General features: G+C 41.3%; 1 protein-coding gene and 1 non-coding gene across 2 annotated transcripts; one reads left to right on the plus strand and one right to left on the minus strand.

Moving 5' to 3' along the window:
* Positions 1-11000: 11000 nt before the first annotated feature.
* On the minus strand, positions 11001-11075 carry Trnas-aga. The gene has a single exon. It is a non-coding gene; the product is annotated as a tRNA-Ser (tRNA).
* Positions 11076-28132: 17057 nt separating this feature from the next.
* Positions 28133-58968, plus strand: LOC124596026. The gene is made up of 2 exons (XM_047134987.1): positions 28133-28243; positions 56537-58968. The coding sequence occupies exon 2, from the start codon at positions 56587-56589 to the stop codon at positions 58666-58668; it is 2082 nt and encodes a 693-aa protein (XP_046990943.1). The 5' UTR covers positions 28133-28243; positions 56537-56586; the 3' UTR covers positions 58669-58968.
* Positions 58969-72089: the final 13121 nt, after the last annotated feature.

A 72089-nucleotide genomic window follows, 5' to 3' on the forward strand; every position in this document is an offset into this window, starting at 1 on the left:
CTCACTGACAACCCTTCGTGCCCGCACTGTGCAGTCGTTGATTCGGATCGTTGATTCGGACGAGCACCGCTTGACATGTGCTATGACGGGCAGCTGCTGGGATCTTGTACAACGTATGCTGGCGCTCCTGTTGCGACGACAGCCAGAGTCTATCATGCAGGACGAAGTCCTACATCCAGATACCGTTTACTTTCCCACAACCAGAACAAACGCTGTCAACTGGCTGAAGGGCATGGTGCTGTATTACATTTTGCAAGCCGCGCCCAAAAGCGCTCTGGACTTGTGGGTCCGCCTGACAACGACTCATGACGCGTTCCGCCACCATGCATTGTACCGAACACGACTATCGAATTATTTAGGCGCATTATTCGAGGATCCTCCTGCCCATTGGGGCGTTCTGAGTGCTAGAAGGCACACTTGAAAAGGATTCACATCACACGACTGACCCTCTGAGAAAACGGTTTAGAAGGAGTCCCCCTTACATTCATTACGCGAAGACGACTCGGAAGCTTATGGTGACGGCTGTAGGATCCAGTTAAAAATAACAAAAAAATCAACAATATAAAAATAAATAAATGCATGAAAAAAAGAATATACCTTCCTTGGCTGTGGGAGGGCGGGAGTGGGACATTGAGGTCAGGCCTCGGAAAACGACCCCTGCCCTCTTTACCCCAGACCCTTCTCTCAGGTCAGTCAGTAAAAAAGAAGGGTAGAGTCTTAAAAAGAAAAGTGGCAAAGTGCGCGCTTCGTGATCCAGAGAGCGTGGGATCAAATCCCGTTTAGACCAAAACTTTTTCACTATGATTTTTAACCTAGCGGTCACTTCTCACAGATGTTCAAATGGTTCAAATGGCTCTGAGCACTATGGGACTCAACTGCTGGGGTCATAAGTCCCCTAGAACTTAGAACTACTTAAACCTAACTAACCTAAGGACAGCACACAACACCCAGCCATCACGAGGCGGAGAAAATCCCTGACCCCGCCGGGAATCGAACCCGGGAACCCGGGCGTGGGAAGCGAGAACGCTACCGCACGACCACGAGATGCGGACTCACAGATGTTGGAATAGCCACGAGAGACATGTGGTTCGGGATCCGTTAAACTGTAGGTCTCCATTTTCTGATTAGGTAACTGGGGAAGGTTACGGACCCGTAAGTAGTTGCAGCGGCGTCGAGTTGAAAAGATCTGCTAGAGGCCTGCTGGGTACACCAGACAGAACTGTCTTTTGCTCGAGCTTGTTAGATTGTTTGCTCCGGTGAAAAGCTCGCTTAAACTATACAAGCATTTGTTTGAATAACTTCATATCGATAGTTCAATTCTTTCACATGTAATTCCGATAAAAAAGGCTAGCAGGAAAAATCTAATCGCATAGTCTGATGTCACAGACGACTTCCAACAATGAGGTTATATGTTCAAATGAAATGTGCCTTGCAGTACTAAATTGTATAATAATTCCTGTAGGCCATTCCTTATAATAATATTTAAATGTTGTACATTTGACTATCAGTGAAACAGTTCATTGTTTATTCCCTGTGGTCGTCACAAAAATGCGAAGTGTCTGTTCAGTGATAAAACGAACATTTTTCTAGTACCAGGCACATCGGACAAAGTAAAAATTGATGCAATCCGGCACTTCGCAATAACAAATAGCTTTACATCCACATGGACACTCTGCAAATCACATTTAAGTGCCTGGTAGAGGGTTCATCGAACCACCTTCACAATTCTTTATTATTCCAATCTCGTATAGCGCGCGGAAAGAATGAACGCCTATATCTTTCCGTACGAGCTCTGATATCCCTTGTTTTATCGTTGTGATCGCTCCGCCCTATGTAGATCGGTGTCAACAAAATATTTTCGCATTCGGAGGAGAAAGTTGGTGATTGGAATTTCTTGAGGAGATTCCGTCGCAGTGAAAAACGCCTTTCTTTTAATTATTTCCAGACCAAATCCTGTATCATTTCTGTGACACTCTCTCCCATATTTCGCGATAATACAAAAAGTGCTGCCTTTCTTTGAACTTTTTCGATGCACTCCGTCAGTCTTACCTGGTAAGCAATATTCTAAAAGAGGATGGACAAGCGTAGTGTAGGCAGTCTCCTTAGTAGGTCTGTTACATTTTCTAAGTGTCCTGCCAATAAAACGCAGCCTTTGGTTAGCCTTCCCCACAACATCTTCTATGTGTTCTTTCCAATTTAAGTTGTTCGTAATTGTAATACCTAGGTATTTAGCTGAATTTACAGCTTTTAGATTTGATTTATCGTGTAATCGAAGTTTAACGAGTTCCTTTTAGTACTCATGTGGATGACCTCACACATTTCGTTATTCAGGGTCAACTGCCACTTTTAGCACCATTCAGATATTTTTTCTAAATCGTTTTGCAGTTTGCTTTGATCTTCTGATGACTTTATTAGTCGATAAACGACAGCGTCATCTGCAAAGAACCGAAGACGGCTGCTCAGATTGTCTCCAAAATCGTTTATATAGATAAGGAACAGTAAAGGGCCTATAACACTACCTTGGGGAACGCCTGAAATCACTTCTGCTTTACTCGATGACTTTCCGTCAGTTACTACGAACTGTGACCTTTCTGACAGGAAATCGCAAATCCAGTCACATAACTGAGACGATATTCCATAACCACGCAATTTTACTACGAGCCACTTGTGTGGTACAGTGTCAAAAGCCTTACGGAAATCCAGAAATACGGAATCGATCCCTTGTCAATAGCAATCAGCACTTCATGTGAATAAAGAGCTAGTTGTGTTTCACAGGAACGATGTTTTCTAAACCCATGTTGACAGTGTGTCAATAGACCGTTTCCTTCGAGGTAATTCATAATGTTCGAACACAATATATGTTCTAAATTCCTGCTACATATCGACGTTAACGAAATAGACCTGTAATTTAGTGGATTACTCCTACTACCTTTCTTGAATATTGGTGTGACTTGTGCAACTTTCCAGTCTTTAGTACGGATCTTTCTTCGAGCGAACCGTTGTATATGATTGTTAGGTATGGAGCTAATGCATCAGCATACTCCGAAAGGAACCTAATTGGTATACAGTCTGCACCAGAAGACTTGCTTTTATTAAGTGATTTGAGTTGCTTCACTACTACGAGGATATTTACTTCTACGTTACTCATGTTGGCAGCTGTTCTCGATTCGAATTCTGGAATATTTACTTCATCTTCTTTTGTGAAGGCATTTCGGAAGGAATGAAGTTTTATTTAGACTGAACTGGGATAGAGTCAGAAATGGTGCCGGCCATTGTTCTGCATATTACGCTGAATACTAGGCATACTTAATCAAGCTCGTAAAGCGTGGCAAAGAAAACTGGTAATGCACAAACGACTGGAGCTTGAGAATACTGTTCCGCCGATAAACCTGAAATGAGAGAGAGCTATCGGAAATTATGTTGTCTGATAATTTCATGAAAAAGGCTTTCCACTGTCGAAAAAATTCTTTATCGAGAGGTTGAATCACACAAGTAGTTCCAGGCGGAACCGGTATTACATCTGCGACTTTTTCGTCGTCCTCCACAAAAACAAAGGCGTCGTTATGTTCAGACAACGAATTCAACAAAAGCAATGAACTAGTTTCTGCAGCTGGTAGGAAAACGTTTCGAACGAACTGTTGAAAATCATTCTTTCCCATTTTTCCAGATTTTGATACGTCGATTACAAGATTATTTGCAACTAAACAGTCCATTTTTAATTTTTGGTCCTGATTTGCCTTGCGGGTCTTGAAGACAGATGTACAGCTGCGGAAACAGTAAATCACTCTTACTTATCACTGGTATTATCGTATGTGAATGTGTCCTTGTATCCATTGATTGGGCAACCGACTCCGTCTTTTTTTTCACCCCCAAATGAATAGGGCCGTTTGCACACAGTTCTTTCAGAAACCTGACTGATCAGCGTTATAAACAACAGTTGCAGGGATAACAGCAATCTTCGTCTTCACATCAGCTGTGAATTTCCCTGTAACACTATTAGTGGCAGCTGCTCTACACCTTTACGTGACGTAGGCGGTAATTTTGCGACTTCCTAGTCTGTACGATTTCTTGAACCCGCGTAGCCAGGTGTACCAAGCCTGGAAATTAGCAATGTTCGTGTCAGATGCAATTCGGAGGGCTCAGTCTCGTAGATATCCATGGGTAACGGTGCATAACCTCTCACGAGCAGTTCTGGGCCGGCCGATGTGGCCGAGCGGTTCTAGGCGCTTCAGTCTGGAACGGCGCGACCGCTACGGTCGCAGGTTCGAATCCTGCCTCGGGCATGGATGTGTGTGATGTCCTTAGTTACGTTTAGGTAGTTCTAAGTTCTAGGGGACTGATGACCTCAGATGTTAAGACCCATAGATCTTAGAGCCATTTGAATCATTTGAGCAGTTCTGAATCTTTCGAACAGTTTTTCATTCAGATGGTTTTGGGTTTCTGTTTGGCTCATATTTCCTACTTAATGTAATTCATTCTACCATTTGTACAGTTCACGCTCAGATTCTACGAAACGAAAACGCCTTTGCGTAACTTTAAGCCATTTTTCCCTCCTTCGTGTAGCCAATATTTCACTGCCTTTACTTTGTCGCTGAAAGCTGTTGCAGTACGTGCTTCTTTAGGCTTGGAAGGTATTGTTCGTCAGAACTGTTACTGGCACAACTGTCTTCCGAACTACAATTCGTGGAATCGTCACAGTTATTTCCTATTTCTTCTAACATATCCAAAATTTCAGATGAAATGTCGACATCATTCGAATGAATGTAAAGGAAATCAACTAACAAATGACACGTATTTACGTCCTCAGGAGAAGCAGGTGATTTCGGCTGGAAATCACGTTCTTCATGTTCCATCATTGCTAAATCGAGAACATTAATTGGATTCCACATTACTGTTAAACTGGATGAAAAGAAAAGATACTATTAGCAGAAATGCCTTACGAAAGCACAATAAATATTAATTCAGCTTTATCTGTATTGTCAGTACTTGGTTATACTGCGAAAAGCAAGTGATAATTTGCGATAGATGTTACTTGAGTGGCTAATTCGAGAGAATAGTATCTGTGTACTGTAGTGTCAGAGCAACTATCAACGAACGGTAACCTGAGATGTCGTTTATTTTATTTATTTATTTATTTATTTATTTATTGTTCCGTGGGACCACATTTAGGAGAAGTCTCCATGGTCATGGAACGAGTCAATACATGAAATTATAACACGATTGTAGAAACAGATAAAATGAAATATAAGAAACATATTCAGGCGACAAGTCGTTAGTTTAAATAAAGAAAATCAAGAATGTAACACTGGAATTTGCTTAATTTTTTAGCTCTTCCAGGAGCTCCTCGACAGAATAGAAGGAGTGAGCCATGAGGAAACTCTTCAGTTTAGACTTAAAAGTGTTTGGGCTACTGCTAAGATCTTTGAGTTCTTGTGGTAGCTTATTGAAAATGGATGCAGCAGAATACTGCACTCCTTTCTGCACAAGAGTCAAGGAAGTGCATTCCACATGCAGATTTGATTTCTGCCTAGTATTAACTGAGTGAAAGCTGCTAACTCTTGGGAATAAGCTAATATTGCTAACAACAAACGACATTAAAGATATACATACTGTGAGGGCAATGTCAAAATTCCCAGGCTATTGAATAGGGGTCGACAAGAAGTTTTCGAACTTACACCATACATAGCTCGAACAGCCCGTTTTTGAGCCAAAAATACCCTTTTTGAATCAGAAGAATTACCCCAAAAAATAATACCATATGACATAAGCGTATGAAAATATGCGAAGTATACTACTTTTCGTGTTGAAATGTCACTTATTTCAGATACTGTTCTAATGGTAAATAAAGTGGCATTTAGTTTCTGAACAAGATCCTGAACATGGGCTTTCCACAACAGCTTACTATCTATCCGTACGCCTAGGAACTTGAACTGTTCCGTCTCGCTTATAACATGTCCATTCTGTCTGATTAAAATGTCAGTTCTTGTTGAATTGTGGGTTAGAAACTGTAAAAACTGAGTCTTACTGTGATTTAGCATCAAATTATTTCCCACAAGCCACGAACTTATATCATGAACTACATTATTTGATAATGTTTCAATATTACACACAAGATCCTTCACTACCAAGGTGGTGTCATCAGCAAACAGAAATATTTTTGAATCACCTGTAATACTAGAAGGCATATCATTTACATAAATAAGAAACAGCAGTGGCCCCAGCACCGACCCTTGGGGAACGCCCCATTTAACAGTGCCCCATTGGGACTGAACATCATTACCACTCTCAATATTGCGGAGGATTACCTTTTGCTTTCTGTTCTTAAAGTAGGAGGCGAACCAATTGTAAGCTACTCCCCTTACTCCATAATGTTCCAACTTCTGCAGTAATATTTTGTGGTCAACACAGTCAAAAGCCTTCGTTAAATCAAAGAAAACACCTAACGTTCGAAACCTTTTATTTAATCCATCCAAAACCTCACAGAGAAAAGAGACTATAGCATTTTCAGTTGTTAAGCCATTTCTAAAACCAAACTGTACATTTGACAACAAATTATGTGAATTTAAATGCTGCAGTAACCTTGTATATACAACCCTCTCGATAACTTTAGCAAACACCGATGGCATAGAAATAGGTCTATAAATGTGTGTGTGTGTGTGTGCCTAGTTGCTCATGCGCATCAGCTACAGCTCCATTTGGGGTGTACATTTCTACCGCCGCCTGGCGCGCTACGAATTTGGCAATTTTCAGCTATTTTTTTTAAATACTTGCACTAGTTCTTAGCAGCTAAAATTTTGACAGTGCATTTCATTCGTTGAGTACTTCCGGTGTAAAGAATTTCGGGGTACGTTTCGACATGTCTTATTGGACCATTCAGTTGCAAGAACAGATATTCATCTAAATTTAAAGTTGTGTGTATTTTATGCCAACGTATAAGCAAAGTAAACGTATTTAAGACAAACATCAAAAGATAAAAAAGTAAAATAAAAAGATTAAATCTACAAATAAAATAGTATTTACAAGTAACTTGTTTTATTTGACACTATGCGTGCAGCACACACAAAACAGAAGGAATTACATTTGTACTGGTGAGAAATATAAACGAGAAATTAAGTCGGCAGCTCAACAAAAATGCTGGAAAACCATTGTCTATTACTTGTGACTTGTTGGTATGACGATCAGCATAAATTTCAAGATCTTATAAAATATGCAGATCTCTACCTTTGGGTTCCAAATTTAGGATGTTAAAACAACTCTCAGTAGGATGAAACTAGTGGCCATTGTCCCTCAAATGACAGCTCAGATCACTGCCATTACCTGCACAATTGTTCTCCCTGAATCTTGTTTTAAGATCCCTTCCCGTTTGGTCTATGTAAATACTGACACAGGACCTTGCATCTAATCCTATATATTTATCTAATTTCTCATCCAAACTACGGCGCAGAAAGAAAGTAATGGTCTACTATACTCAGTGATCTCTATACTATCTGGATGACGAACTTGGGCTGCCACAGCGTGCCGTCGTCTGTTAGCGCCGCCATATTGCAGTTAGGCAAGAAACTGAATGTGATATTTCAGTTAGAAAGGTGGCACTCGTTTTCGTTCGAAAGTATCTACGTTCTTGGCGATAATAACACTAACTACATTAACATTAAAGTAACGAACTACCAATTTCGTTTTACGCTGATGAACACTAAAGTCTGTCGTAAATATAAAGTACCTAAAAGCGAGAAAATATTTTTCCAGGCGTAAGGAACAGTTTTATTCACATATGTAATGCACTTACCAGTGGCGACGTCATCTGTCTAGTTGGAAAAATACGTAATGGGGTGAATTTGGATATCCACAACAATATCCTAATTACTGTCAGGCACCGAATGAAACACCCAAAATTACGTGTGACATTGACACGAAAATTGTTCTCTTCTTTTACTGAACTAATTCACATGTACTAACGTGGAAACTGCGATGAAATCAGTTAGTTTAAAGTGCATATTAAACTGAGCACTAACATATATAAACAATTCAGTCAATCTGGGTAGCTTTGCACCACTTTTTCCCGTCTTTTTGAAAGTACTGCACACACAATCTACATCACAACAGACACTAAAATTTCACACGTATTGCTGAGGTGAGCTTGGCAATGAAGAAATACGCACTAGAGACGCTATCTTGGAGTAAAATTTCAATTTTAATATTGGTACAAAGTTACTTAGTCATTTTGGGTAACTTTAGTATTAAAAACACTAGTATTTTACCCATATCTAATGTTCTGAATGAATTTACATCCCAAAAAAAGGAAATCAGGTGTTTATAAGAAGTAAAAACAGTGTTGATTCAGTTTCCAGATTTACTTTGAAATATCAAGATATTTGTATCAACCTGGCAGTGTTCAACTTAAATCACTGTCAGAAGCTTACTTCACAGTCAAAGGAATTAAAGAAAAATCACAAGCCTGAGAGCTTTTAGGGAGGTGGAAAGAAATTTGAATGAATCACAGAGGTAATAAAATGTTACACTTGGTGTAAAATAATACAAGCAGGTGGAACACCAGCCATTTGAAACAAAAATAGCAATTGCTACAAAGATACCATGATTAGTTAAAAGCTACCCTGATTACAATGTCCCAAGGAACGACTTTATACATCTATGTACTTTTTTATCATTTGTAAAATGATAATTACTGTAAAAATTAAGCATGAGCAAGGATATTGAAATGAGAACACAAAACCACATTGAAATAAAATATGAAATTAATTTTTGTCATTTCCATTCATTTTTAACCGCTGCTGTAATGTTACAGGCACAACATTACACATTACTGAATAAAATAATCTTCCTGAGATTTTGTCTTACATTCGTTATATAGTGACCTATTTTGTCAGCTGAAAACCTTTTCCCATATGTTTTCAGCCACACCTGTATGTACCTGGATGCAATCTTACGTACAAGCTGTGTCTCACGCAAATCTTCAACTCCGCATTTATTAAGGAAGTCGTGGTCAAGTTGAGGGAATGAACAGTTCACAAATTTTTTAAGGACACACTTGACAATCTTACTAATTAAGTGCTTTTGCCTCATGTCACCATTGACAATAAACATTTGAAACAATTTTTCTGAGTGCTCCACCACAGAGTATACAGCATTACTTGTTTCAATAAGCTTGCCTTGGCTTACAAATTTTGTGAATGAGTTCTTTTCTGAAGTACTGAGAAGTGCATATGTTGCGTCATTACAAACAACAGGTGGCCTAAGAATGTAGAGGCAGTCTTTACATGTAACTTGTTTTGAAATTGTGAGGGCAAAAAAACCCTGCAACGTAGTACAAAATGTTCTGCTTGTATGTGGAAAACAGAGTACCCTCTTCAATAAGTGAGCACCATTTTCCTACATCATCTACAACCATACAAGAATCATCATCATCATCTACAAGAGGACGCAGCCTAAAAGCAACTTGTGCATAGCACACATCAACTGATACGAATTTGGGTTGTTATTCTAACCCCCCTCTGGATCTCACACATGAGAAGAAGAGTTCAATATGATCTTGGGAAAACTTATATGTCAACAAATATTGCACAGGAGAATTTTCCCTAGTCATTACTTCCAGTGCAATGGCTTTAATCGAATGCCTGTTCAAAATTATGCCAAAGGCAAAGGTATTTCTTGGGTGCTGCAGGAGACAAACACCATTTACTTTTAAACTTCTTATGTAAGATTCTGTCTGATGAAAAATATCAAGCCAAACTGCATGATTACTGAGTTTCAGGCTGGCTTTATATCCTGGAGCCAGAGGATTTCTGGAGTTAAAGTCATCAAAAATTCTGTCTCTGAATCTCAAAAACTCTACTGTTGCCTCACTACCATGGAATCTGGGATTGGCAGCTCTTCTAAAAAAATCTATAGTATCTGCAATATTAGAACTGAGTGTTTGAACTGCTAAGCTGACATTTATCTTTTTACTAACGTAATTAATATGTTGTCCTGACAACTTATTAGCAAATGTCATGCCTGGAACTGAGTGTTTGAACTGCTAAGCTGACATTCATCTTTTTACTAACGTAATTAATATGTTGTCCTGACAACTTATTAGCAAATGTCATGCCTGGAACTGAGTGTTTGAACTGCTAAGCTGACATTCATCTTTTTACTAACGTAATTAATATGTTGTCCTGACAACTTATTAGCAAATGTCATGCCTTCATCAATTTGCAACTCATTTAGTTCTTTCAAGTACTGCCGCTTAATATGGCCATTTGTAGACTCTATAACACCTACTTCTGCTAATGCATTTCGAGCAAGATTCACTAAATGACATATATCCAAAATGCAGTGAACATTGTGGTTTGAACCTGGGTGAAGGACCTGAGAAGAAAAAGAAAGATTTTGTTAAAATTAATACTGCATCCCAATGAACAAAGAGTGCTTATATTTGTCCTTGTGCCATCATAAGTGACTGCCCAAATTCTGATGCCTGAATTGCTTAGCCTCTCCACAGCAGAGTTTATTAACTTTGCCTGCACACTACCGTCAAAGCCATTCACTAAAAAATACGCTACAGGAGACAAGCATAAAAACTAATGCCTCTGAAGCTTCTGTCACTCCTTTTGATTGTTCAACTTCTCCAAAATCTACAAAACCTGTATACCTCTTAGTTTCCTGGTCCCACACTACCTATTTTCTAATTGCCATAGAATATTTAAATTCAGTCCTCAATTCATGATTAAACTCAAATTACCTGAACACATCACTTAAAAAGCCAGGATCACAATTCACAGTCTCTGCCCAACGAGAAATCAGTGATTTGTCAGGCAGAGGCATTAATGTCTGTAAATATTCATACACCTTAGGAGAGTAAAAATACACCATCATTGCTGACATTTTAATGTCTGTTTTGTACCTGTTTCCCTTGGATGACACACTATTATTCAACATGATGAGATTTTCACTCTGCAGCGGGGTGTGCGCTGATGTGAAACTTCCTGGCAGTTTAAAACTGTATGCCAGACCGAGACTCGAACTCGGGACCTTTGCCTTTCTCGGGCAAGTGCTCTACCAACTGAGCTACCCAAGCACGACTCACGTCCCATCCTCACAGCTTTACTCCTAACAGTACCTCGTCTCCTACCTTCCAAACTTCACAGAAGCTCTCCTGCGAACCTTGCAGAACTAGCACTCCTGAAAGAAACAAATTGCACACTAGTTCCATCCGAGTCCCTGTTTGTTGATTCAGGAATTCATGCAGCTTCTCTGTTAGATGACCCTTCTCTTTCAGAGAACTTATGATGTCTTTCATTGAATAGTTTTTCTTCTCTCTTCTCCTATTTTTTCCTCCAGGCTCTTGATTATTCTTCTCAGTGCCTCCACAACATCTGGTAAAAAATTGCATGTGTCAGTGGCCTTGTCATTCATTTCTATTGGTGTCTGAGATCCACAATCCTTAGATGTCTCGCAACTCTGAGAAAACTGAAACAAGAATAGAATACAAGTAGTACAGGCATCAAACATTGTTTGGTAATGTACTTATGAGAAAACATGTTTGTTTGAAAACAAAAACAATATTTGTGTGAAGTGACTAATCTGTTCAATATAATCGTGAGTTTCTACAGTAGAGTGTTCAGTTGTTATTCTAATCTGTCGCCTTGGTTGCTTTTCCTTTGGCATTAAATGCTTCGGAAACGCAAACTGTGATGGCACTGAAGCAGGCTTCAGATGCCTTCTGAAGTACCAGGCCTTACTAAATAATCTTCTTCCAAGGAGTGATCTCCACTCAAGAAACTAGCCCTCATAGGAGTGAAACCATTGCGTTTAGTGGCAATGACCCACTGTTTCAGCAAATCATCTTTTTGCAGAGGACACCTGTCCAAAACAGAAGACACATTGTATCATGCAAGGCAACGACCAAGATATTTACGAGAGTGTTGTCATTTCTTGACATTCAATTATTACCTGTGGAAAGTTAAATCACTTTCCTTGCTCCACCGGTTCGTACAGTTGTATGCAGAGCAAGAAATAACCATTTTACCCTCACAACATACACTTCGTTAACAGCAAGAGAAACTTCTGCCTAACTAAAAGTTGATGGACAGTTGCAGCTCTTCGATCTGTGGCCGCAGGATCTATTTGAGCATATCCAAGTAAACATTTCCCATCATGGTTCTCTCTGCGAAAAAAAATAAAAAAATAAGATTGGTCTACGACCCAATCGTGCATTAGGCCGCGCCACAGATTAAGCTGTACGTTATCACGGATGTGTTTACGTGTTGTGTGTGGGTCTTCGCAGCTCCGAATCCTAATATTGTGGCGATTAAAATGTCCAGAAATATGGAACGTTGCTCAGTCTGTAAACAGGCACTTCGTCAGGCGGTCATTGACAGCCACTGTGGAGGCTAGCACGGCAGATGCGAGTACATAGCTCAGAAGACGGTGGTTTAGCTGGAAAGCTTGGACCATTTACACTTTGCGCGCAAAAAGGCCTAACCACTTGTGTAACGCTTCAGGGACACCTGACCTTGCATCCTGCATTTAGCGTGATGTTCGATGAACTGACGTCTGGAGTCTGCTTTGAAATACAGCTTGCTCTCTGTCGACAGGTGTTTGAGAGACAAGGGTTATCTACTCTGACGAAGGCCTTTGGCTTTGCCTGTCTCTTTAAAGTTTTTGAACCGCCTTATGGTGCTTGTTTTCGACGGTGACGCTCTCCTATACTGGCCTCGGTAATACCGCAGTACAGTCACAGATTTGGATTCTGCTTGCCAAATGGCACATGGTCAATCGCCATTTTAATGCACTCCAAGTCAAATCTGCAATTAAGGACAAAGGAAAAAAAAATGAGAACTTGCCAAATGTTAACAGTCCATGATTTTTATGTCCCACATGTTGCTGAGGTTATTTTGAGTACGCTGCAGAAGTCTGGCTGGGAAGCCCTTACACAGTCACAATCCCGATCTCTCCCCATGAGATTTCCGTTTTTTTGGAGCCCTTAAGAAAGACATTCGTGGGCGTCGATATGCTTCGGACGAAAAGGCAGCTGCTAATATTTCACCACTAAGGCACTGAACGTCTTCTTTCATACCACTCGCGCTTTTGTTGCAATGAATACACACATGAACACACGACAGCTTGAACAGGAGATTGGGATTCCTAAAACCAGTACACATCGCACTGAAATATGTCACCAGTCCCTTCCTTATGATGTACGTTTTCACCAAAAATGGTATAAGAACGATTTTCTGAATCGTGTACAGTTCTGTGAGTGCACAGTGCAATAAATCCTCGCCGGTCAGAACTTCTTCTCCGATATTCCTTGTACCGATGAATGTTCCTTCTTAAGTAAAGGACAGGTTTTGCTAGCGATTAGGAGCTCGCTTGAGTTTTTATCTCTCAGTTGCCACTTTAGTTTAAATTTTCATCACAAAGAGGAAGAAGAAGAAGATATGCAAAGGCGATAGGAAATACTGAATCATTTCATATCAGCACACATTCCGCTGCAGAGTGCATGGGGGCTTAATTAAATATGAGATTGAAAATGATTTTTTAGTAACTGTATATCCGATTACGCAGTGTCTCGTAATCGGTTGGCCCTTACTAGTATTATTACGCTATCTGACTGCAAAGAACAATGTAAGAAAATTTTCGAAAACACAGTTAATTAATTAAGTCCCCAGCAACTATAAAACCTACAAAATCCAAGCACAAATGTAACTGTTCTGTATGTGGGAGTGTGACTCAACGTCCACATCTGGCACGGTTCTTCTCCAACAAGACAACAATTTTTAAATACCAACTATGCTGACGTGACAAAAGAAATTTAGAAAAACTATAATTACGCAAGAAAACCAAAATTCACTCTAATACAAGAACACAAGCCAGATGCTTTGTTGACTGAACCTGTAGTGACGCATTATTTCAGTCACACAATTAATAAAAGAACATTGTAATTTTTACCTTCATATATATTGACGAAATGCACTCATTACAATAACATCTGCTATCTCTCCCATCAAATAACTGCATAAAACATGGAACAACACTCTTTACTACAACATCTCACTCCGATTTCACGTCAAGCAGTGCCCACTAGCACATCTCGGTACGAACTCTTAACACATACTGTCCTCTACGAGTTCTCTACTAGCACTGACCTCAACGAGTTCTCTCCAAGCACTGACTGCCACGAACTCTTGACAAGCACTGTCTGTTACGAACTCTCAACACGCACTGTGGAGGCGGCTTAATAGTACTCTTTGGCGCACTCTCTGGCGCAGTGGCACAGTGTAGCCACCTTTCAAGAGTGAAAATTTCATTCTGGAAAAACTGAATTACTTTGCGGTAAGCGGACAGACCAGACTGCAAGGAAGTGCGACACATTGTTAGTAGTTAAAACAATCTGTATAAATTTTTGAGACGACTGTGAAGAAGCAAAGAATTACTGAGGTAGGTAGTTACTTAGTTTCATGTTTCATGGATCAGTTGCACGATAAATAGTAATAATGTGGGTCGTGTCTTTTTATATTCACATCAAAAATTAGTTTTTAAATATGGCTACATGCTTCATGGAACTTTATCAAAGATAAGTCGGATGTATTTGCTAAAAACCTGGACAAACATCTTTATTGGTTTCCATTAAAAGCAAAAAACTGTGAGAGACTTGTTGGAGGTTTTGGTAAGTGCAATAAAGAAGGCAATTCCGAACGGCTACCGGAAGCAATATATTTCAACTTGGAATGAAATTAAAGAGAAGTTATATGATGAATTTCTAAAAAGCGGTGTCCTGTAAATAGCAGATAACCTACTTCATAACCTCGATACAGCCAGACGTACTACATTGCTGTCTAAAATTAAAGCAAGAAACGGAAATTTTGCAAGGTTGTGTTTATTTTGCAACAAAACAGTATACATAGGTGATACTAAAGTGAAAACAATATAAAGAATACAGAACGTAAACAACTGCAACACGCATGACGGTAGACAAAAATGTTCTTCGTTTTTTTCCCAGATTATCGGATTTGCAGACACATTCTGACAACTGGTTAATGTGCTCAGTATGGGGAGTGATCACCTCTGGAACCAACCGAAACAGGCTGACGACGACGGGAGAAGCTGCGAATGATGTCATCAATCTCATGTTGAGGCAACAGAGCCCATTCTTCCTTCAGAGCTGCTCACAAGTCTTGGAGAGTGGTTGGTGGATGCTGACGTGATGCAACCCTTCTCTCTAGTGCATCCTAGACATTCTCTATGGGATTCAAATTGGGAGAGGGAGCAGGCCACACCGCGTGTGCAATATCTATGAGGTCCACCAATAAGAACTCTGGGGCCACTTCACCTCGCAACAACCGCGCATGAGATCCCAACATCACCTCACGGTAACTGACAGCAGTTTGATCTTGCTGATTCACTTGTACATTTTCTTGAAGAGGTTTTCTAGTGGTCAACATAATCCCTGCCCAAATTATTAGGGATCCTTCTCGATCTCGGTCTCTTTCCACAATGTTTGGGTCCCTCTAGAAGCGAATCCGACGAGAATCATTCTCCAGACCAAATCCGGACTCATTTGTGGAAAGAACATTGGCCTACCATTCGACTGTCCAGGTTGTATGTTGACAGCTCCCCTCCAGACGTGCCTTTCTGTGAAGACACGTCAGAGGTAAACAGACAGCTGGTCTCCCACAATGAAGGCCACTCTGCTGAAGCCTTCTGTACACCGTTTGTCTCGATACAACATGTCCAGGGGATGCTGCGTGGCCAGGTGCCAGTTGCAATGCAGCAGTAAGGCGGTACCGTCGTCCCCTTACAGCCAAGGAACGGTCCCCTCTTTCTGGTGTCACACGTGGTCGGCCCTGTCGTGGTCTCCGGGATACAGTTTCGGTCTCTATCAACTGTCGTCTCATCCGAGAAACAACGTAACGATTCACATTAAGCCATCGGGCTACATCAGCTTGCGACTCGCATGCTTCCTCTCTTCCTATGGCCCTCCACAAAAGTGTCTGTAGGCATCTTCTCTGTGCCATACTGCACCGTCTGTGACTGTGTACACAGCAATGTGGGACTACCATGCAAACACTACCCCGCTTGACAGGTGCCCTGACGTCATTGCTGGCGTGGTTGTCCGTTTATCGGAATGCTATCTTCCAAGCAGAACACGATCGTAACGACATCTGTTGATACTTTGAATGATTATGTCTTGAATTAGACACACAGCAGTTTGTTGCTTTAATTTTGGACACCAGTGTATATGGACAGAGACTCTCAAGTATATAACACTAGGCGCTCAGCGGGCAGTGCAGCACTATGCTCTGTTAATTTTTTCAAATTGTTGCATCCTTGAGCCCCCGGTTCGCGATGTACGCTCCCCGGTTGCTAAAGCCAAGAATCAGACTTTATTAATAATTATAGTACAAAGTGATATCTCCAGCTACAGTTACATTTTCAGCAAGTACACCAAGTCCTTTCATCCATACATGAGTTTTTTCATCATTACTAACTTTTCTACAAGAGCGTGTATACAATGTAAATGGCAAAACTTGTAGGAACAGCCTAAGCTATTATATTAAATGGACCTACATTCTTCCGTGGCTGCAGGGGTAATTTTACTTTTGACGTCGCTACTGGAAATTCTGGTAGTGGTTGGTTTACCCTAGCCATTGTTCGTTGTGAAAACGCCTCCCCTTCTGGACTTGAATCTTTCGCCGATCGAGATGTCATCGTCTACAAGACGTGGCATTGTGGTATTGATCCCAAAACCCAAAGTACACGTAGCTATGTTTATAGTAACATGCCATTTACATTGTATACACGCTCCTGTAGAAAAGTTAGTAGTGATGAAAAAATTCATGTATGGATGAAAGGACTTTGTGTTCTTGCTGAAAATGTTATAGTAACAGGAGATATCACTTTGTACCATAATTATTAATAAAGTGTGATCCTTGACTTTAGCAACCGGGGAGCGTACATAGCGAACCGGGAGTTGAAGGATGCAACAGTTTGAAAAAATTCGAAAACATAGTGCAGCACTGCCCGCTGAGCGCCTAGTGAGTCGGTGATGCAACCGGGGATCCATCCTTGCTGCTGTCTTGTTTAATTTACATATACCTGATACGCCTCCAATACAGCCCAGAAAGTTTGACTATGCATATGACTGGGCAACTGCTACCCGACATTAAATCTTTGAAACAACTGAATAAATTCTAACTTCTGCTCTGAGTATCCTAAGCCAGTATTCCCGTAAACGGAGGGTACGGCCAAACGTAAACGAAACAGAAATTGCATGTTTTTATCTGTCTAATAGGTTGCCACACAAAGCCTTTGATGCATGTTTTGAGGGACACAAACTTCATCATAATATGCATCCAAAATACCTTGGAATCACGTTATTTAGAACATTTTTTTTAAAGAGCACTTGACACATACATCTATTAAGCTCAATAGCAGAAACAACATTTCACATAAGATCTGTGGCACTAGTTTGGAATCGTCAGCAGACAGTGTTTGAATATCGGCCGTTAGTGGGTTAATACGATCTGCTCCCACATATTGGTTACCATTTTGAGTCACATTCCACCTCCTGATATCAGACGGAAGAGTGCGCTACTAAGGGGAATACCAGGAGATTATTAATAACCCCTACCTTCCAATATTGAACGATGGATTCCCTGTCGAGCGAGAAAGATTAAGATTAGTACAACCCACTCTTATCACAGACAGGACTCTCTCGGAAATTGAATTCAATGTTACTGATGAATGGACACGCTGCTAGCAACAAAACCGTTCCCCACAGTGCCTGAAATTGCCCTTGCATCCAGAAGAAACCCCTGGATTTGAGTAGCCTCAGTCAGTGTGGACTAACCTCAACCGCATCCGGACGGGCCATGAAAGATGTACAGACACTATCCGCAAGAGGTGCAAATATTCATCACCATCTTGTGACTGTGGTGCGGAACGACAAACGAATTGCTCATGTTGTATCAACATGTCTCGCACGTGCCTATAAGGGTCCTTCCGAAGATTTCTAGGCAGCGACGAGTGGTGTGAAAAATTAATAAAAGATTTTGATATCTGTATATAGCTATTGTCATTCGTGTAGTTTATGTTAGAGATATGTCTTCAGTTGTTGACATGTTGTAGTTTCGTAATTTTTGTACATGTATTGCCATACAATAAATAAATAAATGGCAACATACCTTTCAAAAGGTTTTTTATTTCTAATTTTTTCAAAAAACTATGCAGATGTGAGTTAGCAGCTACTACGCACCACCTTTCGCGGCCGGCCGTAGTGGCCGAGCGGTTAAAGGCGCTACAGTCTGGAACCGCACGACCGCTACGGTCGCAGGTTCGAATCCTGCCTCGGGCATGGATGTGTGTGATCTCCTTAGGTTAGTTAGGTTTAAGTAGTTCTAAGTTCTAGGGGACTTATGACTACAGCAGTTGAGTCCCATAGTGCTCAGAGCCATTTGAACCATTTTTTGAACCACCTTTCGCACATAACAATAGCAGACATTCTGTAACGGAATAGAAGTAGTTATCAAGGAGTTCTTTTTCAAATTTTGCTTTATTGTCTATCAGATGTGTTATATCACTGGGTAAGTGAACAAAAATTTTGGTTGCAACTGTGTGCACCCTGTGCTGAGGAAAACCTTAACGTTGGGTAATGAACATCACTTTATCTTCTGATATTGTAAATACGTACATCAATGTTCCTTCTGAACTGCAGTGGATTACTTACAACAAACTTCCTGTGGGAATAAATATCCTGTGACGCACTACTCAAAATGGGTGAGTACCACATACTATTCTTACAGTTAGTTTCTGAGCAAAGAAGACTTTCTTTCTTAAAGACGGCTTACCTGGGAAAATTATTCCTTATGAAATAATGAATGAAAATATGCAAAGTATGTCAACTTACTGATTTGTCTCTCCCCTAAGATCTGAAATGGTTCTAAAAGCAAACGTGGCTGAACTAAGTTGTTTCAGGAGTTCCAAAATGTGCTTTTTCTAATTTAAATTCTCATCAATATGGACGCCTAAAAATTTCGAAGTTTCTATCCTATTTATTACCTCCTCAGCATGTGTCACACTTATATGTAGTATAGTACCTATACACGTGCAGAATTAAAAATGTTGTCTTTTTAAATTTGACAGTAAACCTATTTCCAGGAAACCAGTCAATGACGATAAAATCGTCTCGGATTGACAGCCGAGTCAATGCGGCTGGAGAACAACGCATTGAGTCGGCTATCAACCCGAGAAGATTTTATCATCGACATTCGCCGAGAAAGCCTGCATTCTCATATACCAGTCAATGATACTTTTATGAACGCTGTTTACCATTTCTTCTGTTGCCGTATGTATTCTTGGACCGATTACAATAATAATAATACCACAGACTCGCCTCCGCTATTTCATGTCAGTAATTAATACTTCACTCCAGTTTTACTGCATCGAGATAAGCAGGTTTAATACGTCTACCTAATGAAAGTAAAGATGCCACACAAAAAGAAAAAATAATAATTTGTAGTGTAGCGCCCCACGGTCTGTCGGCGCTAAGATAAGTTTCAATTTCACGTACAAAGAAAGTTGCTGGTCTGCAGTTGCGCAGTAATCGGTAACCGAAGTTTTAAAACTATTTGTGGTATCAAAAGTAATTCAGTCGAAGATTGTTGGATGGATAGTAGAAGACAGTGAAATCTGAGTTTGCAGGACTGACAAAATAGAGGGGTGTCAAACCATCTCCCTGCCGAATTACGGAACAGCTACACTGCTGGCCTCCGTAAATGCAACACCCTGAAGGAAGCATCCGAATCAAGTGAAATTTACACCATGAGTTTGCAGCGATGAGATATGCAACTGATTAGAATTTCAGCGCAGACGCACATCACGCGCGCCTGTGGCGCCACCTCATAGCGCCATTTAAGGCTTGGCGATTTCGACGAGTGTACGTTCGGCACGTGTGTTTACCTTGTGGTTGTTTCACAAGACGACCAGTTATGCCTCGTAGACAACAGCGAACATCTTTTGATCAAGTATCCGAGTTCGACAGAGGAAGGATAGTGGCTTACCGAGATTGTGGATTATCATACAGAGAAATCGCTAGTCGTGTTGGACGAAACCAAACAACTGTAATGCGGATATGTGACCGTTGGATGCAGGAGGGTACGACGGACCGACGTGGTCGATCGCATTCACCTCGGTGCACCACTGCACGTGCTGATAGGCAAATTGTGCGCATGGCAGTGACGGATCGCTCAGTGACATCCCGAACCATAGCACAGCACATTGCGTCTGTAACGCATCATCCAGTGTCTGCGCGTACCATTCGACGCCGTTTACAGCAGAGTGGTCTGTCCGCAAGACGTCCATTGCTTCGTCTACCATTGACGCAGAACCACAGACGTCTCCGTCGCCAATGGTGTGAGACAGACGGATGTGGACGGCAGAATGGAATGACGTTGTCTTTACTGACGAGGCACGCTTCTGTCTGCAGCACCACGATGGTCGGATTCGAGTGTGGAGACACCGTGAAGAGAGGATGCTGGACAGCTGCATTATGCACCGCCACACTGGTCTTGCACCGGGTATTATGGTATGGGGCTGTATTGGATATTACTCTCGCACGCCTCTAGTACGCATTGCCGGTACTTTAAATAGCCGGCGCTACATATCCGAGGTGCTGGAGCCAGTTGTCCTTCCTTACCTTCAGGGCTCGGCCACAGCCATATTTCAACAGGATAATGCGCGACCACAAGTGGCACGCATTGTCCAAAGGTTCTTCGTCAATAACCAGATTGAATTGCTTCCCTGGCCGGCTCGCTCTCCGGATCTTTCGCCGATAGAAAACATATGGTCCATGGTTGCTCAACGAGTGACCCAGATTACATCCCCAGCTGCCACACCAAATGATCTTTGGCAACGTGTGGAAGCTGCTTGGGCTGCTGTACCCCAGGAACACATCCAACGTCTCTTTGACTCAATGCCGAGACGTGTGGCAGCTGTGATCTCCAACAATGGCGGCTACTCTGGCTACTGATTCTGGCAGGAACCACATGTCACATACGTCTGTAAACGTAATCATTTGATACTTGGTCAACATGTTATCTACAGAATAAATTTTGTTGTGCTACCTCTTGTCTTTCTTAGTGTTGCATTTACGGTGGCCAGCAGTGTATATTCCTCATGTAAACTAAGTGCGGATATCCATTATCGTATTGCAGCTGTGAGTAAAGCTGTAATGTTGGTAATGTTGGTGAAGTTTCTGGAACTGAGAGTGCAATGCACTGGTACAGAAACTGGTATAGGCATGCGTATTCAAATACAGATATATGTTAACAGGCAGAATACGGCGCTGCGGTCGGCAACAAAAACTGTTGTCAGATAGTTTACTGCCGCTACAATGGCAGGTTATCGAGATTTAAGTCAGTTTAAGCGAGTTGTAGTCGGCGAACGAGCGATGGGACACAGCATCTCCGAGATAGCGATGAAGTGGAGATTTTCCCGTACGACCAATCACTATAGTGTACCGTGAATATCAGCAATCTGATAAAACGTAAAATCTCCGACATCGCTGCGACCGGAAGAAGAACATTCAAGAACGGTATCTACGACAACTGAAGAGAATCGTTCAATGTGACAGAAGTGTACCCCTTCCACATATTGCTTCAGATTTTGGTGCTGGGCCACCAGCAAGTGTCAGCATGCGAATCATTCAACGAAACGTCATCGATATGGGTCTTCGGAGCCGAAGACCCATTCGTGTGCCCTTGATGACTGGACAACACAAAGCTTTACGCCTCGCCTGGGCCCGTCGACACCGACACTGGACACGCGTGTCAGCTGGGGACTATTCAAGCTAGTGGAGGCTCTGTAATGGTGCGGGGTGTGTGCGGTTGGAGTGATATGGGGCCCCTGATACGTCTAGATACGACTCTGAGAGGTGACACGTACGAAGCATCCTGTCTGATCACCTGCATCCATTCATGTTCATTGTGCATTCCGACGGACTCGAGCAATTCCAACAGGACAATGAGACATCTCACACGTCCAAAATTGCTACAGAGTAGCTCCAGGAACACTCTTCCGGGTTTAAACACTTCCACTGCTCACTAAACTCCCCAGACATGAAAATTATTGAGCGTATCAGGGACGTCTAGCAGCGTGCTATTCAGAAGAGATCTCCACCCTCTCGTAACCTTACGGATTTGTGGGTAGCCCTGCAGGATTCATCGTGTCAGTTCCCTACAGAACTATTTCAGACATTAGTCGAGTCCATGCCATTCGTGTTGCGGCACTTCTGCGAGCTCGCAGGGGCCTACGCGACATTAGGCAGGTGTACCAGTTTCTTTTGGCTCTTCAGTGTACGTCGGAGTAGACAGCAGTCCGTAAGACATCAGAAATAGTCACCCGATTGGTCGTGTAAGATCGTCTTCTGTGGCTAGGGAAGAACCATAATGTGGTGCTTGCTCTTTCGTTAGGGCTCAGCTAATCATTTTTCTTCCTCATGTTGATATGTGGACACCCCATCCATTAAGAGTAAAAACGTTGAATAGGGAAGGTCGATATCTGTCAATGCCTGTAAATCGAACAATCGTAAGTACGTAGTCACAAAATGAGTTGCGCAGTTCCCACTGAAAGCGTTTGGTAACCATGATGGCTTTTGTAACTGTTACATGAAAAAAAAATGGTACACGACCGGTCAGCTACTACTGTTTGGGGTACCGGAAGTGGGTAATTATGGATGAAAGATTTCTGAAGGTCGTCACCGAAGGCACATGGAACCACTTTATTTGAATGGTTACATCAGTGACATTACCTCCGTAAACGGCACATATATTTCATGACGTTTATCAGCAAAACGACGCAAAGTGTCACACAGTTGGCAGTGGAGGTGCATGGTTCGAAAGACACCAGGATGAGTTCACGCTGCTCCTGTGTTCCTGAAACGAAACAGATTTACACGTACTAGAATAAATTTTTTCCAGCAATTTGCAACTGAATTTCTTCACATCGCTTATCAAACAGGGAGTACGAAATCAGCTCACAACTATCGTTTGTTGGTGCAAACCAGCAAATTGTCGGTACACTCGTTCAGGCATATGGACATTGCATAAGTGAAAATCGATCAAGCCTCGAATAACATGAACGGTTGGAAACCTTGCTCGAATTTATCCAAACATCCTTTGTAAGAAGTACTCGATTACGCACGCTTAACAAACTTATAGCTACCCGTTTGCTCACCTTTATGCAATATTATGTTGTAGCTAACTGATTAATTTAACCAATATTTACTATTCGTAGTTTATGAATCAACCATCATTTTATCCTTTACAGCGACCTGTAAAGTATACAAAGCCAATATTTTTCTGGTTTCGCTGTGATATCGTCAAATGGTTCAAATGGCTCTGAGCACTATGGGACTCAACTGCTGAGGTCATTAGTCCCCTAGAACTTAGAACTAGTTAAACCTAACTAACCTAAGGACATCACAAACATCCATGCCCGAGGCAGGATTCGAACCTGCGACCGTAGCGGTCTTGCGGTTCCAGACTGCAGCGCCTTTAACCGCACGGCCACTTCGGCCGGCTGTGATATCGTCGATCAGCAGTCACATTACTAATGGATAACCCGGTTCATACACAGTGTACAGGTTTTTTGTTAAAATCAACGGCGAGAAATAAAATGCTGTGCTGTGGAAAATGTTAGTTTTCTTTCTCGTAGTCAGTCTTAACTACATTAGCAGGGCATTTAAACCATCAGAGACATTGTTTCTCCCACACATATTCGTTCATCTTATATGTACTTTTATAGAAAAATTGTAGACACAACAGTGCGTTGAAGAAAATATGTAATCTATTTTAATGGCATATCGGCTTATGGTTAGAATACGGAACATGAATTGTCTGAAACTTGGTAATCGTAGCCGTTCGCAGATTATGACTGCGCCAATTACTGTTATTGAAGCTACTATCTTCACACGTCCAGCAGCTGGAAACGTCTCTCTCATACCCCGTATACCATTAATCCAAACCGATTTGTCCATTCATTTTAAGCTACTCCAGTTTCCATTCAAGTTTGGTTTCCAATAATAGTAAACAAGCCTTAAGGCGGGAGAGCGAAGGGAAGAGGAAATAGACGGGGAGATGGGAGAGGGAGGAGATGGAAAGAGAGAGAGAGGGAAGGAGGTGATGAAGAGAGAGAAGGAGAGGGGACGAAGACCGAGAAAGAGAAGGGAGAAGAAGATGGACAAAGAGTGGGGCAGCAGGAGATTAGGATGTGTATCCAACTCCAGTATATAGGGGATTCTTATTAAGGTTTAAAAAAATCCGAAGCGACGTAGATGACATTGAGACAAGTAATTTAAAATAAAACAAATGAGACCGCAAATGTCGAGAAATAGCCCAGGAGTGGACGACAAATATTGAACATGTTCGTCACCCAATGACATGCCTCACCGCTGGAGCAATGGTTAGATTTTTCACTTCTGCCCTCGCCGGTAGGGGACACCGCTACACATCGCACACAGCGATGCAATATTTACAATCACACAGCCTGTGCAAATTTCGAACTCTTTTTGTAAATTTTTTTTTTGAAACATAGAACTTACAAATTTACCGTCATCGCTGTAACCAACCAAAAAATGTTATTACTTCCTATTCTTTTCCTTTTTTCCCTTCTGTTTAGTTACAGATTTTATCTAGTGCAGACCCCGTATGTCAATTACCAGTAATGACGTTATTCGGAAGCTTATACTAATTTCCTTGTCACGTACTACGGCAGGTTTTTGCTGTACTGTACTCTGCGATAAACCAGCGGAGGCCACAAGACCGATAAATAAAATAACAAATCTTACGTCAACGTAAACATATAGCTGTCTAACTAAAAGCAAAAAAATACTTCCTGCCCAACTCAAGACTCGAACCTTAAGTCCCAAGTACTAAAAGTCGCTCACATAGTCCCGGAGCCACACCGACTTAGAGATAACCAGATGCTTCAGAACGATAGGCTCACCCGCTGCACGTGCATCGAGGCTCATCATCTGGTGACGTCACATGTTCAGCATTGTCATTCCCTTTTAGTATCTTTCCCTACATTTGCGGCCTCATATCCTTCTATATTAAATTACTTGTCTCAGCGTCATGTACGTCGCTTCAGGATTTTTTAAATGTTGACAAGGATCACCCTCTATATTTAGCAATTGTGAAGCATTGCCGTGTTCGTTAGTATTTCGTATAATTATTGGCCAATGAGGAGTACTTGGTCACATTGAAGATAACAGCAATCCAGAGTTTGACACATGTACAGACCAAAACAGTTTATTATCGCAAATATTTGTTTTATACAATGACAGGTTTCAGTCGTTATGTTCGTCTTTAGATTGGTCCCTGTATCACCATTTATGAAATTCATTAATGGAGACATTGGTGTACAGATGAATCTGAAGATGATCGTAGCGACTGAGACTGGTCACTGAATAATACAAATATTTGCTGTCGTTGATCGCTTTGATTTTTACATATTATTGACTGACTTTAAAGATTTAAAGTTCCATCATAATCTACTCATTAACAGTAATAAAGTTATGTTAAAGGTTTAACACAGTAAGACGAGAATTAAAAACTGTTTATGTGTCTAGGAGCAATGTAGCTCACTACACGAATTATCCAGACCACGTTCGTTCACTTAGCAAATTCCAACAGATTTTAAATATAATTTCAAAGTTTTTCTCGCTCACGACTGCCACAAAATAATGAGAGGAAAAAAGTTATAGCTTATTATATTTTCGCTCTCCTTGCAGTAAAACTTCAGCATCAGGCAGGAAGCGTTAATTTAATACTTTTTTTACTGCGAACTACATTCGCAACTTATTTTGCAGGCGGTATCCACATATACCACGGAATGTACCCGCAAAATTACATCATTGTACGACACATAGTCCAGGGGACACGATGCCAGAAGCATTGAGTTGCGTGAAAAAACTAGCTTTATTAAAATGGGCTTCACTGTCAGCATGACGTTTTAATTTATTACTTCTTTACTGCTAACTCTATTCGAAACACGCTTTGCAGACAAAATCCATACAATTATACTACTGAATGAACCTGCAAAATGATATCATTCTACGACACATTCTCAGCCCGGGGTCTACAGGCAAGAGACAAATAAGACAGTACACATTTCTTCAGTCCTTAGGTCCCAACATTTTTTCCTCTTTAATCTTGCTATAGCTTTACTTAGCGAAGGACTCTATTGCCTCATCAAAGTTCGTAAAACGTTTTGCTACACGAAAAATCAAAATGTCCTTGTCTAATACTGAAAAAGCTGTTATTACGAATAGTAACCAAGACTGGTGTGGTTTCTCGATTTGATTACGTCTATTTTGTCACTGTCTGCTAGATAAAACGAAATAGGTCTTTCTAATATTGCAGCAGTTGTAACACACGCGAAAAAAGCAAGAATGTTTGGCACAAATGGTCATTTTTATGTACCTCATTTACATAAATAACACGACAGAATATAATTCATGAAGTACCAATATCAAATGCCTACTAGGCCTACTACAAGCAAAGAGCTTTATGTTAGTAAGTAGCTTAGTATTTCATTCATACACTCCAGTTTCTCTAGCAGGAGGTGGAAAAGCAAAAGTACGAAATTTTTATATACATTTGGAATCATCAGAGTCTTCCATATAATTTGTGTCATGTCCCCATTTCTTCACCTAACAAACAACCTTGTCATCATCAATTCTGTAACTGTTCCTGCCATGTCAAAGCTCTAGTTCAATTCACTAACCCTACCAAAATCACTGGTTCAGTTATCCCGCGTTTATTCTCCTGCTAAGGGCTGTTACGTGTTCGTACAACTCGTTTTCTGCGCCATTCCGAGAATAAAATTAAGCGGCTCCTAATCCGGGACTGTACAACAGGTCCTTAGTAGTGTTGCCTTATGGCAAAAATTTTCTGTCAAAATTTCATTTTCTTAGACACACCGAGAAGATTTTCCTTAGCTGTTATTCTTGTTAGTCGTTTATTTCCACTCTGGTAGTCTGAATCTATGGATTTCGCTAATAATTATAACAATGTTTATCATTCGCACACCCCATCAATCACATAAACAAACACCGATTGGTATTTATTCGACTCAGCTCGTGTAGCCCCTTTCCCGTTTGTCTGCGGCAAAGAATTTTATTTCCAGATGCGACGGGGATTCCCATGGCAGAGACATCACGTACATTATGCACGCATTCAAAAATCAACCTATGGTTTGTTCAGAAATCAACTTAGATTATGTTAAAAATGTTCAAAAACAAACTTGGATGCGTTTCAAAATCATAAGAATAACCGATAGACCAACACGCGCTGCATGCTAGGCGCTTTCTAAAACAAAGTTTTGTTTTTGAAGAACATAAATTTGGCGCCCCCTAAATTGCCTTGCCGCCCGGAGCAGATACCCCGGTTTACGCTCGCCCCCCACCCTCTAGATTCAGGCCTGCACATACTTCAGTACATATAACGTCGTAACGTGGAGATACCTGAAAAACTAGGTTTTGATTAACATGGAGCGCAAATTGCGTAGACATTATTCATCCTGTGTTTCACTTTTTTTTTTTTTAATTTCATTTTGTTCGCGTTTGATCGTCGTATCTGCTCGGAGCGGACGTCGTAAGACAACCTTGTAAGTTCGTTGTTTATCGATTACCTCAGTTTTTTTTATTGCAGAGGGCATCTAACCCTCTGACCGAACAAGCTGAGCTACCGTGCCAGCATAATGAGAGCACTTATGGCTTACAACGAACTTTAAAACATAATTTTAAAACTTTTCAGAAATTTTTCTTACTTAGAAGCTGAACGTCAAATATTTAGCACATTAACTCATCTGCAAATAATGAGATATTCGAAGCTGTTTGATACGCTGGTGTTTGATTCTTTAAAGAATCAGGGGTTTATTGTTAACAACCTGTTATTGAGGGACGCTGGCGGAAAGAATGCATACAACCCGCCACACAAATTCCACTACCGCTTTCAAAGAAGTTCCTTTTCTGAGCTGCAGATGGCAGCACTCCGACAGCAGCGCCTCTTGTGACGCTGTGGGGTATCACGACGAAGTGAGGCCGCGTGAGCGGCAGGAAAGCGTTACTTGGTGACAGGCAGCTGGGCAGAGTAGCACGTGTCTTTGGCACCCATCCAAACACCCTAACTGGAAGCTCGAGAAGAACTCTGATCAGAGCGGCGTGCTTCTGCAGCTGTACTGTGAGGTAGGCCGCAGCACAGCAAATACGCACGCACTTGTTTTGAGAGATATGTATTTCATCGCTTTTTTTGCAGAAAGCATTCAGACACAATATTTTGCTAACGAGTTCATAAATTTGTTACTCAATTCGAGAAATAACTTCCGGACATGTTAATAGTACAGTTTAAAATTAATTGATATTATCTACTACCAAAGAAAACTGTTAAGTACAAATAACTTAGAAACTAAGGGACAAAGTTAATGTTGTCAAAGACAGGACGTGGTGAAAAATTGGATTCATTATGATGGAAGTATGGTTCTGAGAGGCACTTCCACTGGATCCATTTTGGCTCTGCGTTCTAATACTGGCATTTAACTCACTATAACAGCAGTAAATTTCAGTAGGTAACTTCCACCGCTGGCAATTTATATGTTATCAACAACATACTGATACTGAAAAATTGTAACGATATAAAGGATAATTTCTGTCTTATGTACGTAATTATGTTTTCAGATGCTGCAACAAACTGTTTATTTGTATGTAGTTGAATACTAATCATCTTATTTGTTTGATCTTACCACTATGCACTTGTATTTCTCACACGTTTTTGTAATGTTTGGCATGTGTAGTTCGCAGAACCAGTCTTCTATCTGGAAAAACACGCGTCCAGGTACTTTCGGGTGACATGCACTTCAGGCAAATCTTTAGGGGCGATGGGTATTGTGAACCTCACTTTGCGGTAAATGGTTCAAATGGCTCTAAGACTATGGGACTTAATATCTGAGGACATCAGTCCCCTAGACTTAGAACTACTTAAACCTAACTAACCTGGGGACATCACACACATCCATGCCCGAGGCAGGATACGAATCTGCGACCGTAGCAGCAGCGCGGTTCCGGACTGAAGCGCCTAGAACCGCTCATCCACAGGGGCCGGCTTTGCGGTAAATCTGCTGAGAACTAGGGGTAGGCTAATACCAAGTTTTAAATCAGATGATGTTACAAAAATGACAATTTTTGTAATGAGGTGAAACCTGTACATTTCTTATTCTTATTCGCTGTAACATGGTAGAGACACAGCAGCTGTTCAAGTTATTTGCACATTGTTTTACAGGTACAAAATTTTTCCAAAAATCATGATTTGGCACATTAGCTGTGAGTCATTATATTAAAACTACGTTTCTGTAAACGACAGACAATCGTCAGGTATGGAAAAAAAAAGAAAAAAATTATGTTAATGATAATGACTGGATGCATTTCTCCTAATATGGCCAGTTTGTAAACTCGACGATGATCTATTTGACCGAAAGTTGTAGTTTTAATAACATGACATTCAGCTGTTGCACAAAATCATGATGTTTCTAAAAAATTATACATTAAAATTTTTTATTTAGCAAGTTGTTTGGCCTGTTGCGCTGACTAAGAAAATGTAACCGCTTATGAACAGAAACAAAAATTCTGTAGGGTAATAGATGTGCTTAAAAATGGCTTTTACATTTGTAAGGAGAAAATAAAAATCTTTTCTCACAATTTCAAAATACAAGTAATTTTTTTGTAAATGTAACAGTAAAAAGCATTAGATTATAAATAATATTTTATTTAAAATTTAATTAAAAAGCAAATTTTGTATCCGTTTTCGCCACTTTTCTTTGTGGTTAGCTTAATTTAAAATTTCTTATTGCCAGCTAGGAGACGGGTGCCGGAATTGACGCCGCTTGAGCCTTTTGGGGTTGCGTGATTATCAGCACTGTCTTAGATACTGCAGTAAAGTGGGGAATCATATTCATCAATCTTTCAGTCACTTCTTGAGCATATATTACAGCAAACCAAAAGCAGACTCATAACAAACTAAGAATGTCAATTACTCTGAAAAATGTCTGTCCTTTTCTTCCGAGTTTCTAAAATCATTAACGCCAGGCATAGTTCGTGATGGTATTAGCAAGTGGGCGCAACATAAAAAGTATTTGAGAGGTTTGTTCAACAACATTTAGGAGAATTTCCATTTTGGTATATTAAAACTGACTTCGTTTTCTACAGTTTCAGAAGTTCTTGGCTATCAGGTTCACCATTCAATTAATGCTTACAGCTAATTTTCCCTGAAAAAACTAGGACGGATCTTCTTCCCGAAAACTGTTTGTGTAGCAGGCCTATGATTCTAGGCATGTTACGAGCTGAACACAATACACTAAGAATATGATCATTGGAAGATGTGTCAATTCACACCAGTAACAGGAGATAAAGCTAATTCATTCAACGAGAATTCGCGAGTACCGGAGTTAAATATTGGCGCTGTCATCCTGATTTACGTTCTCGAGGTCTGTAAGTCCTTTTGGGACTATGGCTGCGTCTTAACCGTTTTGCTCGTCTCACTAATTACCGTGAAATCAAAAGGAATACAAAATCCCCATTGTCATTAATGGTTACACAAACATTTCTGTGGCACTTTGTGTCAAGCAATAACTTGTCGTCTGTGATACGTTTTCATAGTTTATGCGTAACGTAGTTAGCTGTCCACTACAAAGTATCCTGTTTTACCCGTCGTATCTTTTCTAAACATACGATGAGCCGATAGACTGCAGATGAAACGCGTTGTCTTCCAAAGTAATTGACGTGAAAATATATCCAACGCCGCATTCTAAATTCTCAACCTGGAAATATATACATCCTATCTGGACTCGTCTTTCGAACTGTTTCTGAAATTCATTTATACCTGTTTGTTTCGACTGTGGTCTGGTCCAAAGACTAATTTGTTGTAAATCAACAAGCCACTCTATTCATCTATACGTAACTCTTGCTAGCTACGACGGGCAGTCAAATGAAAACGACGTAGATGGAAGTAAGTCGGTAAGCTATTCGCGGTTGCCTACGGAACCGAGATTGTACTCAGATGTGCACCTCTTCGTCCGAAGCCAATCGACGGCCTCTTTCTTCAGGACTTCTGACCACAACAGCAACAAACAGATATAAATTAATTTCCGGTACAGATGGATTGGATATACGAGTATTTCAGGTTAAGAATTTAAAATGCGGCGTGTCGTTTCAGGACAGTTTCTTTCGAAGACAATACGTTTTATGTGCAGGTTATTGACTCACTGTGTGTTTAGGAAAGATACGACGGATAAAACAGGATACTATGCAGCGGACGGTGTAAACTATGGAAACATGTTACAGATGATAAGTTATTGCTTGGTACATAGTGTCATAGAAATATTTGCATAACCATGTATGAAAACAGGAATTTAGTATTCTTTTAGAGTTCATGGTAATAGAGACAGTGAGACGAGTAAAACGGTTAGGACATAGCCATAGCGCTAAAGGGCTTACAGACCCAGGGAACATAAATCTGGATGACAGAACTAGGATTTAACACCGATGCACACAAATTCTCGTCGGATGAGCTAGCTCTGTCTCTTGCCGCTGATCCAAATTAAATCGACATAACTGCCAATGGTCATATTTCCATACGATCTGTATATTACGCAGCCCTGAAGAGAGACGTTGGTGCCTACTGACTTACTTCGGAAGAAGAGGTGCATGCCTGTGTACAATCATGGTTCAGTAAGCAGCTGCAAACATTTTTCCGTGAATGTATTGACTGTCTTATCTCACGGTGGTATGAATGTAATAATAGTTATGACGATTACTTTTGAAATAATAAATAGTTTACTTCGTTTCTTCCATCTGTACCGTTTTCATTTGACTACACCTTATACATTCATTCGAATCTGCTTACCGCAGGCGTCATGATATTCTGCTACAACTTTCACTCCCCACATCTGCGTCCATTACCAAATTGACGGTTCCTTAGCGCCTCATGATGTGCCCCCTCAACCGATCACTCCTTTTAGGCGTTCCACAAATTTCTTTTTTCTCCAATTTGTTCTCCACTCTACCTACCGATCTATTTTTTTGTGTATTGGCTTTCGGAATGTGCCCATAGAGCCATACAGGCACTGGAAATGTTATACGACAGTTCATTTAGACAATTGAGAGCATATATTAGTTTAAGTCATACCCTGGCACGAAGTTACGGGGGCTTAACAGAGGACAGGACATAAAACAAGTTTTGAATTCACAGTATACTGGAACAAGCAAATCCATCAAACCTTGAGCCTTCTTTTGTAGCATCAAATTTACAGAACTTCTGTTTACTTCTTGTCTCAGCTCCTTATCGCTCACGTTTCACTTCCGCACAAGGCTACACTCCACGCAAACACCTTAGTTTTAACAAAACAAACTGGATAATGCCTGTGGTAGCAAATGTCCGGTACTTTGGTGTTAAATCTGAAAGAAGACACGTTTTATGTGCATTTTAATACGGATAAAACAGGGCGCTTTGTGCAGCACAGCTAGCTACGTTACGTGTAAGCTGTGAAACGTGCCACAGACGACAAGTTATTGCTTGGTAAAAAGTGCCATAGAATTCTACCAAAAATGGTTATAGCGGTTAAAACGTGTTATTCGCTGTTCCGTTAATTAAATGATGATTTCATCACGATGCCGTATTATAGTTTGAGCGTGACACGTCACGAATGTGCACAATTATTATTGTCTCTCGCCCAGCGCAAAGTCCCAAGCCATTAGAAAAAAAGAGCAGGTGACTCCCTTGTATAAGAAGGGGTAAAAGAAGGGTCCTACATAATTACAGATCAGTATCCCACACATCAGTTTACCGGCCGGTGTGGCCGAGCGGTACTAGGCGCTTCAGTCTGGAACCGCGCGACCGCTACGGTCGCAGGTTCGAATCCTGCCTCGGGCATGGATGTGTGTGATGTCCTTAGGTTAGTTAGGTTTAAGTAGTTCTAAGTTCTAGGGGACTGTTGACCTCAGATGTTAAGTCCTGTAGTGCTCAGAGCCATTTAAAACATTTGCACATCAGTTTGCCGCAGAACTCTTAAACATTGTCCGAGCTCGGAAGTACTAAATTTCTCCTGAGATAGAAAAGCATCTTTCCACAATTCACCACGAATTTCGAAAGTATCGCTCTGCGAATCTCAGCTTGGCCTTTTTTCCGCACTGTATCCAGCGAAACATGGATGTAGGACAAGGGGCATATTCCATATTCCTAGATTTTCGGATAGCATTTGACGCGATGTCCCACTGCAGACTGTTAATGAAGATCGTAGCGTATGGGTTAGGTTCCGAGATACCTGAGCGGCCTGGAGACTTGTTAACCACGTTGTCCCCAAGGGCGAGTTTTCGTCAGAGATAAGAGAATAGTGAGGAGTGCCCCAGGGAAGCGTGCTAGCAACAGCCTTGTTCTCTGTATACATAAATGCTCTGACGGGCAGCGTGGCCAGCAGTCTACGGATCACTGCTGGTGACGCTGTGGTGTACGGAATCCCGCCGTCGTAGAGTGACTGTAGGAGGATACAAGGTGACTTAGATAAAATTTTTAGTTGTCGTGTTGAGTGGCAGCTTGCTATTAATACAGAAAAATGTATGTTAATGCAGATGAGTAGCAAAAACAATCCTGTTATGTTAGAATACAGCAGTAGTGGTACGATGCTTGATACCGTCACGTTAACTAAAAACATAGGCATAACGTTGGAAAGGGACATGAAATGGAACAAGTATGTAAGGATTGTAGGCAAATTGTCGATTTACATTTTTTGGGAGAATTTTAGGAAAGTGTAACTCACCTGTAAAGGAGACCGCATTTAAGGGTGGTTCATTGATAGTGACTGGGCCAAATGTCTCACGAAATAAGCATCAAACGAAACAATTACAATGTTGTTATGAATGGAGAGACGTCTACAGACGTTAAAGTAACCTCTGGCGTGCCACAGGGGAGTGTTATGGGACCATTGCTTTTCACAATATATATAAATGACCTAGTAGATAGTGTCGGAAGTCCCATGCGGCTTTTCGCGGATGATGCTGTAGTATACAGAGAAGTTGCAGCATTAGAAAATTGTAGCGAAATGCAGGAAGATCTGCAGCGGATAGGCCCTTGGTGCAGGGAGTGGCAACTGACCCTTAACATAGACAAATGTAATGTATTGCGAATACATAGAAAGAAGGATCCTTTATTGTATGATTATATGATAGCGGAACAAACACTGGTAGCAGTTACTCCTGTAAAATATCTGGCAGTATGCGTGCGGAACGATTTGAAGTGGAATGATCATATAAAATTAATTGTTGGTACGGCGGGTACCAGGTTGAGATTCATTGGGAGAGTCCTTAGAAAATGTAGTCCATCAACAAAGGAGGTGGCTTACAAAACACTCGTTCGACCTATACTTGAGTATTGCTCATCAGTGTGGGATCCGTACCAGATCGGGTTGACGGAGGAGATAGAGAAGATCCAAAGAAGAGCGGCGCGTTTCGTCACAGAGTTATTTGGTAACCGTGATAGCGTTACGGAGATGTTTAACAAACTCAAGTGGCAGACTCTGCAAGAGAGGCGCTCTGCATCGCGGTGTAGCTTGCTGTCCAGGTTTCGAGAGGGTGCGTTTCTGGATGAGGTATCGAATATATTACTTCCCCCTACGTATACCTCCCGAGGAGATCACGAATGTAAAATTAGAGAGATTAGAGCGCGCACGGAGGCTTTCAGACAGCCGTTCTTCCCGCGAACCATACGCGACTGGAACAGGAAAGGGAGGTAATGACAGTGGCACGTAAAGTGCCCTCCGCCACACACCGTTGGGTGACTTGCGGAGTATAAATGTAGATGTAGATAGAACGAAACACGTCTAGCTTGAAGGGGGAAACCAGATGGCGCTATGGTTGGCCCGCTAGATGGCGCTGCCGTAGGTCAAACGGATATCAACAGTGTTTTTAAAAATAGGAAACCCCATTTTTTTTATTACATATTCGTGTAGTAAGTAATGAAATATGAATGTTTTAGTTGGATCACTTTTTTCGCTTTGTGATAGATGGCGCTGTAATAGTCACGTAACATTCCGTCAGTGCGGACGGTATTTGCTTATACATTATCCGTGTTAAAATGGACCGTTTACCAATTGCGGAAAAGGTCGATATCGTGTTGATGTATGGCTATTGTGATCAAATTGCCCAACGGGCATGTGCTATGTATGCTGCTCGGTATCTTGGACGACATCATCCAAGTGACCGGACCGTTCGTCGGATAGTTACGTTATTCAAGGAAAGAGGAAGTGTTCAGCCACATGTGAAACGTCAACCACGACCTGCAACCACGATGATGCCCAAGTAGGTGTTTTAGATGCTGTCGCGGCTAATCCGCACATCAGTAGCAGACAAATTTCGCGAGAATCGGGAATCTCAAAAACGTCGGTGTTGAGAATGCTACATCAACATCAATTGCACCCGTACCATATTTCTATGCACGAGGAATTGCATGGCGACGACTTTGAACGTCGTGTACAGTTCTGCCATTGAGCACAAGAGAAATTATGGGACGATGACAGATTTTTTGCACGCGTTCTATTTAGCGACGAAGCGTCATTCACCAACAGCGGTAACGTAAACCGGCATAATATGCACTATTGGGCAACGGAAAATCCACACTGACTGCGACATGTGGAACATCAGCGACCTTGGCGGGTTAATGTATGGTGCGGCATTATGGGAGGAAGGATAATTGGCCCCCATTTTATCGATGGCAATGTAAATGGTGCAATGTATGTTGATTTAATGTTCTACCGATGTTACTACAAGATGTTTCACTGCATGACAGAATGGCGATGTACTCCCAACATGATGGATGTCGGACACATAGCTCGCGTGCACTTGAAGCGGTATTGAATAATATATTTCATGACAGGTGGATTGGTCGTCGAAGCACCATAGCATGGCCCGCGCGTTCACCGGGTCTGACGTCCCCGGATTTCTTTCTCTGTGGAAAGTTGAGGGATATTTGCTATCGTGATCAAACGACAACGTCTGACAACATGTGTCAACGCATTGTCAATGCATGTGCGAACATTACGGAAGGCGAACCACTCGCTGTTGAGAGGAATGTCGTTACACGAATTGCCAAATGCATTGAGGTTGTCGGACATTATTTTGAGCATTTATTGCATTAATGTGGTATTTACAGGTAATCGCGCTGTAACAGCATGTGTTCTCAGAAATGATAAGTTCACAAAGGTATATGTATCACATTGGGACAACCAAAATAAAATGTTCAGACGTACCTACGTACTGTATTTTAATTTAAAACCCTACCTGTTACCAACTGTTCGTCTAAAATTGTGAACCATATGTTTGTGACTATTACAGCGCCATCTATCACAAAGCGAAAAAAGTGGTCCAACTAAAACTTTCATATTTCTTTAGGTACTACACGAATATGTAATTAAAAATGGGGGTTTCTATTTTAAAAAAAACCGCAATTGATATCCGTTCGACCTGTGGCAGCGCCATCTAGCGGGCGAACCATAGCGCCATCTGCTTTCCCCCTTCAAGCTAGAAAAGTTCCGTTATTTATAGTTCTTTCGTTTGACGCTTATTTCGTGAGATTTTTGGCCCGGTCACGATCAATGGATCACCCTGTAGAACAATAGTGCTACCCTCTCTTGACTACTGTTCGAGTCTGTGGGACCCCATCGGGTCGGATTAAAGGAAGACACAGAAGCAGTTCAGAGGCGTGTTGCTAGATTTGTTACCAGGACGTTCGATCAGCACGCAAGTATTACATAGAGGCCTCGTGAACTCAAAGGAGAATTCCTGGAGGAAAGGCGACGTTCTCCTGCCGCCAATGCACGTTTCGCGTTAGGTTCAAAAATGGTTCAAATGGCTCTGAGCTCTATGGGACTTGACTTCTGAGGTCATCAGTCCCCTAGAACTTAGAACTACTTAAACCTAACTAACCTAAGGACATCACACACATCTATGCCCGAGGCAGGATTCGAACCTGCGACCGTAGCGGTCGAGCGGCTCCAGACTATAGCGCCTAGAACCGCTCGGCCACTCCGGCCAGCTTCGCGTTAGGACCACGAAGATAAGATGAACAGCAAAGGAAGTGGCTGGTATCATCCGCCACGCACAGTACCCTGGCTTGCGGATTGTGTATGTGTATGTAGATGTAGATTATTATTATTATTACTTTCTCCAGACACATCATTTGGTGTAGCGAGTATTTGGTGGAAGATTAGGGGAAAGAAACAGACGAGTTTCGAACGGAGCCCGAGTAGACGTCTATCCCACCCTAAAATCACTGCTGGAGGGCTAGTGGTTTACAACAGGCACATGAAACACTGAACCACGATTGCTCGAAAACGCGTGAGAAGCGCATCGTACTTGAGCATCATTTGTTACATCTAAGAATCCTTCGAAGAATGAGTGAAATAACCAGCACCTTCGGTGTATGCTTCCACTATAAGACGGTGAACTCGCTTTCGGGATGACTGCGGTTCGAATACCCTTCGTGCCATCATGAGGTCGGCTTTACACAGTGTCCATAAATCACATCTGGGGAAATAACGGGACAATTTCCTTAGAAAGTTCGCAACTAATTTGTTGTTTCTTCTTGGTCAATTCGAGTTTCTTTTGTAAAGATTTTCTCGTTGGTAGATCGTTAAAATAAAATGATACGTACGTATTAATATAGGAAACGAATTTCCGGTATGAGTCAGCGATCATCATGAGGATTTAATGATCAAAACCGTATAGATAGCTAGAAAATTGTCATTATCAGATATAAAGAAACTTTGTACTTACAGAACGAGATAAGGTATAGATTTTAATATTTGCGCTGAATCTTGTTTCGCGGCTTGAAAGTTTTTGACACCTGATCACCGAAAACGCCTACGAGTCGTAATGTGAGCGGTGTCCAAAATGTTCCTGTTTCAGTGCGTTCCTATAGCATATACGCAACCCAGCGCGACTCCAATGTGGGCATGTGATTACCGACATGGAGGCAAGGGGTTAGTGTGGTCGTCTAACGGAATCTCTTGTATCGCCCCTTATAAATGAAAACATTTTATTTACAGAGCTAGAAGGTTCTCCCCGTAAATTCATACATACCTAGTGATGCGCTAACGTTGCCTGCTGTTATTCGAAAACCTAGCGAATCTGTATGAACAGCAGTGCGAGAAATATCACAGGAAGTGGATGTTTACACTGTTTATAAATATCCTATAATCTGACTGCAAAAGTGCATGATATAGCGATAAACTATGTGGCAAAACTTAGGAAGAAGCTGTCTGACTTATGAATGCAGTCTCTCTGATTTAGACATTGTCTCTAAGCTTTTATGTCACTAAAAGCGAAAGAAGATTTGGCGTTATAAAGTCCAGTCAACGTCGAAGTCACTAGTCACAGAGCACAACCTCGCACTGTACAGGGATAAATAGTGAAATCTGCTTGGTCAAGATTTAGCGCCCAGTCCCGTCGGCGTCAGAATCATTACAGACGAAGCACAGGCAGTTCCCTTCCTCACCCTTCCCAAAACCCAGCTTGCGCACCGTCACTGACAATTCCGTCATCGACGGGACATTAAACCGCAATATTCCTTCATTTCACATTGGGGAAGGAAATCGCCAGTGTACTTTTTAAAGGAACCCTCCCAGTATTACATTAGAGAAATCGAGGAAAACCCAAATTAGATGGGGATCTGAATCGCCGCCCTCCAGAGTCGGGCGACGAATTCAAACGCGCCAAACTCCTCTTGAGGATTATCCACGTGAATGACGTCCAACATGCCGATCATCCCATAAGTGAAATAATGCTGCCATGTCATATCAGAAGAAATAACACGTTTCGTTTACCATGAGGATATAACTATTACAAATCTTTGTGCAACATATCTCAAGCATTTTTTTAAAATATTGAGCAAAAGCAAAGAGTGTTGTCTACAGTGAAATACTCCTACCGAACAGGCCTCGGAAGGCCCAACGGTACCGACCGACCGCCGTGTCATCCTCAGACAGTAGGCGACACTGGATATGGAGGGGCATGTGTTCAGTACTCTGCTCGTGACGAGAGCCGCTACTTCTCAATCAAGTAGCTCTTCAATTCGCCTCACAAGGGCTGAGTGCACCTCCTAGCCAACAGCACTCAGCAGACCTACACTGAGGCAAGGCCGTTGGCACATCAATAGCGAAATACTATCTGTAAAATGCTGTACAAATGTACAGTCACATCTTGCAAATATTTCAAAAATGGTGCAGAGATGGACAAGTTGCTTTCGGCGTTTGGGAATGTATAACTGAGCACTTCACAAAACGAAAAAATTCATCTTCATCTGATACAATGTCAAGGCACCTTGCCACTGTTAGTGTGGCTTCCCCTGTCGAAGGTTCAAGTCCTCCCTCGGGCATTGGTGTGTGTGTTGTCCTTAGTGGAAATTAGTTTAAGTTCGATTACGTAGTGTGTAAGCCTAGGGACCGATGGCCTCAGCAGTTTGGTCCCATAGGATCTTACCACAAATTTCCAGATTTTATGAGTATAACAATTTGTACAAATATGAAATGGAACGATTACGTAGGTTCGCTAGTAGGCAAAGCGGATGACAGATTTCAGTTAGTTTGTCAGATGTGGAGAACATCCTTATAAAAATAAAATAAAATAAAAAAAACATATTTTCATATATATATATGCTCCTGCCACCTCTAACCCCTTTGATCATCCACTACACTGCAATACTTCTTCATGTCCCTTGCATTTCCCCTCCTGCAGATACGAGTGCCCTCTGGTGTTAGCCTGAATTGTACGTTGCTGCCACAAGAGTAATGCCCGCACTACTTTCGCCCTTGCATTCAGTACTGAGCAGTACTGTCTTGGATTTCTTTTTCCGTCAGTGTTAGTTGTACAACATTGATATGCTGCAGTATAGGCAGTTTTACAGATGAAGAGTCAGCTGTATGCAACTCGTGTATTGGTTCAGTTATTGCAGGGGAAGCCAAGAATTTGGCTCTGCACAAGTGGTGAAGCGCTCAGCCTCACTGCACACCTCCCCCACCACCACACCACGCAGTCTGAGTGCGAGCTGCCAGAAGAGGGGTAAACAGCAAATGCGCTGCATTTAAATAGCAGCGCAGTCACACTGCATACAACTTGGTTTTTATTTCACATTTCTCAACATTATGCTGACAAACAGTATTATTTGATTATTATTTCACAGATTTTCTCACTCAGGTTGCTGCATAATTGTGACTTATTTAATTTCATAATCGAGACAGTTCTTTCTCAATACTATGTCGATCGAAATATTGCAACACCAATGCAACCCTATTATGGAGACGTGCAAACTCTATGTGAGGAAACTGATGTCTTTGAGAGTTTTAATGTAAAAGGATTTGTCATTAAAACGGGAATTACATTGCAGGTGAACCAGTTACGTCTGCATATGCACAAGGTCGCTTTCAAATGACGCGGCAAAAGGTCTCAAAAACAGCTCGAAAACGAATGCGAGCTTGGCAGTGTCCTCAGAATGTTTAGGAAACTATCCTTGTAATTCTTTCAAGGCCATAATGAATTCTTCTGTCTTCGCATTTTCTTTCATGACAGTGAGCTTAGGTAACTAGTCTGTGTTTTTGAGACTGTGTTCCTTCTGCAACGCGATTTTCTTTTTAAATGCTTCCACATCAAATAGGTAAGAAGTTATTTCTCACGTTGCAGTGTCTTACTGTGGACAGTGTGCAGTCAAGTCCACTTAAGGAGTGAGGTCTGCAATCCGGAATCCATTTAGGATGTTTTAAGTTTCGTTCCTGCAGTCTTTATGTTACATGCCAAATTTAGTACAAAATGCCTTGTTTTATATACCCTACTGGAACCGTAAATTTTACGAGGATTTGGTAATCTAACGTTAATGAAACTACGTTACGCTGAACTTTACAAGCAGCGACAGCAACCACATCACAGCAATTTGATGTTTGTCTCGTTGCTCGGTTTTTTGTTTTGCACATTTTTGTGACTACATATTGCAGGCTTTTGCAATGTGGTAAATGTACTGTAACGGAAATAAAAGTAACTGGGCTAACAGAATGAATAAATCACACCTACATCGTTGGTCTGCAACAAACCACCGAAGCCCGCGTGTCCTTTGTACGAAAATACGCAGCAAAGATGCGAAATTCTGTCGGTAATTTTCATCCCCCCCCCCCCCCCCCCACCATCCCCCACCGCCACCCTCACCCCTCGTATTCTGTTTAAGCGCCGAACTTCATACAGCGCAAAAGTCACATTTTTGGAACAAAGAACTCATGTGCTGAGAACCGTATAAGAGTTCTTGTTCCCACGACTGGACTTGTGCTTTCTGTCATCTTAAAATGAATGGGAGGAGCACTCCTGTTGCATACAGGTGTCTCAACACACGGACTAGGATAAATATGTACAATTTTTACACGAATATCCTGTTTTCGAATTCGGATTACAGTAGAATGATTAGCAGCTGAGAGCCACCTCTTACATAAAAAAGTTTGTAATGGATGCCTCTTGTCTTACTTACCTTAACGGCCATTCCCTCACCGTTCCATAAATCTACGCCGTGGATTGTAATCTCCTTTTGTCCTTGTAAATTTATGTATCTTTCTGCACAGTGTCCTCAGGCAACAAACGCGCTACGAAAACATGGAGCATGCGAATGAAACCCTTTTGGACTGGAACATCGTCAAAACTTTTCTCGTCATCTGGGAGAGACTGAGTAGGCGGTGCTGAGCCACTGAGGTGGGAAACACGTTATGTTTATGAAGCCGGTAAGTAATTTAATCAAGAAGACTAGAAAGGTGAAATTGGATAATACTGGGAGGAAACAGGATCCTTCTCTTATTTCCGTGAGGATTTACCTCTTTTTTCTCGGATAACACCCAGTTACCACATTAAAAAAGTTGGTGGAATCATAACTGAAGCCTTAATTGGGCACAAGACACTAGTTTAACATCCAGATAAATGTCGTCCATCCTCTACGCTATTAGAAAATTCTGAACATACTTCTGCCATTAATGAAACCATTCCTTTTAGAAACTTCACACTGTAATGTAGTCAAAAATGGCTACATAAATGACAACGCCCCACTACTGGAGCTATCCATCAGGGACTGCACTCGATATGTGTTCGAATTTCGACTGTTTGACGCTGTTAGTACTTTACACTTTCAAGTAACTTGAATGCTTCCGGACAAGCAACGCACCAGTCGTGTACTGTGCCTTGTTTAAATGTTTCTCAGCTTACAGTGAGCTCAGTTACTCACCTCATACATGGAATACATGCAAATGAACGAGTGCAATCATAATGGTCGCACCTGTCCATACTTACATTTTTCCATCATTCTCGTTTTCATTTTACTGTCCCTTATAGTTACAGTTGTCTCGTGCTGTGAATTAGTTCATTTATTGTTGCAAAGCGAATAATAAAATAAGTTTCTGGTCTGTTGTGGGATCTACCTGAAATTCGGAGAGGAGGCATTTTCAAGACATGTGCAAGCATATGTGACACATAGTCTCAATTTCATCATCGTAGACGTATATGGTACAATCTACAGGGTTTACGGGTAGTGGGTGGACTAAGAGAGGAAAACTTTGATACTTTCATTTCGCGTGCTACAACGTCCACAATATTGTGTCACATGTTAATGCTAGTAATTACAAAGATGTAATTATTAATAGTTTATACAGACAGTATCATAATCTGAAGAAATAGTGATAATAGGAATTAGACTGATAATGGTAATTACAGTATGGGACTGTGGTGTGGAGCAACAATGGCCATGAGCAAGACAGACACAACACTACAAGCATATAACCTGCGAAAGAACGGAGGAAACCGTTAAATCAAATGAGTAACTTTGAGGGGCTAGATCTTTGATTTCTACCTGCCACTGGTTACTGATTCTTCGCAATTTACGTTTGGTGCAGTCTCACGCGGCATTTAAGAAAAAGTAGAAGCGACGTTTCTCACAATCCAATATTCTCACGTATATGCGCTCTCCTTATGTTTCTTTTCCTCCTCCTCCTCCATTACGTCACACTTCATCATTCATTTCATTTAACAATTTCCTTCGTTCTCTGCAGGTTCTATTTTTGTACTATTGTGTCTGTCTTGTTAATGGCCACTGTTGCTCCACTCCACAATTCCATAAGAGAGCGTACCCAGGGTCTGAGCTCTGAGCCTGATGTTTATTACCGCATGATGGGGTAAAATGAAATTTTCTGAGGGATAAGTACATAAACGTACAATTGTGTTTCGGTCACAAAACTAAGTTATTTTTAAAAGATAATTACGATTATCATTGTTTCGTAATATTGTGATACTGATTACGTAAGCTACTAATAATTATATCTTTTTTTAAATACTAGCATTAACATGCGACACAATATTGTGGAGGTTATAGCATGTGAAACGAATATACGAAAGTTTTCCTCCCATAGTCCACCCTCTACACACGCACACACACACACACACACACACACGTACACAAACACACACATTATACATTGTACCATGCATCTATGACATTAAAATTGATGCTTCATGTCACATATGCTTAAACATCTCATGAAAATGACGTCGTCGACTTGTAGGTAGCCCCGCAATAGACCATAATTTATTTTATTATTTGCTGCGTAACAATAACTGAAGTAATGGACAGCACAACACGGTAGCAACAGTAAGGGACAGTCAAACGAATATGAGACAAATGGAAAAAAATTAAGTAAACTTTTTATTATTTCAAACGTGATCGGTGTAACTGTTAATACATTTATACCACTGTGAGGCAAGTCGGTCATTGCCTTCATGGAAAAATATTTACGACTGCATATGGACCTATGATTGTACCCAGGCATCTCTTCGTCCGAAGCAGGTCAATGGCCAAGAGTGTCTTTCTTCAGGGCACAAAAATATGGAAGTCGAATGGGGAGACGTTGGGACTGTATAGAGGATGTGTAAGGGCTTTCCAGTGAAACTCCTGCAGTGTAGTCGGAACAACATTGATAACATGTGGGTTGTTTTCATTTGCCTTCCCTTACGTGTAAAGGCTACTACATTGTTGCATGGCGTTTTGTTATTATTTAATACTATTATTATTAGTGGCAGGCCAGTCTGAATGCTTCCAATTTCTACCAATTCAGAAGTAAGAAGTCCAGCAATCAAGTGATTCAGAAAAATTTTAACTTTTTTTAAAAATTTTTATTTTTATTTTATTTTAAATGGAAGTTCAGGGTGTGAAGCAAGTATCGCAAGGGTCAGGATTGATAGAGAAGCATGTTTTGTAACAAGTGCCTATTCTCTATGTCAGTGGTGACCAGTATTTCTGAACCTATTATCACTGAGTGCATTGAGGTATTAGGTAGACCCCTTCCCTCTCTCGCCCCCTTACCCATACATCATCAACATTAGCGCCTAAGTCAACTAGAATGGCAAACAATTTTCTTTGTACACTTTCAATTTTTAAATGACGGAAGATAAATTCTATTTATTTGATATGGAGCCGGCCGTAGTGGCCGTGCGGGTTCTAGGCGCTACAGTCTGGAGCCGAGCGACCACTACGGTCGCAGGTTCGAATCCTGCCTCGGGCATGGATGTGTGTGATGTCCTTAGGTTAGTTAGGTTTAATTAGTTCTAAGTTCTAGGCGACTGATGACCTCAGACGTTAAGTCGCATAGTGCTCAGAGCCATTTGAACCAACCATTTTTTGATATGGGAGATTTACTAAACCACGAACTAATGAGTCAACGAGACAATTTGTACTGCTTATTTCTAAGAACGTTTTGTATATAATGATGAAGCAATTCGCAGTGCATCTCGAGTGCTATCTACATTTCCTTCTCAGAAAAGAAAGCAAGCTATCCACAATGAGGGATGACACTTGTTACAAAACAAGCTTCTGCTTGACGTCAGTTGCTTCGCCCACACATTGAATCCCCATTTAAAACATACCAAGTTAAAATGTGTGCACTATAGTTACGCCTATTGTCTGCAAATCACTCGATTGTCGTCTTCGTACTTCTGAACTGACAGACAATGGAAGACTTCAGATTAGCAGTTATGTCTGACGACTGACACTAATGACGATAATAATAATACAGTGTTGGTCCTAAAGCAGTGTGGTAGCCAGCACATTACTGTCTTGTTGTGCTGTCAATCAGTTCAAAAATCAAATGGCTCTGAACACTATGGGACTTAACATCTGAGGTCATCAGTCCCCTAGAACTTAGAACTACTTAAACCTAACTAACCTGAGGACATCACACACATCCATGCCCGAGGCAGGATTCGAACCTGCGACCGTAGCGGTAGCGCGGTTCCAGTCTGAAGCGCTTAGAACAACTCAGCCACACCGGCCGGCATCAATCAGTTCGTTTATTGTAGCAAAGTGAATGATGAAGCAATTTCTGTTCTATAGCGGGAATCACTTGCAGCAAAGAGAAGGATAAGGCATTTTCATAAGTATTTAAGGGTATATGATGCACATGCCTCAATTTTACAGTCATAGAAGCAAGGTACAATGTGCAAAGTATGTGTGTAGCGGGTGGACTACGTGAGGAAGATGTTGTCTATACATTCGCTTCACAAGCTGTAATCAAGATATTGTCACACATTTATGCTAATACTCGTATTCCAAAAAATCTAATTATTGGTAACTTACGCTATCAGTGTTTTCACCTTACGAGATAGCGTTAACAGTAATGATCTTTCAAAAATAATTTAGTTTCGTGAGCAAAACACTATTGAACTTTTCGTTTTCACCCCTCAGAAAATTTCATTTACCCCTCAGGCGGTAAAAACGCTCAGGTTGGGAACCATTGCTGACAGCAGCACTCGCAACGCACTGAGAATTTCTTTAACATACAGTATGAGAAAAAGCAATTGGATACAAACAGAACCAGCTGTCTCATTTACTCATTAGTTTGTGGTTTAATAAAACATCAAAAAAATTATTTAAAAAATGGTTCAAATGGCTCTGAGCGCTATGGGACTCAACATCTTAGGTCATAAGTCCCCTAGAACTTAGAACTACTTAAACCTAACTAACCTAAGGACATCACACACACCCATGCCCGAGGCAGGATTCGAACCTGCGACCGTAGCAGTCCCGCGGTTCCGGACTGCAGCGCCAGAACCGCTAGACCACCGCGGCCGGCAAAAATTATTTATGTGTGGTCATTTTAAAAATAGAAGTCTTCATATAAAATTCATTTTCATTTTAATGTTTAGTGAGGCACTAATGTAGATGATGAGGAGAAAGAAGGGGGGAGAGTGTTCTGGCTAATATCTGAATGTACTCAGTGGTAAGGGTCTCATAAAGGATGGTAAGCACTGATGTAGGAGTAGGAAGGATGCAGCTCTGATTGTTAATATCCATCACTTTTTCTGACTTCCTTCACACTGAAACCGAACTGATATGTTTGTTGTAGCAAGAAAGGATGCGAGTTCACTTTTTAAAGATCATTAACTCCAAAGAAGGGCGGGAGTGAGAGAGGGGGTGGTGGCCGGGTTGGCAGCTGCCCTCCACACTGTCCTTCACTTGTTACGCCCTTGTTTCCATTCATCCTTTTAGTACACTGTCGTTACACTCAATATTAATGTTCATGAGACTAACTCTATTGGGGGAAGTCTCCTATATTCTGACGTAACGCCACTGGCGTTACTACGTAGGGACTTCAGAAAGTAAGTTACACATGTCGTCCCACGCCGAGACCATTGCGCAATAGGACTGGTGCGTTGTCAGATTAGAGTACATGTTCCGGGTTTCCTGCAGACATTGTTTTGCCGCGGCACGGATGACAGGTGCATCTCAGTGTGCCAGCAAAATGGTGCGACAGCTGTAAACGTACTCCAAAGTAGAAATATGCGAGACAGTACGATTTTTATGAACAAAACATGTGAGTTACACACAGATTCGTCGTGAGATTCTGGCAAGGTACAGAGCATGCCAGCAATTTGACCACTGCCACACCACTGGTATTGATCACGAAGTCCATATCTTGCACAGTTCGATTTCCATGTTTTAGGCAAGCCGAAAGAATACCTGGGGGAAAGAACTTTTGTGGGCGGTCGTTTACACAGCGGTTCTCGAATGTCTCTGTGATCAAGAAGCGTATTTCTCTCGAAGAAGAACTGAAGGATTAGCAGAACGTTGTCTACAGGGATTATGTTAAAAATTAGTATGACATACTTGTGTCTCTTTGAAGTGCAGTGCAGAATTAAATAAAAGTTACTCGACCTGCCGTAATAATGTACATATTACTTTTTTAAAGTCCCCTCGTATTATTACTCTTCTTCTACTCCTAGTCAGCATCGTTTTTGACGATGAGAGGCAGGGAGAGAGAGAGAGAGAGAGAGAGAGAGAGAGAGAGAGAGAGAGAGAGAAATGAAAGTTTTGTTGAGCTAAAAACAGTTTACATCGCGTTCTGAATATGAGTGCGACACAGGACAGGAAATGGTAGAATAAATTGGAAAAACGGAAGTAAATATGGCTGGTTGCCACTATTTTATGGTTGAAATCGTCACGGAGTTTAGTACCCATCATGAGGAGAAATCACGTTTTCTCGAAACGTAAACATCTCCTACACACTGACAGTACGTTCATGGGATGGTAAACCCTAAATTCCTTCCTTTTTATTTTTTACGCTGCGACAGTACGCTTGGTTCCCTAATAGTTCTCTGTTTGGCCAGTATTCGAAATTTATTATTATACCGAAATAAGAAATCAATATCGTCTTTGAAAAGGGGAGATGCATTTCTCCTTATACATACTGGGGAACTCGCAAAGAGAGGAAATACCGGAATATAATGCTTGTTCCTGTTTGAGATGGAATACAAGAAACGCCCAGAATTGTACTACATATGGTAGCCAAGACAATGGTGCCAGCGGTGTTACGCGATGTTTAGTTGGCACCGTATATCATATTCTGCTTTGCTAGCAGGAATGACCCACACATGCGGAACATTTCCAAGTGATTTTCTCAAGACGGAATGAAAATTGTATTTACACCAGTATAGATAGGATGATTGCGTGATGATGTTAAAACTTTCAAGGATGATAGAGAAGGGTAAATGTATCAATTTGAGGGAAGGGACTCTAATCTGGTAACGACCGAGGTGGAACTTTTAAGCGAAAATCCTTCTGAGACCTCTGTCAGTGGAATACACATACCTGTACCGTTGTTGCTTGGATTGTAAGGTGGCCAACTTTCAGAGATTGAAGTATAGACCAAAGCAAGCAAAAACATGCAGTAAATATGACCTAAAAATTCATATCATATGAGTTATGGCCACTTTTTCAGTAGAAGAGATGTATTTCACAGCAACGAAGATGAACAAGAGTAGTAGTGCACTGCCAGAACAGTTCTACGAAAAAACCTTCAAGACAGTTACCTTTGGAGTCATGTTACACTTGAGCTTTCAAATACCACGTTCAGGCTTGTTATATTTCACTGATTTCAGCATCTGCACTTAATTGTCTCCAATGCTATTCCAGCAATTATGACATCCCGGCGCATGACAAAGTCAAGGAGGGAAGAGGAGGGAATGGAAGCGGTGAGGAGGAGAGGAGAGGGAAGGGTCCTCCCCCCCCCCCCCCCCCGCCCCTCCGTTCCTGCTATTTTCATGAAGCACCCCCTGTCCCTGGTGCCCCTACTCTGAAGCCAAATATGGTTAAGTATCTGAATTGCTGAAAAATTTGTGACCTGCATTACTGGCTTCCAAAAATTCGTTTAAGGACTGGCTCACCAGTGACATTGGTAACATTGATTTGGAGCTATAAATCATTCGCCATGGAATACTGAACTAGTAGCTAACATATTTCTGTATAAATAATTAAAAACCAACATTTGCTTGTAAAATATAAATAACAAGATAGGAATTCGTACTTGTTGACCTTGAGTATTATCTTAAATACTATCCTACAGACCCAGAAAACGTGAAGTAACAGCAAGTCCTGTTTCACATCCCAATTCCTCTTGTCGCCAGCAGATGCTGCACTGAAAATATGAATGTAGTGCGATCTTTGGACTACCCCAATAGATGGTTCAGCTGTTAAAGTCGTCCTTGCTTCGTTGCTGTACCATCGATAAGTAGTTCTCACTGTTACTGACAGATGGCTCAACAGTAGAAAACATAACAGAGTCATAAACTACTCATTTTCCACAGTTAAGATGTTGCGATATTCGTCAACGTTTACAAAATATGTCTTGCAGCACAAAAAGTGCAATGTCTGCACCGAGTATCCAGGACTTAGTTGAGGTTAATACCTGAAAGAACGCCTTAAGACTCAAATCAGTTAATTAGATGTCACGATACAGTAAGAATACGTCTGTAACGTAAAAGAAAGTGTGAGTCAGTTTCCACATATACACATATTCGTCCCTAAATTCAAATGTAATTTACTCTCAATGCAAGATTTTAACGCCTAATAATAGTTGCCATTTGAGAATGTAGGCCTAATAATTCGATGTCGTAAAACTAACCTGACCAGGCCTATAACTGCAGGAAAAATACGCTTTAGCTAAAAACTATTGCTCTAAGCACGCAAATAGACAGTCTGAACGAAACTAATTAGGCCTAGTCACAACACACCCTCAAATTAGAAATATCCTCATTTCGATTGTTCTTATGCTCCATTTTAGGAGGGACAAAGATAAAACATCATATTACTCCCTAAAAACAATAGAAACGATGCTACTGAATGCCAGTTATTGCTATTATTACAAATGACACACGCGTGCTGAAGGCTATGTGCAATGATAGCAGCTTGCAGTCAAACCTGCGGTGCTAAAACACAACAGAGTCGCAAATTAATTATTTTCCACATTTAACGTATTGAAATATTCTGGAAGTCTACAGAATACGTAAGCAGGCAAAGTCAATTAATATGACGTCACATATGTCTTCAATGTAAAAGAAAGCACAGGTTAATTTCCATGTATGCAAAAGTGCACCCAATGAACGCTCAAATTTCTAAAGTATGTACCCCAATGGCAGATTTCACTGTCTAATATATGCTGACGTTGTAGAAGCTAGGTCTAATAATTCAGTACCATAAAACTGCCTTTAGTAGCTCATAACTGCAGAAAAATATGTGTTAGCTAAAAAATACTACGCTAAGCACGCAAATAGACAGTCTGAATGCAAATAATTGGGGATATTCTTGATGTAATTAACAACACGTCCTCAAAGAATACATTCCATTATTTAAATTGCTCTCAAGCACCATTTTAGGAGGGACATAGATAGTGCACTAGAAATAATATAAACGATGTTATTCATTGCCAGTTATTGCCATTATTACAAATAATATTGGCCAACTAAAGGCTATGCATAATAACAGCAGTTGGCAGTCATAAGTCTCCCAAAAAGCTTTATGGATCGTATATTTCCTATAAAATTACTGACGATGTTCATATAAATACGTCAGCAGCACGAAAAAATCGATTTCATATTGCAGGGGACCAAAATACGAAGAGAGTGTATTCACTGTGTGCAGTTGGATGTTTAGTAACTATGGCTTGCGAAAAGAAAAACCTGTGAGCAACTACACCACCACACATTTATCCTGATATAATCAAAATCGCTACGAAAATTCGATTTTGTGCACCTTGCAAGAACAACGAGCCATAAAAACGCGCCTAACGCAAGACATTGTATGATCAGCTTCCATTGTTATAATTACTAAACAAATACCACAACAACTATCAAAGTAGTGTTATTCTTTATAATGTATACGTAGATGTGGAAGTTATCGTGTTCTAAAATTTAGTGAATCACAACCGAAAATTAGGTAAGAGTTCCTACAAAGTCATGATGCTGCCTCAGCTGAAATATATGCTTAATGTCAAGCCCTCAACCACATCGTTCATGTTAGGACTTCCAATAGGGAAAACCTAACAAAATGGCTGTAAATATTATGAGGTATGTTACCTCAACATTGCAGTGGGACAGCACGGCAGTGCAGAGAAGAATATATTGATGGTATAATACATGGAAAATGGAGTTGGAATAAAGTGATTACAGGAGCAGTATCGGTGAGGCATATCCAATAATTGACGAAGTGACGTAATTATATTCCATAACAGAGTAGATAAAAAAAAGGTACAAATCGCTGCGTACATACCTACACAGTCTTGCACAGGGATCAAACACACGATCCATTATGTAGCGGTCTCTAGCCTGGTAGTACCATGTTCTTTAGCCAAGGAAAACATACAAATTCCCCTTTCTCACAATAACTTTGCTTACTCCTGGGCTTATCGTTCAACACATAAATGTACTTTGTAGGTTTTTCTCTACAATTGCAAGTCATCTACGTTAAACAGGCATCCCCAGCAGATTTATTGTTTAGTGTATCCCAAGGTGTCGTGTGTTGCATAAGGGACAGAAAAGAAAACCGGAAATGTAGACCCTCGAAGTTATATGGGGCGTCGCTACACTTTTATCTATCTAACTTCACCTACTTTTCAAGGTCATGCAACTACCCGCATGCCATACACATAGATAACTGTAATTGGGAGACTTTTTAGGATTTTTCCTGGGTAGCGAATAAAAAAGCATAATATATTCTGTAACTTTACTCATTCTTGCGTGAACATTCACACAAAACCTCACTCTATACTTTTATTTGGTGTAGTTTTAATAACATACAGCTTAATTTTTAACTTATAATTTAAGTCTACATTGGACTATTCTAATCCTTTCCCCAGCCAGTAATTTGACTGGCACGTAGGAGGTATGTTCTTGAATTCCAATATATATATCGAAGCTTTTGCTGTAAACTACCTCGTTTATGGCTTTGACAATTAGCTCTGTTCATTCCAGTAGTCCTAGTCGAGAGCATTCGGGATTTTAATTTTACCTCTTATTTCCTGCAGAGCACTATTGTTATAGCACTCCACATATTCCTGGGCGTACGCGACCACCTCTTCTGCTGCATAATCTTATGGAATTTCTGTATACAACTTCATTTTTACAGCTTTTGCTAACGAGTCGCCATTAAATGTTGTTATTCCATTGGTTTTAAGCTTTGAAAATGGTTTTTCTGTTGCCAGGTGCGCAATATCCAGTCTGGCAAATTTAGATACACGTTTAGGAGTTTTATAAAAAGATTTCTCGCGTGTTCTTTAATGCAGTAAACATGCTCCAGTCCATCATTTTCGGCCAGGGCTCCAACATATGGCCAGTTACCAGTGCTATTAACAGTAAAATGTTGATTTTTATATTCCTCATCCATTGCCAGATTTCGCCATACACTGTGTTAAAAACAATATGTAAGCCTTACCTGCAAGTCTTCAGTAGCTTTCGCTTTTACCAATTGCAGTTTATATTCTTTCTTCATGGCAGTTGTCTTCTCCAAATACTCCAGTTTTCGTTTTTTGGATTCGATCTCTTCCATTTCTAATTTTCTTTTTCGTACATGCACCACAGTAACTGCACTTAAAAGACGTAATTTCTGTAGTGGAGAATGGTTTAAGTCTGTGCAATATACTTACTCCTTTTCTTAGAACTTGTGGGATAACATTGTTTGTGGGTGCCAGTCATAATTCGGCTGTATCTATATCTGATGGTATCCTGGAGAACAATGTCCTGAATTGAAAGAAATATGTTTCCTTTGCTTTAATATAGCACTTCTGTGTAATACTCCATGTTGTCATTGCTGGAGTCAGTGTTAAGAATCTCCACATAGTTTACAGGTAGATAATGAAAACTGCATACAGGCAGAAAAACTTATGCTTCTTGCAAATAACAGGAATGCAGAGAGGGAGAGGCGATAGGACACTCCCCTCCCCTCCCCTCTGTTCCCCTCCCCTCGCCGCCATGACCTTGGCAGATGGCAGAATGTCATGATTCCTGGAGTGGTCTTGCAGATAAGGAAGTGCTGATGCTGATATCAGCGAAATATTACAAGGACACTTGCCTGAGCATGGTAGTTGAAAGCTCAGCTGCAATAAGTCTCCAAACTTTATTTGAAGCTTATTTCATACCTGTAATAGGGTGTAGTAAGGTCGTTTACTGGACTTTTTCTTATTTTGGACCACACTAAATCCTCCAAAAGTATGAAAAGCAAAGAGCTACCAGTAGAAGAGACGTCTTTTATGGCACCGAAAATGTGCAAGCGCTCATCAGTCTTTAGGTATGAATTTTAGAGATCATATTTACTGGACATATCTTTCGTCTTTTAATCGGTACTTCCTCCTCTGAAACTTGCCTATCCTAAAATCTTAGCAGCAACAATACTGGTAGGTATAGTCCACTGTAAGAGGTACTGGAACCATTTTCGCTTATAACTCCGCTTATAGCTCCGTCGTTTACAGACCAGTGTTTCTTGCATTAAATTGATATGTTTCTCCATCGTGCCAGAAAATTTTTAATATAATCACGAAATTACCTTGTGTAGTACAATTATGGATTTTTTTGTATTCCATCCCAAACATTAACAAGCCTCGTATCACGGTATTCCCTCTTACCCCCTACTATCGTGTCGGACGCCCTTTTCCCCAGTGTAGTGCCGCAGTTTGATATGGCACGGACTCGACAAGTCGATGGAAGTCCCCTGCAGAAATACTGAACCATGCTGCCCCTTCAGCCGTCCATAATTGCGAAGGTGTTTCCGGAGCAGGAGTTTGTCCACAAACTGACTTCTCGATTATGTTCCATTAATGTCCTATGGAATTCATGTCGGGCGATTTGGGTGGCCAAATCATTCGCTCGAATTGTCCAGAATGTTCTTCAAATCAGCCGCCAACAACATGTTGCATTCTGTAACGGAACTTATTAAATGCTTTACTTTATCGAAGTATGCGATACCCTCTAAATTCAACCAGTTTGACGGGTATTTATGATTATAGAAAAGTTATTGTGTATGTTGACAATGATTGCATAACATGTCTCCATAAACAGTCAACCCATTAAATTATACTGAATAACAGACCCACACAAAAGTTAATATCACTTGATCACTGATACAACAAATGTCATCATGTAAAAACACTAAGTTCATCTTAAATAATTAATAGTGGCCAACTTACGTAATTTGGATCTTCTTAAATAAAAATCACCCAGTGAAACCTATTTGTTCACTAGGACCTTTTTCACTCAGTATTCACGTAAACACTCTTATTTTAGACGAAAACCAATGTAATTCTTAATAATTCATGTTATTTACTTATTTATGCAAATTAGCGGAGGCTGAATGTCACTTTGGTAAAGTGTATGTGTGTTATTGTTCGAGTTGGATAAACATTGCAAAGAATATATAAAAGAAGTGCTACTTTGTGTTGTGTCATTGTCTTTGGTGGACAGTGGAATTAAGATGGCCACCAGAGTAATAAATATTTGAAGTTTAAATATTAGTTGGTTTCGCTCATTATTTATCATCAAAAGCACATCAAAAACACGGGACCTCATCTTTTTACCCCTACACAACCGGATTTAGAGCCAGCATTAGCATCGAGACACAGCAGCGATCCAGCAAGCAGCAGCGATTACCACAATGCATTTTAATGGCGCCAACCTAACATCAAGTACTAACAAGCTCCGTAAATGGGTGTGAAATAGTGCGATTATAGCAATGTCTACGATTAGGTGACCATTATAATACCCATCCATAAAATCTGATTGTCGTTTGGTAATATGAAGTCCATGAATGGCTGAAATGGTTTCCAGGTAGTCAAACATAATCATTTGCGGTTAAGATCGGTTCATTTGGACCAGAGGACTCAGTCCATTCCTTGTAAACACAGTCCACACCTTTGCGGAGCCACCAACAGCTTGCACAGTGTCTTGTTGGCAACTTGGGACCATGGCTTCGCGGGATCTGCGTCACAATCGAACCCTAGTATCAGGTCTTAACGAACCGAAATCGGTACACATCTGTCGAGGCCACGATTTTCAAGTCGTCTGGGGACCAACCAAGATCGTTACGAACCGAGGAGAGGCGCTCCAGTTGATGTGCTGTTAGCAAAGGCGATCGCATCGTTACTTTGCTGCTATAGCCAATTAACGCGAAATTCGCCACACTGTCCTAACGGATATATTCGACGTACATCCCACATTGATTTTGCGGTTATTTCACATATGTTGCTTGCCTTTTAGAGCTGACAACTCTACGAAGGCGCCGCTACTCTCGGTCGTTAAGTGAAGGCCGTCGGTCACTGCGTTGTCTGTGGTGAGAGATAATACCTGAAATTTGCTATTTTCAGCACATTCTTGACACTGTGTTTCTCGGAATATTGAATTCCATAACGACTTCTGAAATGGAATGTCCCATGCATCCGGCTCCAACTGTCATGCTGCTTTCAATGTCTGTTACTCCAGTTGTAGAGCCATAATGACGTCGGAAACCTCGCACGTGAGTCACCTAAGTGCAAATGACAGTTCCTCCAATGCAGTTACCTTTAATACATTGTGCACGCTATACTACCGTCGTGTATATATGTGCGTATCGCTATCCCATGACTTTTTGCCACCTCGGTTTTCAGTGCCATAGGCAAACAGCAATTTTCGTCACATTTCTAAATTACTTCTCGGTTTCTTTATTGCTTGCTCGGTGTACAGATTAAATACTATCAGGCATAGGGGAAAATCCAGTCACACTCCTTTGTTAGCTAGTGCGCCCATTTCGTGTCCTTCGACTCTCATCGCTCCAATTTTGGTTTCTGTATAAGTTGTGAGTAACCTTACAAACACTGTAGTTCATCCACGTTATTTTCAGAATTTCAAAGAATGGTCTCGAGACAACACTGCCAAAAACTTTCTTTAATCTACAGATGCTATGAAAATAAGCTTTGTTTTCTTTGATTTATCTTTTAAGGCAAGCCGTGTGTGTTCCTACATTCCTTGGAACCCAAGCTGTTCTTCCAGGGGGTTGGCTTCTACTAGTTTTTCTATGCATCTGTAAATAATACCTACTTTTATTTTTCAGCCATTCATTGTTAGTCAGCTTTTTTTGGAGTTTGAATTATTTATTTGATCTACAAGTGTGGGATTATTTTGCTTGTATTTGCAGATAGTTCTGAACTGGTTGGCTCTCTCAAGGATCTCAGCTACTGTGAGGGAATGTCGTCTACTCCAGGCCCTTTGTTTTGATTAGTTGTTTCAGTGCTGTTAACTAATCTGTAACGCTGGGTAATATGCACAACCTCCACGTGTAGGAAAATCAGTTGCTAACAGGCGTTTATGATATAAGTATCCATTGGAAATCAATAATACTGATGGCTAAAAGCCAACACACGCCTAGAATTAATAAAGAATGGGTAGAAACAAGGTTTGCTACGAACCAGGCTACAACAGTTGTGTACTATGCAAATAGCAGATTAGACTAAATTTCATAAAACTTTGTTGTACGAAAATTGCGAAAGAGATACATATAACAGAACTGATAATACAACTGGTAGTTATAAAATCTGTGAAAAAACTATAAAAATTAAAAACATTTTATGTTCTGCTTTTCAGCGTACCTGAGAGCATTCCAAGCTAGAGGGCTGGAAGCAATACATTAGTAGATGGAAATCTGCTCTGACAACATGTTCTTGCTGAACTGGAGGGGCATCCACAACCCGTGGCTGTCACAGACGATGGGAACAACATCGGAGAAAAGCTGCCATCGAGCGTACCAGCTCCTGAGTGGACTTGGAATTCCTGCCTTGGATCAGGCATCTTCGCTACAGCGCCAGCAGCCACCAAAGGCCGTCAGCAGTTTCCCCTCCATCGAGGACGAGGAAGCGCGTCACGCTCCTCTGAATGACGTCACTGGAGGAGCCTCACCTGCCAGCAGCGAAGTCCGCGCCACCATCTCCATATTCCACGAGCCAATCCCGAGAGGTGATGCCAACCTCTCAGCGTATGTGTCTCGAAAAATGTCCGTGGACACAAGCTCAGATAACACTGCTCCACAAGCGGAGCCCTCCTTTCAGAATATAACAGCTCACGGGAGGCAGCCATATGCTTTTCCTTCCACCTCATCTTTTGGTCCTTATGGAGCACACGGTAGCCATGAGTCTTTGGGATCAGTGCAGCCACGCCCAGCGTCTCATAACGCGGTCGGCGACGTTTCAGATAACTGTCCAGAATATGAGGGGTCAACTGACCCGCCTATGCCCAAGGGCAACCAAGATGTACCAAGCCACACAGACTCAGATTCAGAGCTTGACGATTCTGACGACGGCGACGGCGACGGCGACACCCCTGTGCAGCCATCTAAGCAGGGACAACCAGGCTCACCCATCCGACGTCCGACCTATACTCATTTGTCGGACGTTTCTAATGATTCAGTAGATGATTCAGATGGGAAAAAACAAGCAACAGCTTCATACCCTAAACCTTGGAAACGGATTGAGAATGCATATGTACAAGCCTTACCCCTTTACAGCTCTTTGCTTGCAAGTCAGTTCCTCCTCATAAATGACAGACCCGGTACCGTTTCCAGTGCAATGCTGGAAGAGTGCCTTTTCAATATATTGATTCAGGCACTGCCGAAGACCAGGTTGTTGAAACTCTTGTCGAAATGGCAGGCTCGGCTAAGTGACAATATTCAGAATTTTAAAACGGAAAAGGCTTCATTCCTTGGGCTTCATGTCTCGAACGCCACACAGAACTCTGTCACGCAACAGTTCGGAAACATCAATGTAGACAGAGGGCAATCTGTGGACAGAGAAGCAACTCGCAATAAACAGCATCACAGAAGTGACAACAATGAATATGAAATGGTTGATCTTACTCCTGATGACGAGAAGAAAGTGGCAGGAGCCCAGGAGGAAAAGCAGCAGGTAGCTGAGCAGTCGTCACCGCTTGGGGAGCAGCAATTTCAGCAGAATTCCATCATCCAGCCACACATCGAGCAGATGCAGCCTGGAGATCCTCCAGCGATGCATTCGCTACCAGACGATCCTCCACCAACGGGCGCTGAGGCTTGCACACCTGCTGTCCAGCTGCCAGCCCCGCTGGCACAGGAGTTTGTGTTACCAATTCATCTCAATGAAGCAGGTATGCAGTCAGCCGCATTGTCAGAAGAGGCAGCCGTAGCACTCTCACCGCAGTCTCCCATGCAGCTCTGTTCAGCCCAACCATTCTCCCATGTCCAGGACTGCACCACAGAGGAACCAGCTGAAAATCGACCAAGGCCTGCGGCTCCATCTGCAGAGCGGTCATCTTCCTCACATGGTCATCCCATGGAGCCAATTTTTGTGGCTGAACCATCTGCGCTGCTGCCAGCTTCTGTAGCTGAACATTCGTCCCCAATGGAATCAGAGCCCGAGCCATCTGCGCTGCTCCCAGCATCTCTGCCTGAACATTCACCTCCAATGGAATCAGAGCCACTACGGGGGACATCTCAAAGCGTGGTAGCGCCCTCCTCCTGCCAGGTCCCTGCACAACAAGATGCACGCAAAGGACGTGCCGGGTTCTTCGAGAGGAGGAGCAGGGAACCGTGGGACCACAAAGGACTTCTTAGCTTTGTGGCGCGCCACGCTTTTACCTTACCTCATCATGTGTGGGCTGAACGTAAAGAGGGGCAGCCCAGGCGGAGTATGCGCATTGCCATGAAGAAACAAGTCAACACCTATTTCCCACGTGAGAGACTGTCTTGAAAGTCAGCATCTAATAAGAGAATTGGCTCATGCTGAACTAGCATGGGCGCAGAAATCTGAAATAATATCTTTGTCTGTAGCATATAATCGAGGTAATATGTGCGTTTTGATGAGGAGGTGTGAACATTTATTGAGGAAGCTGAAGGTATTTATACTTAATGTTTCTAGTTCAGTGGTGGACAGGTAAATGTGTAATAGCCATAATATATGTGAAGATCTGTGTGAAATCATTTTGTCATTGTTGGTTTCTAAGCTTGTATTGTAGCAGTTGTAATTGTGTTGCTCACTTGGTAATTTGAAAAAAAAAGGAAAAGGAATAAGATTTAACGTATCACGCTTTTCATAACGTAGTATGCTGCTCAGAATATTATATTTTTAAAATGTATTACAATTTTAATGAGATATAAGGTATATATATATGTATATATGTATGTCAGTATTTATGTACTCTATTGTGTTTAATTTATAATAAATGTTTCTATGTCGTGAAATTGTTCTCTGGACCTCTTCGCAAACGACAACTAGTTTCGGTTTGATGACCGCTACTTTGGTTGAACATGTTGAGTTTATGTCTGTATAGTTTACCATCATTTGTTTTAACCATTACTGATCTCAGAGGTTTTGCTGGTCTTACAACTTCTCCTCCTTTTCAATTTCCACGACAAACTATATTCAAGGTTTGTCACGTGCTAGTCGAGAATTTTCAGATATTGTATATTTACGTAACATCTCTGCTAATATCCCTTATTTTCCAATTCTCGACTAAGTTGCTGTGGTTTTATAGCCTCTGGACGGAATGTTTCTGGTGTATGTTCTAGTTTTTCTTGAAAATGATCTCTGGTTCATGACCCCAAGTGTATATCTTGTTGCGTGTTTCGGTAACTGAGAATTGTTTGTTTTATCTACTGAACATTTTGACGGTTGGTCCATTATCCGGTTTCAGCGCCTCAGGTATTGGCTCTGAGCACTATGGGACTTAACTGCTGTGGTCATCAGTCCCCTAGAACTTAGAACTACTTAAACCTAACTAACCTAAGGACATCACACACATCCATGCCCGAGGCAGGATTCGAACCTGCGACCGTAGCGGTCGCGCCGTTCCAGACTGTAGCGCCTAGAACCGCTCAGCCAATCCGGCCGGCGCCTCAGGTATTCCAAACAAACTGATCTAGTTACCTAATTTTTTCAAAACTTTTTTAGTGGTACTGTTTGGCATGTAATAAAATTCAGACAAGTCAGAGTAACTGTCCACTATCAATAAATTTTCTTGTTTTCCCAAATAAAATAAATCTGCAGAAATTATTTGTCCTGGATAACTTGGCATTGATTTCACTGCAATGGACTCATGCGTTTCTTTTCTTGAATACAGGTGACATATGTTTCATGTTGATACATAATTCTTGATGTGTTGTGTCATATTTCTCGAGTATCATATTTTCTAGCTCTCCTGCAACAACTTTCTATGTCAAGGTGTCCTTCATGGATCCATTTCATTTTCCTTTGAATTAAATTTGATAACGTAATTATCTTTTGGCATTTGAAGAAAACTGCTTCAGCATAGTTAATAATTTCTTTAAAGGTCCAAAAATGACAGTTCTTGTGTAGCTTCCTTCAGTTAAGTAAGGAATTCTTCACTGATAGGTAAAACCGTCAATACATCTAGTTCTTCCACTTCTGCTTTAGCTTCTGGGTTCTTGCAGTCTCCAATTATGATGTCTGATATCGGTATATATGACCCTTCAGTATAAATTACCTTAGGAGAAACAAAATTTCAAAAATTATGCGTTTTAGTCTTGCAGGTACACCTTCGAATAATTTTTTAAAATTTGTCTCCAGTGGTCTGTATTCAGTTTCAGTTATCAACTTTTGCCATTAATACAGTCATGAAATTTCTTGACTGCGTATTTAATTGCCATGGCCCACTTTTCTGTTTGTGGAGATAAGTGTTGTGCTTGTGACAATGACTTTGTAGCATATACGGCTGGCTGTTTACCCTGCAACAGGAGAGTTCCTATGGCTCTTTGACTGGCATCAGCAGATAAATTCACAGCTTCACTATAACAATGAAGCACTGGCGGTATTGTGAGACATGCTTTTATTTTGGTAAATGCTTGCTGTTTTGCCAAATCCCATTTCCACTCAGTTTCTTTCCTTAGCAACTACTGCAATAGGTCTATCACTACATAAGAATTTAGTACGTGTTTAGATAAGTAATACACCATACCTAATAGATGTTGGTGCTGCTATTTATTTTGAACAGTTTGAAGTTGTTAAGTACACTTACTTTACCAGAATGAAGTCCATCCTCTGCGAAAACGTGTCATATGAATTTTGTTTCCTTCACACCAAATTCACATTGTCTTTACTTAGTTTAATGCCCAGATTTTTCAGTCTCTGTATAACTTGTTTTGTTACTTCATTAAGTGTTTATATGTTTCTGCATTAATCAAACTATCGTCTATAAAACATGCTACATTCTTGACCATTTAGGACTCTAGATATGACTTGTAGGAAAACCTCTGAAACATAAGCTAAGCCAATTGGTAATCACGTGCAACTCAACCTACCCACTGTGTGCAAAATGTTAAGTATTTAGTTCTTTCTGCCACTGATTTGCCAGAGTCCATTTGCACAGTCTAAAAGTATAAAATATTTCGCTCCTCTCACTATCCTACTAATTTCTGCCAGTGTTTTTATTGGATAGTGTCGTCCAAGAGTAATTACATTTAGTTCTCTTGGATCCAAGCAAATACGAAGTTTCTTATCTCGTATATGACTATCATACGTGAAGCAGCAGGCACAGCATCTTTCACAGGCTTGATTACTCCAATTTCAACCATTATCTCAAGTTCATCTCGTATTTGGTACAGATCTATGTCGTACACGAAATCTTTTACACATCCCAAGCGTGAAAAATATAATGCATCTGGAATGTAGACTCCTAGCACGCTTACTCTTATCTGTTATACTCTTTTTATCAGATTCAGTTTTGAACACGTTTCTCGTCCCAAAATTATCTGAAAATCAGACTCCACCACCAAAAACTTCACATTTTCCAGCCTATTCCCAATCTTACAGAAGGTACTGGCTTCTCCCACAAATTTACTTAGCCTGTATTAGAGATAAGTAACTTTTTATCACTGAATTTGACATTGTGGCACCTTCTTCGTTTCTTTTTCTTCTGGTTACGACATTACATTGCGCTCCTGTGACATGTTCAGCTTTTATGCGTATATTGTTTGTAAAAATTACAGTTTCGCATCAGTTTTTGTCAAAACTGTTATCATTTCTCAGGGCATTTATAAATATTTTGAACTCTTTATTGGAAGGTTGAATTTCGTAGAGGGTGACTTTTTTTTGCTGTTTTTATTTTACCTTTACCTTTCCTTACAAAATATCCCCCTGTGCTAAAGAGGAGCATATTCGCCATTTTTGCGCTCCAACAAGAGCATTTTTCAGTTGGTTCAATTCTTATCCCTGTGCGTCAGGGTGTGCTGGTTATATAAAACGAATTCTGTAGGTCAGTAAAGTTTTGATAGTTTATTTATATACTTCGACACATTTATATACTTTGACACATATAAACAACAATACGTAGGCATAATATAAGGTGAAAAGAAAACAATCTCCTATCCAATGCAAGTTCACTTTACACTACGTTACATAAAAATGCGAAGCATTTTTAGACTACACCTACACTAAAAAAAATGCAGAGTTTGATTCGTAAGTACAAAGCATTTCGCATGACAAAATAAATTTTGCAAGGAACTTGTGCGCCGCCAAATGGTACTGTCATATAATTTGCAGGTCAAGACAGCCTGTATAGGCGTGAAGTGCCTATTATACAGAGACAGAACGGCACAAAGTTTTACTGTCGAAAAAATGGTGACTTACCCTTGCAATGACCCAGACCCTCTGCCATGTGTTCACTATGTTAGTTCAAATGATTTAAATGGCTCTGAGCACTATGGGACTTAACATCTGAGGTCATCAGTCCCCTAGAACTACTTAAACCTAACTAACCTAAGGACATCACACACATCCATACCGGCGATCGTAGCGGGTGCGCGGTTCCAGACTGAAGCGCCTACAACCGCTCGGCCACTCTGGCCGGCTCACTATGTTAGTTAAAACTACATTTGTGGCTCTATAATTTACGTGCGTAAGCACGGCAACTTTGAACCAATGGATCTCAGTGACGAATAATGGTACTGGAAAAATTTCAAGGTTCCCCGGGAATATCATCTTAAGAATATTTGTAGCATTTTTCATTTCGTTTATTGCATATTTAAAAAGCTGTTGAGTAATACATTGGCGGGAAAAATTCGCAACAGGAAAGAATAACTAGTGTAGAGTAATGAAATTTCGGGAATACATTTGTCTAGGTAACATATTTAACTGACTGACAATGCAAGATCACATGTTAATGTAAGCGTGAGATAAGTCATTGCAAATGTGAAACGCTGGTACATTAATAAGTTGTGTAACCGCCAGAATGTTGAATGCAGTCTTGCAAACGAACCTGCATTGTGTTGCTGAAGCACTAGATGACATGCCTGTTGCACTTGGTCGGACAATATGGGATCGTTTACTGCTGTTTGTGGATGACGCAGGAGTTGTCGTCCGATGGTGTCCCATATGTGCTTCACTGGAGACGGATTTGGTGATCGAGCTGGCCAAGGCAACATTTCTACATCCTATAGAGCATCCTGGGTCACAACAGAGGTATGTGGGAAAGCGTTATCCAGCTGGAAAACACCCCTCGAATACTGTGCATAAATGAGAGCACAACAGGTCGGATCACCAAACTGATGTACAAATTTGCAGTCAGAGTGCATGGGTCAACAACCTGAGTGCTACTGCTATCATACGAAATCGCACCCCAGACCATAACTCCAGGTGTAGGTCCAGAGTGTCTAGCACACAGAGGGATTGGCTGCAGGTCCTCAACCGACCTCTGTCCACCCATCACACAGCCATCACTGGCAGCAATGCTGACTCAACTGTCATAAGAAACCACAACAGACCTCAACCCTGCCGTTCCCCACACCACTGAAGTTGCAAATGGCGGTGGTTTGAGGTCGGTGGAATGTACACTACAGGGCGCCTGGCTTGGAGCTGTCCTTGTTGTAACCGATTTGTAACAGTTGGTTGTGTCACTGTGGTGCCAGCTGTTGTTCAGATGGCTGCTGCAGATGCAGTACGATGCGCCAGAGCCAGACGCCGAACACGAAGGTCTCTCCTCTCGGTAGTGTCACGTGACCATCTGGAGCCCGGTTACTTAGCGATCGTACACGTCGCAGAAGAAACATCCAGCTTCTCGTAACCCTATTACACCACCTCATCCAAACTCAGTGAGGTGTTGATAATGGCGTCCTTGTCTCATTGAAGGCATTCTTGCCTAACATCAACTCACCACGTCCAATCTCTAACTAATGCTCACGACCGTTCCAGCGTTTATTAGAACAAACTAGATTTGCATCCTCATAGTGGTGCTACTAGCATCACTCTTATGCGATTGGCCCAAAAGTTTATTAGACATCATCTTTCAGGTGTAGAGACACGTCTATCAACTTTCGTTAACGTCGCACAACTCTTTCTTGGTGTTGCGATGTTTTTTCATTAGTCAGTTTAAAAAATGGTTGTAAATTGTCAATTTTCCGTGTAATAACAAAAACTGTTCCACATTACAAGCAAATATTGTTTTCAGCACTAAAAAATTTAAAGTAATAATTACGAGTTACAGAGAAAATTAAATGAAAGAAAACGTAGTATGTTAAATAAAAAAATGTTGGAAATTTTAAAAAAGTAATGGGAAGGTAAGAAAGGAAATCTCTGTAGCTTTTTCTAATATTCAAACAATGTATAAAATACAAATCGTATCTACTGGAAATGATGAACACTACATGACATATGGGGCAACGTTCTTTTACTTCCAGCACCTCGGGGAGGACGCACTGTACAGAAAGACTTAACTGCTCCCGGCCAACCACGCCCGACACTGAATCTGCCATAATTCCGGCAAACAGAGAGTTTTTTATTTGCAGTGAATGTCTCGAGGGAGTCGTAATTTCAATTGTTTCGCTCTGTTTTGATGGCGCCAACCACTTGTTGAGGCGCTTCAACTAGACGTTCATTCCTGGTACATCGCGGTCTTCTTCTCGTCGAGAAGTGTCATGAGGTTTCCAGTGATAGTTTCATGAACTCTCAGCGCGTTTCCTGTTCGATTCAAGAACTTGAGCGAAATGATAATCACCCGTAGAACGGTTACAGTTTTCTCCTGATCGGCCAGCAGATGTCGCGCGTCTTGATCCATCACAGATGTGCTATTTTCACGTTGCTGATTAAATGCGACAGACTCACGTGAAGAAACTTTTCTCTCCTTTGCCTTTCTGTTTCTCGACTCAACATAACGATAGCAGATAATATTGTAACACTTTCCTTCGTGATGTAGTGACGGATAAGCCACATAACATTCCCATTTGCAAGAGCGTACATTTCCCCAAGGAAGCATAGAATAGGATACAGTATAACTGGAGCTGTAAGACGTTTAACATTGTGTGACAGTAGCATCCAGGATGCGACATTTGATTCAGTTACTAGCAAAAATTGGTATCAAACGAAATACAGTCTAGTCGTATATCTGCTGACGTCATTTTTGAGTGTGGCTGTGCCTCTAAATAATGTACGGCTCTAAGTGAATTAGGAGGGGTGCGCGGCAGATACCCTATCTCGCTTGTTACCCTTCGATATGTCGTTTTTTACAGAGAAAGAGTATAACAACGTTAATTTCTTAGATATTAATACGTGCAAATAGGGTAATAAACAGTTTCGCTGTCAACCGTAAACCGAGCTGTTTAGATGCCATCAACAATCAGAAGTCGTGCTTCCCCTTGAATATAAGTGGCTGTGCTTCTGGTCTATGACTTACAGATTACACAATCTACCTCTATATCAGGAAGTATACAATAATGAACGTGGCATACTGAAACGAGTAGAGGTGAATAACGTTTATAAAGCAAAGAATGTCATTAACTTGCATAAGGTCATAATTAAGAAGTGCATGAGCAGTGTAAGGGACAAACGCAAAATACAAAAAAGAAATTCTTTGTATCACATTAAAAAGCAACGATGTCTGAACAGATTCCTCCTACTTTGCCTGAGAATAAAACGCGAGTAGTCGCCCGTACGGGCAGTCAACTTCGACATGAAATACGGCGTAAGGAAAGAGTAATACCTAATAAATACTGAAAGTGAGACTTGTATAACACAAAACAGCTTTTGATTCTTATTTTTCTAAAAACTGGACATACAGGAAGAAGCATAGAACAACTTACTGATAATTGTCAGCATGTTTCTACAAGATGCCACTTGGGTAGAATTGAAGAGCTCGAAACTTTTTCTATTTTGAAAAGCACCTGCTTCAGTTGTTTAGTTAACAACGTGATTCCCGCAACAAAGGATTTTTCGAATTACAGGGGTCCCACTCAAACGTCCCTGATTTCAAAGACGCAGGAAAAAAACCATTTGTAGCACAAAGAATATCGAGTCTATAGTCAATTTCTTGCCAAGTTCTTTGTAACATTTCCTGTGTTATTGTTGCTATCGCATTAGTGATACGATGTCGGAGCATAGGAATATCGCCCACTTTGACCACATACACGAGGTCCTTCTCAAATCCCCACATGAAGAAATCAAGCGGCGTAATGTCGGGAGAACGTGGTGGTCAGGCAATGTATCCTCCGCGTCCGATCCAACGATTGGGAAATTTCCTACCCAGGATCTGCGAACAGCCGTTTACCGGTGCGGCGGAGCTCCATCTTGTTGAAAAATGTTGTTGGGTTGCAAGTCTTGTATCTGAGGGTACACAAACTGCTCCAACAGGTCTAGATACACTGACCCATTCACTGTTTGTTCCGCAAAGAAGAACGGTCCAAGAATCCTGTATTGCATTAGCCCACACCAGACATTTAGTTTAGGGCTACGACGAAAATATTCAGTGACAAAGTGCGGATTTTGCTAACCCCAAATCTGAACATTATGCCTACTAACCCTTCCTGATAGATTAAAGGTTGCCTCATCTGAGAATAAACATCTTTCCAGGAAGCTGGCATCCATATCAGTACACTGCAGCATATCTGCAGCAAACTGTTGTAGGCGTGGTTTGTCGTTCGGCGTCAGATGTTGCAAAATTTGTACTTTGTAAGCACACATACGAAGACGCTGGTGAACTAAAGGATGCAATGTTGATTGAGGTACATCAAGTTGCCTAGATGCTTGACGAATAGACATACGTGGGCATCTGAGAAACGTTTGTCTGATGTGCTCCATTGTCTCAGCTGAAATTCCGTAACGTGCACAGCCAGAATGTTTCAGAACACTTCCTGTTGCCAGAAACTTCCTATACCATTCCTTAATTGTTCTCAAATCAGGTGGATCACATTCATACACACGACGATAATTTATTTGCTCAGTAATCGGCGATTTTGTTTCTGCAAAACCACACTACTGCTTGCGTACACTGCTGTGGAGTCGCCATTTTCACTTCATGTGACCATGTTGCACTCTGGCGACGATACTTGGCATCTCTGCCGCGGGAATATAAATTCTTTGAGATGCTCTACAATGTGGTGCGTTTTTCATTGTCGTATCTACGTGGTTTCTCACTCCTGAGCCCGAGAAATCGGGAAGGTTTGATTGGGACACCCTGTACTTTTTTGTTATTTGGTTTACTTTTGCTAGCTTGCTACGTCGACGCTACGACAGATTCCGACGCCCACGTCTTCGCGACCGCCGGCGCGCGGACGCGGGCGCGGACGGCGGAGAGAGCGGCCCGTGGGGGGAGGGGATTTAAATCGGCCGCCCGCCCTCAGGAGCTCAGTTAGTCAGCGCACCTGACGATGGCGACATGTCTGATCGCCGAAATATTGTGCCCGTGGGACACTATGAACCGGTAGCATACCCGTGGACTGTTCGAGCAACAAATACGCCGGGAAAAACTGAAGAATCACTGCAACTCCAATTATTTACGTACGCGCCAATGGTGTGTAGACGTACGCAATTACATTTACATCCAACCAGGTCTTCTAGTTACTTCACTGCTTTTGTCAGGCAGTGTATTATACCATCCTTCCTCTTGCTTTCATTTCAAACAGACCATACGATAATGACTTGACTAAGAAGTCGGAATCGGGAGTGATATCATTTGTATTACCAGAGACTCAAAAATATAAAAATAAGAAAATTTAGTTTACAAGACGATCACTGTGTTCCGACACAATGTAACTCAACCTCTCTCTCCCACGCAACGCAAACACATTTTTTATTCTTAGCAGGAGTTGCAAATTCCATTTACAAAGTTCGCAGTAGTTTCAGAACTAACCACTTAGTACCAGAGCTGTTATCGATAGCTACAAACTGACCACGTGACGTCCCATCACGTCTCACAATATTCGTTGGTGATAGTCAGGTGATAGTGATAACCAGAAGAGTTAACAAACATCATTAAACACTTCATACAATGGAAACAGGGCATGATAGAACGACGCTGTACGCTTACAGATAAAGTGAAAATTATACATTTATTATAGGATTACGCCGGTTTAATTTTCTTTACATGCACTTTAGGTACGAATTTCTATATTCTTAGAAGCTGTTCAAGCGACGCTCTCAGACATTCCAGGTCCATTTAAATTTTATTTGTAAATTACTTCTGCAATCCAACTTTTTATGTTCGAAATTTACAGAGAGCATAAAATGTGTGCTGCAGTACATATTTTATGATTTGCTACTCCTTCCTGGTGAAAGTATAATGACTAAGCGCCTGGACAGCGAGAGGACCATAATATCCAGGAAGCGTCGTATTCTACGGAAAACGTATTCAGAAGTTGAAATAACAGAGCCTGAATTTCCCGAGAATCCGGGAAACGACGAGTTGGCAACAGAAGGTGGAAAGAGAAATGTTTAATGTGTTTTTTTCCTCCCCTCTGCTGGTGACCTAACTTTCTTAGCGTCTTTATTTGCACAGTCTTGACGGAAATTTTTTGATGAATATACAAATTGCTGACAGCTGATAGCACTTCCGAATACAGAAAAGACAGTCCAGAAGTTACGGAAGCTGAAGCATCTGTACTTAGCTTATTACAAACAATCCTACCTCCACAGTGGACAAGAAATTTACTAATGGCCATATAAATCATAAGGAAACTACGTAGTTAGCTAGTTGTTTGCTTAGTTTATTGATCGTATGAACGACTTTTTATCGAAATAATGTGGAAACAGTCAGTTTTACAGGAGCCGTATACACGATTAGTTTCACTGCAGTCATTGGCTACATGCTGGCCCTTTACGAGTACTAAAAGCCATACTGGCCTAAACTTAACATTAATGAACATACTATTCCGTAATTCTGCTCATGCAAGTTCACTTAAAACGAAGGCTGTTTTTTTTATGCAGCAAGTTTTTCAATAAAAATTCGTTTACCGAATAGAAGTTTTTATTCACAAGAAATCACTTTAGATTAGACTTTAAACTTTCTTTACTAACTTCTAAATATTTTACGTTACTGACCAAAACTAAAAAATTGTTGATGCACACTGAACTCCATTTTGAGTCACAGACAGCTTTAATAATCGGTAGTAAAGGTAATTTTTTCTCCTATTGCTGTAGATATCGACGGATTGTTTATGCCAATTTCTGTGGAGAATTACATATGTACATATAGGCATTGTGAAGCGCAGTTAAAATACCTAGCTTCTACAAGATTACCGTAGGGTAACACCACACATAATTTTTACTGCTCGCTTTTGTGCAACGAATACTTTCGTTATAAGCGATGTGTTGCCACAGAAAATTGTTACTTGAGACATTACAGAGTGGATATATGCAAAATATGTTACGAGACTGATTCGTTCGTTTTCAAGACGAACAGTCATACGAAGAACTAAAGGAGGAGAAATTACTTGTTTGAGCAGTTCGGAAATATGTTTATTCCGCTTCAAGCTGTCATTGGTATGCACATTGAAAAGATTAGAACATTCTTGCCTGTTTACTGAGACCTGTTCATGTGCTACGGGGGAAGGACAAATACAGGGAAACACCCTAAAGAACAACACATTACTATGCCTAATACGGTGTAGGAAAACCGCTGGCGTTCGAAACAGCTTCCAGTCATCTCGGAATGGATCACTGCAGGTTCTGTATGGTTTGCAACGAAATATTATTCCATTCTTCGTGCAAAATCGTGACCAGTTCAAGTAACAATGATGTAAGTGAATAGCGACCACGCATCCTTCTCTCCAAAGGACACGAAAAATGTTGAATAATAATGAGATCCGATGACTGTGGTGGCTCACAAAGCAGTCCTGGACGATACGGGGCCCTGCCGTCTTGGAACATAGCATAAGCAATAGGGAACAGATATTGCATCATGGGATGGACCTGATCAGCCAAAATGGTCACGTAATCCTTGGCAGTAAAGAGACCTTGCAAACTAATCATGGGGCCCATGGAATTCCACGACGTGCCTGCCTAAACTGTCAACAAACCACCGCCATATTCCTCTCTTACGACGTAGACTTGGCCAGAAGTTGGAAAACGTGTACAGCAAGATTCATCTGACCAAATGATTGTCTTCCATTGCTCCCATAGTACAGGTTTTGTGGCTTATGTACCACATTTTCCTGTTACGGGCATTTGCATGACCTATGAGAGGTTTCAGAATTCTCTGCTTATTGAGTTCCCTTTGCGTTATTTTGGAGCTGCCACGGTTTGCGAGTGTGACATTCTGTTGTAAGGTGACTTAATTACTCACGTAGCACCACCCTATGTATTTTAGTCATATTTTTATGCTCTAGTAGTACTCTCCAGATCTATTAACGTAATGAATGGATGGGTAACTGAGATGTTATTTTCATAATTCGTGTTACTACTTGCAAAATGCAAAGCAAGGAATGGAATTAGGTGTTCGAGTTTGTGAGAAGTTGTATTTTCAGTTTATTCGGAACAATAGTCTAGAGGAGAGGCATGGCGGAGGTATGCAAAAATTCGACCTTCAACCCAGCCATAAAGGTGTAGCTTTAAGTCTTCAAGGCCGATGCAGTCTGCAGCCTCCACCCTCGCGCTTCTCTCGACTAGAGGCTGGCCATATTAACGAGATGGGATGTAACGCACCAAGTGGCTAGAAAGCAGTCGTACAATAGTGGGATGCGTATGTGGACAAATACCTCCTTTAGTTAAAGAAAGAGGCGGCTGGAAGTTTCCGTGGGAACCGTTGGACACAGTGTCTGAACGGTTGCTCTGGGACATAGCTAGAAAGATGGTTCGCTTCAAACCATACCCCCACCCACAAAATAAACAAAATGTCTCACGCTTGTTGGCGCTCTGTCAAAAACTTGAAGGTGGTCGATGGTCGTAATCTCGGCAAAACTTGCCTAGAGATTGGACACCCCTTGGAGTCATTACAGTCATCGGTGGATAACTTGGAGCTTTTCCAAAACTTGAGAGGGAGGTTAGAATTTCGGTTTAAACATACTCTGTCTCCTGCCTCCACGAAAGATGGTCTTTAACCGCCGCTCGCAGTTGGTGGCACACAGCAGAGTACTGGAAGTTTATTTGGTGAGATTCGGCCAGCAATGGTTTTCCATGGAACAGTTCAGGGAGTGCAGTATTTGTAAACAATGCGGAGTTGGTCGTTCATGCAATTGATAACCACTTGGAGTAGTTTGATTTGCATGATGCACTTTGGGTCTGTGAATGGTGTTTATTCTTCTGAGTTAACTTTTCATTAGAGCTTTCTGAAATGCATTTCGCTTGACCATTAGGAATATTGATTACGCAGTCCTAAAATTGGTACCAAGGTCGGAAAAAATCCCAAGGTGTGGGCTGGATTCGGTTAGCAAAGCTCGCTGACTCAGCAATGGCCTACCAACATAGTTAGCAGGCGGCAGGCAAGGCTGCGTGGGCGGCTCCTCGGTGGTGCTGACTGCTGACTCAGGTCTGGGGCTGGGTGCCGTGTAGCGACCAGCGGAGGCGGCTGCGCTGGCAGGCGCTGACACACAACTCAGTGCTACGTGCACCAGGGCATCTACATCTACATTTATACTCCGCAAGCCACCCAAAGGTGTGTGGCGGAGGGCATTTTACGTGCCACTGTCATTACCTCCCTTTCCTGTTCCAGTCGCGTATGGTTCGCGGGAAGAACGACTGTCTGAAAGCCTCCGTGCGCGCTGTAATCTCTCTAATTTTACATTCGTGATCTCCTCGGGAGGTATAAGTAGGGGGAAGCAATATATTCGATACCTCATCCAGAAACGGACCCTCTCGAAACCTGGCGAGCAATCTACACCGCGATGTAGAGCGCCTCTCTTGCAGAGTCTGCCACTTGAGTTTATTAAACATCTCCGTAACGCTATCACGGTTAC

Source organism: Schistocerca americana, chromosome 2 (assembly GCF_021461395.2).
Source record: "Schistocerca americana isolate TAMUIC-IGC-003095 chromosome 2, iqSchAmer2.1, whole genome shotgun sequence".
NCBI classification, from domain to species: Eukaryota; Metazoa; Arthropoda; class Insecta; order Orthoptera; family Acrididae; genus Schistocerca; species Schistocerca americana.

Coding starts and splice junctions, on each gene's coding strand:
- LOC124596026 (XM_047134987.1), top strand. CDS start 56,587: ATGGAAATCTGCTCTGACAACATGTTCTTGCTGAACTGGAGGGGCATC.